The sequence below is a fragment of the Chlorocebus sabaeus genome, chromosome 6 (assembly GCF_047675955.1).
Source record: "Chlorocebus sabaeus isolate Y175 chromosome 6, mChlSab1.0.hap1, whole genome shotgun sequence".
Lineage (NCBI taxonomy): Eukaryota > Metazoa > Chordata > Mammalia > Primates > Cercopithecidae > Chlorocebus > Chlorocebus sabaeus.
The window spans coordinates 60,714,298-60,781,967 of record NC_132909.1 but is presented as its reverse complement, the minus strand read 5'-3'; the positions used below and the strand labels follow the sequence as shown (position 1 = coordinate 60,781,967).

General features: G+C 58.4%; 4 protein-coding genes, 1 long non-coding RNA gene and 1 pseudogene across 7 annotated transcripts in view; 4 read left to right on the top strand and 2 right to left on the bottom strand.

The window, feature by feature from the left end:
- Positions 1-5,551, top strand: part of LOC103233622 (uncharacterized) — a 10,513-nt gene extending 4,962 nt beyond the window's left edge. Inside the window, exon 4 of one of the 2 annotated variants that reach the window (XR_012093277.1) lies at positions 5,299-5,551. This is a non-coding gene — a long non-coding RNA (uncharacterized lncRNA). Of the gene's footprint in view, positions 1-2,815; positions 2,994-5,298 lie in introns of those variants that run through there. The other variant, XR_005239063.2, reaches the window with a different exon arrangement.
- KLF16 (KLF transcription factor 16) overlaps positions 1-7,131 on the bottom strand; it is a 21,170-nt gene extending 14,039 nt beyond the window's left edge. Inside the window, exon 1 of the mRNA XM_007994662.3 lies at positions 6,568-7,131. Within this exon, the coding sequence (XP_007992853.1) occupies positions 6,568-7,024 (457 nt within the window). The 5' untranslated portion in view covers positions 7,025-7,131. The remainder of the gene's footprint in view (positions 1-6,567) is intronic.
- Positions 7,132-21,730: 14,599 nt separating this feature from the next.
- ABHD17A (abhydrolase domain containing 17A, depalmitoylase) lies at positions 21,731-30,248 on the bottom strand. 2 transcript variants are annotated; one of them, XM_037994435.2, is made up of 6 exons: positions 30,104-30,244; positions 25,964-26,533; positions 25,631-25,777; positions 24,649-24,843; positions 22,266-22,445; positions 21,731-22,182 (listed from the first exon to the last, which is right to left on the bottom strand). In XM_037994435.2, exons 2-6 carry the CDS (start codon positions 26,293-26,295, stop codon positions 21,957-21,959), a joined length of 1,080 nt encoding a protein of 359 aa, XP_037850363.1. In that variant the 5' UTR covers positions 26,296-26,533; positions 30,104-30,244; the 3' UTR covers positions 21,731-21,956. The 2 variants fall into 2 exon arrangements, with proteins under 2 accessions (XP_037850363.1, XP_007992859.1); XM_007994668.3 differs by lacking the exon at positions 25,631-25,777 and having other exon boundaries at positions 30,104-30,248.
- A 15,694-nt stretch (positions 30,249-45,942) lies between these two features.
- On the top strand, positions 45,943-67,228 carry SCAMP4 (secretory carrier membrane protein 4). The gene is made up of 7 exons (XM_007994671.3): positions 45,943-46,033; positions 54,890-54,937; positions 57,890-58,018; positions 58,328-58,484; positions 59,384-59,485; positions 63,819-63,936; positions 65,347-67,228. Exons 2-7 carry the CDS (start codon positions 54,931-54,933, stop codon positions 65,521-65,523), a joined length of 690 nt encoding a protein of 229 aa, XP_007992862.2. The 5' UTR covers positions 45,943-46,033; positions 54,890-54,930; the 3' UTR covers positions 65,524-67,228.
- Positions 45,963-53,400, top strand: ADAT3 (adenosine deaminase tRNA specific 3). Its single transcript, XM_007994670.3, has 2 exons — positions 45,963-46,033; positions 52,036-53,400. The coding sequence occupies exon 2, from the start codon at positions 52,051-52,053 to the stop codon at positions 53,104-53,106; it is 1,056 nt and encodes a 351-aa protein (XP_007992861.1). The 5' UTR covers positions 45,963-46,033; positions 52,036-52,050; the 3' UTR covers positions 53,107-53,400.
- LOC140711935 (uncharacterized) lies at positions 66,508-67,228 on the top strand (annotated as a pseudogene).
- Positions 67,229-67,670: the final 442 nt, after the last annotated feature.

Here is a 67,670-nt window from a genome sequence, read left to right as displayed (position 1 = left end):
AGTCCAGGCGGCTGGAGAGGGGGAGAGAGCGACTGTCACCACGACCAACATTAGCCTCAAATCCGTGGGGCTGCCTGCTCCACACCCAAAGTCTCCCCCAAGCAACCCAGGATGCAGACAGCAGCAGCTGGGGTCGGGGGTCCCTCAGCTGGGGGCCGTCTACAACCAAAGCAAGAGGCGCAAAGCAGCCCTGGAAGGGACCCCACTCCCATCTCAACCACTGGGCCCTGACAGCTCCCAAGGGCCTCAGTCTGGGGAGGGGGTCTGGCTGTGGGAGCGCGCCTGGAGCAGACCACAGGATGGGGGCGCGCGCCCCTCCAGGGAACATGCCGCCGTGTCGCCATCTTGCAAGGCACAGGCGGGGAGGCGGCAGGAGGGAAGGGGGGACATCCCACGGCTGGGTGCCAGGCAGTCAGATGGTTCACTTCCCCTTTCAGGGCGGGGGGGCTGGTCCCCACTCCCTCTCCCCCAGTTCCAGTTTGCAAAGAGGAGCAGGTTGCCAAGGGGGGCGAGCGGGGCAGGGGCGCGCGGCCGCCGGGAACACAGCTGCCGCACGTAGCTCGGCGGCGGCGGGGACATCCGCAGCCCCAGCCGGCCCCGCTCACGTGGTCCCACTCCCGCCGGGGCCAGGGTCGCCTCGCCGGCCTGGGTGCCTGCCAGCCCCGCCCCGCTCTCAGAGACTCGGGCGCGCACGTGCCTCACGTGGGTGGCAGGGCAGGGGGTGCACGGGCTACCCACCCCCGCCGCGCTGGGCGAAGCGCGTCTGCGAAATGCCAGGCCCTGCCTCTCACACAATCCGCTCGCAAGGAGGGTGGGGTGAACTTGTGGGGGCCCAGAGTGCGCTGGCCCCCAGCCGGCCGGGCCCCCAGGTGCACAGCCACCCGACTGCTCGGCGCTACCGGGCCGGGACGCAGCCCCCGGAGGATGCGGTGGGTGGGGACAACGCGGGAGGGCGGAGTGGGCGGGGCCGCGGTGGACTTGACCCTCTGACTCAGGCTGGGCCCGGGTGAGCTCAGGACAGCCTCGGAAACAGGCAGGCTCTAGAAAAATGGAGGCCAGGAAGTCCTGGAAACCTGGCCCGGCCCCGTCTGAGCCGGCACAGGAGGGGCCTGGAGACGGGACTGCAGGACTGTGCCATAGGCCCTGGTTCCAACAGGGAAGCCTCACCTCCTGAGCTTGTCTGGGGGGGGCTTGGGTGGGGAGGGGAGCTGTGGCCGGCCGCCTGCCGGGGCACTCGTCCACCTCAGAGATGGGGTCGGGTCTGTAGGGGAGGGCACAGGTAGGGAAGACCAGCCCCAGCCGCAAAGCAAGCATTCCAGGAGAGCCAGGAATGTCTGGGGCCGGGGGAGGCCTCTTACCCACCCAGGGAGGGGCAGGGGCTCCTTAAGGTGATCCTTGAGCAGGTTCTATAGAACCTATAGGCAGCTGCTTCTGGGAGCCGCTGCAAAAAAGGGGGAACACTGGTGGTGAGGCCGCACCAGCCTGGGGGTGGGGTCTCGAATACCATCTGGGCCATAGCAACCCCCACACTCACTGTGCCCCCCAGCTCCCCTGACTTCCCAAAGCCAAAGCTTCCTGCCTCCCCCATCCCCACTCCTCCAGTAGACTTCCCCTTTCCAAACCCTCTGCTGTTCCCGCCAAACACACAGGCAGGCATACCAGCCCGTGTGTCCATCTCGAACCTCCCCATGTGCCACCCGCCAGCCAAATCCCATCGCCTTCGGGATCTGTCCAGACCCCACCCTGCCCCTCCCAGCTCACGCCTGGACTAGTGCAGTAGTCCAGCATCTCCCACCTGGGCCACCCAGACTGCGCTTAGCTTTCCTGAGCTCCGCCCTGGCCTAGGGTCAGAGCTGACAGCTGATCCTGCTGTTCGGAGCTTCTCTGAGCAGCACTGCCCCTCACAGTGGCCTGGTGCCCCCCAAGCGCCCTTGGTCAGCTTCTCTGTCCTTGTGCCAGGCTTCCAAAAACGCGCGCATCTTGTGGGTATAGTATCTGCACCCCTGCACTCCAATAGGAGCTGAAAGCAGGTACTTCATTCACAGCTGGGTCCCCAGCAATGCCCAGCCTGGCATACAGCAGGTGCTTAATGCATATCTGTGGAAAGGGAGAAGGCCTAGGGGATCAAGCTCTGGCTCCAACAAGAGCAACAGCAGATAATGTTGGCTCAGCATCTTGAATACCCCTGTCCTCCTCGCCCCCCGGCCAAACTATCACTACTCCCTTCTCCATAAAAGGAGGTCCACCTGAGGCCCAGCCCAGGCCAGGACCTCCTGACCTCCTGCTCCAGACTCTGGGTACCTGGGGGTAGGCAGGGGACAACGCCTCAACGGCCCTGGTGCCTGTGTAACCTCTATTCCAGAAATCGCCTGAGCCAGGGCGGCGCCCCCCGCCCCCACAGCCTGCCCCGCTGGTATCATCTGCCTCCTCCCCGCCGATCTGGGCTGTTTTTATCAGACAGCCTGGGTGGGGGTGGTGGTTATCGCCCCCCACAACCCTGGGGGAGCCCTCCCCCATCCCACTAGCTGGGGCACGTGCAGGCAGTTCCAGCTGCTCTCTACACTCTGCAGGCTCAAGAGGCGGTGGATGGGGGAGGGCAGTCCCTGGCCCCCTACCCCCCACCGCCTGTGGCCTGGCACTGCCCTGCCCCAGCTTTCCCCGGATAAGCTGCCAGTTCTCCCGAGCTCTGCCCACCAGCACTGCCATCCTGACCCTACAGGAGCTCATAGTTCTGCCTGGGGGTGGAGGGGAGAATGAGGTGGGGCATGGCTGTGTCCCCCTCTGGGCCTGTTTCCCCACCCACCTGTTCTCCTAGGGCCCTCTTCAGCAAAGGAGCAGAAACCCGGCAGGCGCTCAGACACTCCTCTGCACACCTGAGGAGTCTCCCTCCAACCCAGTGCATAGACCAGCACGCCTCGCTCCTCCCACATCTCGTCCTGCCCTCAACCCCTCTCTGATCCTAATCCCTTCTCCATAAACGGATTTGCCTCTGCAAAGCCCAGCCTGCCTCGAAGCCGCCCCCAGCGTCCCCACCCTTGGGATTAAGTGCAGGGCTTCACCTTGCCAAGGTGCCCCCTACCCACCTCAAGTCCCTACCTCCACAGCAGGCCCCAAAACCAGCACGTCCTCCCTCTCCCATTCCCTGTCCCACTCAGCCCAGTGGGCCTCAGGCTGCCTCCTCCAGGAAGCGTTTTTCGTCATCACTAGCATCCCCGTTGCCACCACCCCGCTGCCCCCGCCCCCACGAACACAGTTCCCTAAGTCCTGGGGTGCAGGGACTGGAATGCTCGGCGCTGGCCTGCAGCAGAGGCTCACCAAGACCTCTCAGGTGCAAATAAACAGGACTTCATGAGGGGATACAACCGGGGGTGACCCTGCAGCCCCCTGGGGGGCAACTGACAAGGTCTGGGGACATTTGTGATTGTCACGACTGGGGAGGGGGTGCTCCTGGCATGGGGTGGGTGGAGGCTGGGGACACTGCACAGCACCCTGCAGTGCCCAGAACAGCCCCTCCTCAGAAAACGATCAGGCCCTAAATGTCCTAAGTGCGGAGGAGAGAAGCCCTGCGTGAGAAGACCCATTCCAGGTCTGAGCCCCTCTCCTGGGGAGGGTGTCGGCAAACCCTCAGGAGGTGCAGGCTGACAGTGTGCCGGGCACTGGCATGCCGGGGGCGGGGGCCCCCTCCGGGGATGCAGGGGGTTTGGAGAGCAGGGAGCCGACAGCCAGCCTCTCCTCCCGCCCCCGCCCCAACTCGCTGGCTCGCTCACTCTCCGTAACCATAGCAACGGCGTCAACATCACCCACAGCTTCCAAAGTCCTTCCCCGCCCCACGCAGGGGAGAGAGAGCCCAGAGCCGGCCGGGCTAGGAATAGGGGCTGTGGGCCAGACCCAGCGGATGGGAGGTGCAGCCCTGCCCCCTGCTGCCCCCATGAAAAACATCCACTGCTCCCCAGGCCTCTTCACTCCCAGGGCCAAATGTGGCCAAGATAATGGGAGCGCCACGCTTCGCACCAGCGGGGCTCCTCCAGTGTGCCTCAGTTGGTTCATCTGTAAAAATGGGGCCAGGCCACGATGGGTGTTCCCTTTACAGAGGAGAAGCACCCCAGGCAGGGGTGGGTGGGGGCGGAACTTGTTCCCATTGGCCCCTGGGACAGCCCTGCAGCCCCCGGTTCCTCTGCGATCTTTCCTGGCCTCCACTCCATTCAGGGACAGCCCTGCAATGGGGCTCCCTCCCAAAAAAACACATGAACTTCCTGTCCCCCAAAACCAGCTTAACGGCAGCCATTCCCTCCCTCCTCCGGGAGCTGAAAAAACCAGAGCCCCTTCCACGAAAAGAAGCTGTTTGCACAGACCCTTTGGTGGCCCTGGGGGCTGGGGAGGCCTGGAAGAGGAGTCTGGAAAGCCACAAGTATCCAAAACCCTTTGGAAACCTAATCCAAGGTGCCTGGGCCTGGGACTGCCTTCTCAGTCCCCAAATCGTTACTGTGAAGGGGGCTTTGGAATGGGATGTCAGCAGGCTCCCAAGGGGTGGGGGAGGGTGCCAGGAGAGCCACCCTGCCCTCCCCCACCGCACAGAGTAGACGGTGGCGAATCATCAGCACATCTGCACCCCCAGGCCTCAGTTTATCACCGCAATCCCAGGATAACAATCCTGTCTTCCCAGGACTCCAAACCCATCCTTCCCCTCCCTGCTGGCTTAGGGACCGCCGCCCCCACTACCCAGGGGCCTATGGAAGCGCCTCTAGGGTGCCACTGTGGGAGGTGGCCATCCCATCCACTTAACCCAGAAACTCAGAAAACCCAAATGAAGCTCTCAGGCCACGCCATCTGGCATAGGAAGAATGACCTGGGTAGACAGGTGGGAGTCGCTTTCTCAACAGGCTCCCACTTCAGCCCCTTGTCTGTTCAGATCGGCAAACTCACCCCCAACAAGCCAGGGCATTCCTGGACCTCTGCCCGCCGCCCAGAGAGGCACCTCCCTTTCTGTTCCCAACGCTGCCTCGCCATCTTCACAGTCCCCCAGTGTCCCTCCCCGCGGAGATACACGGACCCTATTGCCCTCAAAAAGAGGTAACACCCGGAGACCCCTCCGCCGAGGGGTCCTCGCAGAAAACGCAGACCCCACCCAAGTCCTATCTTGACGCCCTTGGTTCCCGTCTGTGTCTCAAGGTGGGCAGAGCCTCCAGGCCCCTGGGACCAGGACAGGGACTGAGCAAGGGGTGGAAAGCGTGGAGAACAGAGAGGGGGGCAGCCTGCGGGCTACAAACCACCGCCCCCACCCGCCCTCCTGCTCTCCAGCCTCAGGCGTCCCAGCACGGCTCCCCACGCCCCAAGGATGAACCCTCAATTCTTCCACAAGGCATTCGTGGCCCCTGCTCACCTCAGCCTCACCACTCTGGACAACCTGCTTCCCTTCGGCCGCTCCACGTGTCCCTACAATCCGAGCCCACGGACCAAGCCCCCTTGGAGTATCCCGCTGCCCAAAACGGCCCCCGCTACGGCTATGAAATAAAAGACAGCATCACACTCTTGACAGAGATGAGAAAATTGAGACCCAGATCGGGTAGAGGTCCTCTGTTTGGTGGCAAGGCCAGAATGCCAAGCCCAAGTGCGGCCCGACAGGCTTCCCCCAGCCCCCCACCCTCCCCAGTAAGAGACAAGCACCTCTAATGCCCAAAACCAGGCCGGCCATCAAGGCCCACCGTCCCCTGTTCCCCAGTCCAAACTCCCAGTACAGAAGGTGGAATCCAAGGAGGAGATGGAGTGAAAAAATACGGCCAGACCCACTCGGCTCTCGGTTCCCCTCGCCGCCCCGGGGACTGCACTAGGAGGGGCGTTGGTGTAGCCGGAGCGCTCCCCGCTCCAACCCTGCGCACTTTCCCGAATCGCCTGCCAGATAGGGGTGAACAAACACGCCGGAGAAATACACATAGTGTGGACCTTCCTATAAAGTCCCCCCGCCCGAGACTCAGGCCCCAACCGGCGCTCCCAGCTGCGCCCTCCCCCTCGTTAAAATACAGAGAACGCAGAGAAAACGTGCCGGGCTCCCCCCATCCTGGCCCCACGCCAGGTGCTCCGCCGACCTCTGGGGAGAATCCGCGCGGCCACCCCGGAGGCGGCGACGCGGTTCCTCCTCCATTTTCATAGATAAGGAAACTGAGGCTGGGGGAGGGGGAGGACCCAGAACCCCAGAGCCGGATGCCCCAACCACAGTGCCCACCGCCCAGACCATAACGCAAAAGAAAAAAAACAAAAAACGGAACAAGGCCCAGAGAGAGAGAGAGGTGGCCTGCCCAGGAGTCTCACTCCCGCCCGCGGACCTCGCTGGGTCCCCGGAGCCCCAGCCACTGCAGCCGGGGCGGCCATCCCCTCGCCGCCCGACCGCGTGGCCGCCACGCCCCCCGCGCGCGCCCCACCCACCGAGGCCCCGCCCTGCCGGCCGGCGCGGCGGCGGCCCGGGCGCGCCCCCCTCCCCGCCCCCCACGCGCCACGCAGTTTCGGGGTCCTGGCGGGGGAGGGGGCTCAGCCGTCCGCCCCCGCGCGGCCCGGGATCGCGGCTGCGCTCACCTGTGTGCGTCCGCAGGTGCGACTTTAGGTGCGAGGACTTGTAGTAGGCTTTGGCGCAGTCCGGGAAAGGACAGCGGTGGCTCTTGGCGGCGGCGGAGGGCGCGGCGCCGGGGGCGCGGCCCGAGGACGGGGACGAGGCGGCTGAGGAGGAGGAGGCGGGCGAGGCGCCCCCCGGGGCGGCTCCGGGCCCGCCGCGCAGGTCGGCCAGGATGCTGGCGGCCAGCAGGTGGGGCGCCGCGGCGGCGACAGGGCCCGGGCCAGGGGCGGCGGGAGGCGGCGGGGGCGGCCCCGGGGTCCCGGGTGAGGCGGCCTCGCGGCGCGCCGCGCGCACATCCAGGCCAGCGGCGGGGCCCGCGCCCTCGGGGCCGGGCCGCCCGCGGTGCACCACCGCGCCCGAGGAGATGGCCATGAGCACGTCGGCGGCGAAGTAATCCACACACGCCACGGCCGCCGACATGCCGGGCAAGGGCGCGCGGCGCGGCGGGCGGAGCGGAGGCGGCGGGAGCGGCGCCCGTCCGGCCGGCGGCGGCTGCTCGAGTGCGGGAGGCGGAGGAGGAGGAGGAGGCCCGGCGCGCGCCGCCGCCGCCGCCCGCGCTCGGCCTGCCCCGCCCCGCCTGACGCGCCCTGACGCACCGGAGCCCGCGGGGGCGGCCACAGCCCGCCCCGCCCGGAGGACGCCCCCTCGGGGCGCCGCAGCCACGCCCCCCGCCCGCCGCGCCCTCCACCACTCTCCGAGCGCGGTCGCCGGGGGCGGGGCTCGGGCCGAAGGAACCCGCCCCCCGGCGCGCCCACTCAGGCCTCCGGGAGCGCCCAGCGTCTTAGGCCCGGAGCGCGCACTCCCAGCACTGGGGTGCAAGGCTGGGGAGCCCCGCCCCCTCCCGGCGCGCCCCACTCCAGCGCGCGCCCCCGGTGCCCTTTCCCGGAGCACCACCCCCCCAAGCCGGGGCGGGAGGCCGAGGACCCCGCCCCCTCTCCAGCATGCCCCTCCCTCCCAGAGCGCGCCCCGCCCCATCCCGGCACGCCCCTCCCTCCCAGAGCACGCCCCGCCTCCTCGCTGGCGCGCCCACCCCACGCCGGGGCGCGCGGCCGGCGGGAGCCCGCCCCCTCCCCGGATGGTTCCCCCCTGGCCTCGGGCGCGCCCCCGTTCGCGATGGAGGAGGGCTCCGATTCCCACGTGGCCGGGGTTGGGGGGTTGCGGAAGCGGCCGGCCCCGCCCCCAGGCCACGTGCGCGACCCTTCCCCCCTCTTATCCCGGCCTGGGGCCCTGCTTTGACCCCGCACCCAGGCATCTGCTCGTCCTCTTCTCTGGGGTTCCCCGTCGCCGCTCACAGAGCCCCTAGGAGCCTCCCGGCCGAGGCACCCGGTATCCCTCGCCCGCGGCGGGGCCCAGGAGGGTGGGGCAAGCCTGCGTTCGTTCCTCTTTTTGCACCCAGTTCCGGAGCTACTGGAGCGCGCCCCACTGGGGGTGGGGAGAGCCGGTTGGGTCCCAGAGGGTCGGGATAGGGGGACAGGAAGAGGTGGCCGAATGCAAAGGAAGGGCTAAGCTGCGGGCGCCTGAGCGGATCAGAGGTTCCCCGCCCTGCTGGGACACCGGGATCCGAGGCTTCTCTTTCCAGTCCCAGGCATCGATCCTTGGGGTTTGGACGGGAAAAGTGAGGCCAGGTATTGGGGCCTCCCGGACGCAAGGACGTCCAGACCAAGTTGTTAAATATTGGCGGGGACGATGGGGACGCCAGGGACGCGGATGGCCCAGTTCGCTGGCCCAAGGCGGCGGGGGCACAGAAACTGGGCGGCCCTTCTCGGTCGCAACCGCGCTCCCGCCCCTTCCCAGCTTCGGCGGGGCGGCGGGGCGGAGGGGGCCGCGCAGTGGCCGCAGCTGCCTCCAGGGGGCGGAGCGGCTTTGGCCTGCGGCGACCTCCTGCTCTGGGCCGGGCATGGACAGAGGCCCTGACCCGATTCAGGGCTTCTCTAGCCCCATCCCCCCGCCACCTGCAACCCCAGCTGACGCCCTGAGGCTGACCACTGTCCCCTGGGTCGTCCCCACCGCGTCTGGGCTCAACCATGCATGGTTAAGCCAGCTGAGCCCTCCCTGGGCCCCAGTAAGCCCACTCCACGTGGCTGGACAGAGCGGAGCCGAGAGGAGGTTCGGCGAGTGTGGGAGGGCACAGGGTGCTCTGCACACACTTGCCCCTCTCCTAGGCCTGGGTTCCAGAGCCCTCTCTGCACCCCTACCATTCGGTGGGCTCTGGAGATCGGCGTTCCTGCTCCTTCTGGGCCTCTGTTGTCTTTGAACCTCCAGGACGGTGGGCCACCTGGGCAGGTCCCCCAGGCCCCCACCATCCCAGCAGCCCTCAGGGTCCTGGGACTGAGCATTGGCTTGTGGACAGGTGTGTCTTGAGGCCTCAGGGTCTACACCCAAGCATGCCTCTTCCACTGATGTTTCCTGGGCTTGGAACAGAACCAACCAGCCCTGCCCTCGAGGGGCTTACAGTTGCAACTGGGAGGCTAACGATGGGATGGGCAGGGGTGAGCAGTCCCCAGGGGTGGGCCATGGGTCCAGGCTGCCCTCCCTGGGCCACATGGTCCCAGGCAGGACCTTAACTGCGAGACTCCATTGTCTGCCCACTCCAGCCATTAGCAGGCTTTCGAGTAAGTGCCCTCATCTGGGGGTCATGCTGGCCACTCCATAGGAAGGAGCCCCCAGGTGGGGTCACGCAGCTCACACCCCACCCATGAGGCTTCTGTTCACACCCCTAAGCCCCAGGAACACTCGGGCAACGCATGGCCCCTGCAGTGAACATGGACAACCCCTGCCTCCAGCCTGACAGCAGCGCCTGGCACCGGGCTCTGCGCTCTCTGCCTTCCTCTCCTCTCTATGACCCTGTAAGTTCTCCACTGGGCGCGGTGGCTCACACCTGGAATGCCAGCACTTTGAGAGGCCAGGGTAGGAGGATCACTTGAAGCTATGAGTTCAAGATCAGCCGGGGCAACATCATGAGACCTCCTCCCCCACCAACTCTCCACATTAAAAAATTAGGCCGGGCGCGGTGGCTCAAGCCTGTAATCCCAGCACTTTGGGAGGCCGAGACGGGCGGATCACGAGGTCAGGAGATCGAGACCATCCTGGCTAACGCGGTGAAACCCCGTCTCTACTAAAAGATACAAAAAATTAGCCGGGCGAGGTGGCGGGCACCTGTAGTACCAGCTACTCGGGAGGCTGAGGCAGGAGAATGGCGTGAACCTGGGAGACGGAGCTTGCAGTGAGCTGAGATCTGGCCACTGCACTCCAGCCTGGGCAACAGAGCGAGACTCCGTCTCAAAAAAAAAAAAAAAAAATTACATGGAGGCCGGGCTTGGTGCTCACACCTGTAATCCCAGCACTTTGGGAGGCCAAGGCAGGCGGATCACCTGAGGTCAGGGGTTCGATACCAGCCTGGCCAACATGAAATCCCGTCTCTACTAAACACACACACACACACACACACACACACACACACACACACAAAATTAGCCAGGCCAGGTGGCGGGCGCCTGTAATCCCAGCTACTCAGAAGGCTGAGGCAGGAGAATCGCTTGAATATGGGAGGTGGAGGTTGCAGTGAGTTGAGATTGAGCAATTGCACTCCAACCTGGGCGACAAGAGCAAAAACTCCATCTCAAAAAAAAAATTAGCTGGAGACCAGGCGTGGTGGCTCACACCTGTAACCCCAGCATTTTGGGACACCGAGGCAGGCAGATGACCTGAGGTCGGGAGTTTGAGACCAACATGGAGAAACCCCGTCTCTACTAAAAATACAAAAAAAATTAGCTAGGCCTGGTGACGCATGCCTATAATCCCAGCTACCGAGGAGGCTGGGGCAGGACAATTGCTTGGACCCAGGAGGCAGAGGTTGCAGTGAGCCAAGATCATGCCACTGCACTACAGCCTGGGTGACAAGAGTGAAACTGTCTCAAAAAAAAAAAAAAAAAAAAATGAGCTGGGTGCAGTGGCCCAACGCCTGTGGTCCCAGCTACTAGGGAAGCTAAGGCGGGAGGGTCGCTCGAGCCCAGGAGGTCGAAGCTGCAGTGCGCTGTGATTGTACCACTGCACTCCAGCCTGGGTGACAGAGCAGGACGCTGTCTCAAAAAAAAAAAAAAAAAAAAAAAAAAGGTTATTCCCATTTTACAGATGGAAAAAATCAAGACTGGGAGAGGACTGAGAACAGCTGGCCCCTGCTCACAGCTAAGAGGTAGCAGAGAGTTTGGGGCATCCAGGCTCACATATAACTCAGCCCCTTCTTTCTTCAAACCTGTCTCTCACCTGTAAATGGGGGATCACGTCTCTCCTTCCCTGACAGCACCCAAAAGGTTCAGAGGGACAGCTCCTCCCTGCCCCACAGATGGAGCTCCCAAGACTGAGGGCTATGGAGCAAAGCTCAGCCGGGGGCAGACAGCACCCAGGTGTTGCTGGGGGTGGATCTCCCGCAGGGCAGGAAGAACATGACAACAGGTGACTCTCAGAGGGGCCACGGAGCCAGGAACTGGGACCCTGTCTCATAGAGGGCAAAGAACACAGTCTCCCAGAGGACAGATGACGGCAGAGGTTACATAACCTGGGGTGTGCCCACAACAGGGATACCCCAAGGTAGGTGAGGGCCAAAAACAAGGTTGCGGGGCTGGATGCAGTGGCTCATGCCTGTAACCCCAACACTTTAGGGGGCCGAGATGGGAGGATTGCTTGAGCCCAAGAGTTCAAGAGCAGCCTGCGTGATATAGTGAGACCCCTGTCTGCACAAAAAAAATTCAAAACTTACCCAGGCATGGTATTGCACGCCTGTGGCCCCAGCTCTTTGGGAGGCCGAGGCAGGAGGATTGCTTGTGGCCCAGAGGTCAAGGCTGCAGTGAGCTGTGATACACCCCAGCCTGGGCAACAGAGCGAGATCCTGTGTCTAAAAGTAATGATAGATTGTCTGGGTGTGGTGGCTCACGCCTGTAATCTCAGCACTTTGGGAGGCCAAGGCGGGTGTATCACCTGAGGTCAGGAGTTCAAGAACAGCCTGATCAACATGGTGAAACCCTGTCTCTACTAACAGCACAAAAATCAGCCGGGCATGGTGGGAGGCCGCCTGTACTCCCAGCTACTTGGGAGGCTGAGGCAAGAGAATTGCTTGAACTGGGGAGGCGGAGGTTGCAGTGAGGCAAGATTGTACTACTACACTCCAGCCTGGGTGACAGAGCGAGACTCGCTCTCAAATAAATAATAATAAATAACGAGGGTGCAGCAGAAGAGGGGGTAATGTGTAGGGACACGTGTGTGTGTGCACTGGAACTGCCACATCTTCTTGATTTAAGACAGTCGGGTCTTTGCTTCGTAATAGTTTTAATAGTACTTTCTGTAGTACTCAAACATTTTTTTTTACCATGTGTATTTACTACATGCCTCTAAACGTCAACAGGTATCTAAGCAATGCAATTATGGGCCATTTGTCCTTTCATTTTTAGGTTTTTCTGTATGAAAACTCATCTTCTAAATAAAACCTCCCCACACCCCCTGCCCAGTGTGGGCTGGACTGAGTGACTCGCTGCCACAGAACAGAGCAGGGACAGGAGATGATGGCGATGGGTCCCCAGAAGACCCAGGGACCCCAAACTGCACCAGGAGGCCAAGGTCAACATCGTGGGTGAAGTCGTGGGGGTCTTAGCGACCCCTGCTAGGATGTGAGGAGAAAGGGGCCTCCAGTGGGGTGTCCTTCCCCAAACCCTGTCACCTCAGTGTGACCTCAGGAAGACAGGCAAACCCAGATTAGGGGACTTTTTTTTGGTTGATTTTTTCTTTTTTTTTTTTTTTTTGAGACAGAGTCTCACTGTCGCCCAGGCCATAGTGCAGTGGTGTGATCCTGGCTCACTACAGCCTCTGCCTGTTTTGGCGATTCTCCTGCCTCAGCCTCCTGGGTAGCTGGGATTACACGCACCTGCCACCATGCTGGGCGTTTTTTTTTTTAAAGATAGAGTTTTGCTCTTGTGGTCCAGGCTGGAGTGCAGTGGCACGATCTCGGCTCACTGCAACCTCTCCCTCCTGGGTTCAAGCAATTCTCCGGCCTCAGCTTCCCGAGTAGCTGCGATTACAGGCATATACCACCACGCCCGGCTAATTTTTGTATTTTTACTAGAGATGGGGTTTCACCATGTTGACCAGGCTGGTCTTGAACTCCTGACCTCAGGTGGTCCGTCCACCTCGGTCTCCCAAAGTGCTGGGATTACAGGTGTGAGCCACTGTGCCCAGCCGATTAGGGGACGTTTTACAGAACACCTGAGCAGGCCTCCTCAAGACTGTTAAAATAATTAAAGACAAGGAAAGCCTGAAGAACTATGCCATGTGGGACCGTGGATGGGGGCCGGGCCAGGAAAGGAAAAGACTGGGGGGGTAAACAGGAAGCTGGAACAGAGAGCCCGGGTTTCACTGTCAGAGCTGTGCCCATGTTAATTTCCTGGCTTTGGCCAGGCACGGTGACTCATGCCCATAATCCTAGCACTTTGAGAGGCCCAGACAGGTGGATCACTTGAGGTCAGGAGTTCGAAACCAGCCTGGCCAACATGGTGAAACCCCATCTCTACTAAAATTACAAAAAAAAATTATGCAGGTGTGGTGGTGTGCGCCTGTAATCCCAGCTACTCAGGAAGCTGAGGCAGGAAAATCACTTGATCCCAGGAGATGGAGGTTGCAGTGAGCCGAGATCACACCACTGCACTCCAGCCTGTGTGACAGAGTGAAACTCCATCTCAAAAAAAAAATGTTCCGGCTTTGACGGGGTGTTACCACAGGGAAGCCAGTGAAGGGTTAATGGGATTCTCGGGGCTGGGCGCGGTGGCTCAAGCCTGTAATCCCAGCACTTTGGGAGGCCGAGGCGGGTGGATCACGAGGTCAGGAGATCGAGACCATCCTGGCTAACACGGTGAAACCCCGTCTCTACTAAAAATACAAAAAACTAGCCGGGCGTGGTGGCGGGCGCCTGTAGTCCCAGCTACTCGGAGGCTGAGGCGGGAGAATGGCGTGAACCCGGGAGGCGGAGCTTGCAGTGAGCCGAGATTGCGCCACTGCACTCCAGCCTGGGCGACACAGCGAGACTCCGTCTCAAAAAAAAAAAAAAAATGGGATTCTCGGTACCACTCATGCAGCTCTTCTGTAGACCTCAAACTATTCCGAAATAAAAAATGTTGTATTATTGTCTTTAAGATGAGATTTCACTGTTGCCCAGGCTGGAGTGCAGTGGAGCAGTCATAGCTCACTGTAGTCTCTACCTCCTGGCCTCCCAAGTAACTGGGGCCACAGGTGTATACCACCACGCCCGGCTAATTTTTTAAAATTTTATTTTCTAGAGACAGGGTCTTACTTTTGCTGCGCAAGCTGGTCTCCAACTCCTGGGCTCAAACAATCCTCCTGCCTTGGCCTCCCAAAGTGCTAGGACTACAGGCATGAGCCACCACACCCAGCCCAAGATAAAAACTTACTTTTTCTTTTTTTTTTTTTTTTTTTTGAGACGGAGTCTCCCTCTGTCGCCAGGCTGGAGCGCAGTGGTGTGATCTCGGCTCACTGCAACCTCCATCTCCTGGGATCAAGTGATTTCCCTGCCTCAGCCGCCTGAGTAGCTGGGATTACAGACACGTGCCACTGTGCCCAGCTATTTTTTTTTTTTTTTTTTGAGACAGAGTCTCGCTCTGGGCAATGGCACAGTCTCAGCTCACTGCAACCTCCGCCTCCAGAGTAGCTGGGATTACAGGCACCTGCCACCACACCTGGCTAATTTTTGTATTTTTAGTAGAGACGGGGTTTCACCATGTTGGCCAGGCTGATCTCTAACTGCTGACCTCATGATCTGCCCGCCTGGGCCTCCCAAAGTGCTGGGATTACAGGCATAAGCCACCACGCCCAGCCGAAACTTAATTTTTAAACAAACATGAAAAGTGGATGTCGGGGTAACTGGACTGAATAATAATAATGACAATGGCAACGCGGCAGCAGCTCCCATTCGCGGCACTGCTTGGAGTTGCTTAAAAGTCCACTCCTAAAAGGCACCCAAGAAATACTCCTAAGGGCCAGGGACGGTGGCTCATGACTGTAACCCCAGCACTTTGGAAGGCCAAGGCGGCAGAATTGCTTAAGGCCAGGAGTTCGAGACCAGCCTGGGCAACAAAGCAAGACTGCATTTCTACACAAAATACAGTTAGCCAAGTGTGGTGATGTGTGCCTATAGCCCCAGGTAATTGAGAGTCTGAGGTGGGAGGATCACTTGAGCCTGGAAGGTTGGGGCTGCAGTGAGCCACGATCATGTGATTACACCACTACACTCCAGCCTGGGTAACAAGGTGACAGTCTGACGCAAAAAAAAAAAAAAAAAAGATTCCTGGCCAGGTGTGGTGGCTCACACCTAATCCCAGCACTTTGGGAGGCTGAGGTCAGGAGTTGGAGACCAGCCTGGCCAACATGGTGAAACCCCGTCTCTACTAAAAACACAAAAATTAGCTGGGCGTGGTGGTGAGTGCCTGTAATCCCGGCTACTCGGGAGGCTGAGGCAGGAGAATTGCTTGAACCCGGGAGGTAGAGTTTGCAGAGAGCCGAGATTGCACCACTGTACTCCAGCCTGGGCAACAGAATGAGATTCTCTCTCAAAATAAAAAAGAAAAGAAAAAAAGAAAGATCTGTAAGGAAGAGTGCATAGGGCTGGCACTGTACTGCTGGTAACAGAAAAAACACAGAATGGACCCCAGTGTCAGCGCTGGGGTTGCAGAGACCCTGTGGCTGCCGGAGAATCGGGCAGAACCGTCAGTCCTGCCGCGGAGCCTCACGGATGTGGTGGGAAAAGCAAGCTTCACAGGAAAGCCTGTGCCCCAGCCACGGCCTCAGTTCTCCGTGTGTTGTCACCTGTACCCACAGGCTGGTTATTCACGGATGACTTTTGCCAACCTGTGGAAGCCACCTCCGGGCGGGCCTGCAGGGACCCAGGGCCATAGCAGGAGGGAGTGGACGGGTTGGGGAGATGGCCATGAGGCCTGCAGAGGACGCACTCGGCGGTCTCTGCCACCCATTTGAGTATGTGACGGTGTGACCCTGACCTCTCCCGACGATCCTGATTGTCAACAAAATCCTAAAGTCCCCGCCCCCCCAGGGACTGGCGTTCCTGCAGGACACTGTGGTCTGGTGATAACACCTTTATTTACATTCCTGCATGTGTTGCATTATGTGACCGAACACCCACCCCTAAAGCCACTGGGCGTTTATTTCTGTGTTAAGGCGTTAAATCACTTACCATGGTCCAGGCGGGCCCCCACGCACTGGGGCGGGGGCAGCTGCAAGCTTCTGGGGGACACAGGACAAGGTTCCACCAGCCAGGTGGGAAGGTGGGGCAGCGGCTGCCACCCTCCAACCAGAGGACACAGCGAGGTCCCCCTGCTGGCCGACTGCAAGGAAGCCCCTGTGTGGGGTCCTGCAGGGAGCATCTCTGGGGTCCACGGCCTCCATGCTCGGAGCTGCTGCAGGGACACCAAGGCCTCCTCCATCCTGCACAGGGCGGGATCCAGCTGGCATTTCCTTTCCCGTGTGAGTCCCACTCCCCCTGCACCCCCAGTCCCTCCTCAGCAGGACTGCAGGGCACAGAACTGAGAGGGGACCCCCCAGCCCCCCACTTCCTTGGCCTCCCAAAGATGAAAAACTTCCATAAGAGCTTTCCTCCTTGAACAGGGTCAGACAAGTGGTTTTTTGTTGTTGTTGTTGTTTTTTTAAGATGGAGTCTTGCTCTGTCACCCAGGCTGGAGTGCAGTGGTGCCATCTCGGCTCACTGCAACCTCCGCCCCGCCGAGTTCAAGCGATTCTCCTGCATAAGCCTCCCGAGTAGCTGGGATTACAGGCGCCCGCCACCATGCCGGCTAATTTTTGTACTTTTTAAGTAGAGACGGGGTTTCACCATGTTGGTCAGGCTGGTCTCAAACTCCTGACCTCGTGATCCTGCCTCAGCCTCCTGACCTCAGGTCATCCACTGCCTCAGTCTCCCGAAGTGCTGGGATTACAGACAGGCCTGAGCCACTGCATCCGGCCTAGTGGTGGGGTTTCAGGGCGCTCTGCTAACAGCCATAGGCTTCACAGAAAGCACCCCGCCTGGACCCGTTCCCTCCGTGAGGCTGTGGGGTAGGGCCGGTCCCAAAGTCGCGCTCTCATCCTCCACGGACACGCACGGTGCCTGTTCCGAGCCCTGCTTCCGGCTGGGTGCTGGGGAGAGAACAGGCTCTGGTCTGGCAGGAGAGCTCGCTGTCTGGCCGGGCACATCTGTCCCGGGACCTTATTTCTGAGCCACCGGTGCTGTCGTGGCTAGGAGATGCTGAGTGCCAAGGAAGCGCAGGCCTGGTCGGGGTCTCGGCTACTTCTCTCGGTGGGGAAGCAGGGACAGTGACCCCAGCAATCCAGAGTCGTGTGAAGATCGACGTGGCCCGTGGCTGGAGCCCGAAACCGGGAGGGAAGCGGGACCAGGGCCTCGTGGTGGCCCCTGGGCCACTCTGACACTGGCTGGGCGCCCGCTGGACGGAATTCCAGTTAACAAGCCGGCCTGCACTCCTACCTTGATGCTGACACCGAGATTCAGAGGTGGACAGGCAGGTGCCCGCCATGCGGGAGGAGAGGCGGTGCCTGCTCCCAGAGGCCCCACTTCAGGTCACAGCCACCACAGGTCAAGAGGACGGAATCACAGCCAAGCAGGGATGGTCTCCATCCTCTTCCAGAACCCCAGTGGGCCCTCGGGTCATGCAGAACACAGTCAGCCAGGTGGGTCCTACCAGCTTGGCATTAATGGGACGACGGACAAACAACAGCCACAGCATCATAAGAGCCTGGGTCAGCCGCCCACACACCCATGCTGGGACCCCGTGAATGCCAGTCGGGGCTGACAGGCCACTGGTCCACTGGGCAGCAGCCTGAGGGTGCACAGCCCTGGGCACCACCCCAGACCTGACCCACTGGAAGGGCCTAGCCCACATCTCAGGCAAGCCTCTGCCACACCCACAGCAACCATGCTCCAGGCACTGGCCCTGGGCAGGGTCAGCCTCCCAGCCCCTCCCAGGGCTCCGGGTAACCAGACTGGGCCTAGGCCACAGCGTCACCTGGCTGCTGTCTGTTCCGGCACCCAGGGGCCCGCCCTGGGGTGTACCAGGTGCTGGTGACACAAGGTGGACCAGAGATTCAGCCCCCAGGCGCCTACCCGGGAGAAGGCTGCTGCCGAGCTCCAACAAGTGTGTCCTGGAAAATACACAAAATGGAGAACGGGAAGTTGGCTCTGCTCCCAGGTGGCCTGGCCCTGGGCCATACCAAGTGGGAGGTGGGGAGAGCGTGCATCCTGGAACAGAGCGCTGGCCTTCCCTGTCACCGCCCTTGCAGGGTCCTCCCGGGTCCCAAGAGCAGGGGGTGGTGGGGAGAGGTCGAGGGTAGAAGTTGGCCTGAGAGCCTGCAGCCTGAAGGCCCGGACTCAGTTTACCCCATGTGAGGGGGGCAGGCTGAGGGAACACAGACGTGTACGCTGCGGGCGTCTGGGAGCCCTCCCGAAGCCTCAGCTCCGAGTTCGCAGTAGCTTGAGAATGCGGCTGCCTGAAACCAAGGTCAGCATCACCCACGGGGAATATCTACAGCCCGCAGGGCGGGAGGGGTGGCCCCAAATATGGAGGTTTCCAAAATCCTCTTCACCACAGTGTCGTGTGGAACTCGTACCACATGGATCAGCTGAAGTTGTCAACTATTTTAAGATGAGAATTTTATCTCAGTTTGATCCATAAATCTAAGAATCTAAGCAATCTCATGGCCGGGCGCGGTGGCTCACACCTGTAATCTCAGCACTTTGGGAGGCCGAGGCGGGCGGATCACAAGGTCAGGAGATCGAGACCACGGTGAAACCCCGTCTCTACTAAAAATACAAAAAAAAATTAGCCGGGCGCAGTGGTGGGCGCCTGTAGTCCCAGCTACTCAGGAGGCTGAGGCAGGAGAATGGCGCGAACCCGGGCGGCGGAGCTTGCAGTGAGCGGAGATCACGCCACTGAACTCCAGCCAGGGGGACAGAGCAAGACTCCATCTCAAAAAAAAAAAAAAAGAATCTAAGCAATCTCAATGTTTTCAAAGAAGATCACCACGGTGGGAGAACCAGATAAACTTGCCTGCTGTCCAGGAGAAAAAAAGAAATGTGCAAAATAATGCAGGGAGGTGGGGCCTCCAGACAGTGGGTCATAAAGACAATGGGGTTCTGGAAAACTGGGATAAGAGTCTGGAGACAGACCCGAATCCGCTTGCCATAAAGACAGCACTTCAGTGGCGAAAAGAATGCTTTTTTGGGAAATAAAGTTGGGACTATTTGGGGAAAAAAGTTTTGCTTCCTACCTTACTTATTACCAGGAATACTTTCTCTTTTTTTTTTTTTTTTTTTTTTTTTTGAGACAGAGTCTCGCTCTGTCACACAGGCTGGAGTGCGGTGGCGCAATGTCCGCTCACTGCAAGCTCTGCCTCCCGGGTTCTCCTGCCTCAGCCTCCCGAGTAACTGGGACTACAGGTGCCCGCCACCACGTCCGGCTAATTTTTTGTATTTTTAGTAAAGACAGAGTTCTACCGTGTTAGCCAGGATGGTCTCGATCTCCTGACCTCGTGATCTGCCCACCTCGGCCTCCCAAAGTGCTGGGATTACAGGCGTGAGCCACCGCGCCCGGCCTTACCAGGAATATTTTCTAAAATTAGATGTAAACATTTAAATATATGAGGGGGAAAAAAAAACAACACTACATTTCCAGAAGAAAACCTCAAATGTTTTATAATCTTACAGAGGAGAAGATATTCCTGAGATGACACCAAAATGCAGGAGCCGTAAAGGGAAAAAAACTAATGACCAGTAACAATTTTAGATAACTGGCTTATAGAAAAAAATACACACAAAGTCAAAGACCTAATGACAGATAGAAAAAACAAACACTTCTGCTAGACAAAAGGTGAATTTCCTTAATCTGTAAAGTGCACCTAGAAACCACCACCATCCACCCAACACAAAAATGAGCCAAAAAGATAAACTACAAATGGCTTTTAAATAGTCAAACGTTTATAATAAATATATTTTCCAATCTCGAAATGATTATCAGTGGTAACAATCATCAAAGTAAAATAGATGTGACAGGAGCATTACGATGTTTCATTATACTTACAGGAAATACAACTAAAGCTACAGTGAAACACTATCTCATGCCTACCAGGTCTACAAAATCCAGCTTGGGCAAGATGTCACTGGCCCCCTCTTACATGCTGGTGGGGGAGGGCAATTTGGTACCACCCCTTTAGGGGCCTAAATAAAGCCCCTAGCACTTCTGCACCAAGGAATTTAGCCTAATAGTCCGACTTGGGCAAAAAAGGGTTTGTACAAGGAATAGTCAAGTTAGCATTGTTCGTTATAAAAGACCCTAAATTTCCACAGGAAAGGGGATAAATTCTGGAGCTATAAAACTCCGTTTCCGTGTTAATCCCACCTGTATCTGAATATATGGGCGCCCCCTAAGCTACATTAAGTATAAGGACCCCAAGTAAAGAAACTGACCTTTTGCAGAAACGCATGTACATGTTCCTGCATAGACTTTCTCTGTTGACACGTAAGAAACGGGTTTCTCTCTGCCCCAGGGGAGAAGAACTGGGCCTCGGAGGTTAGGACTGGGAAAAACACATCAAGTCTTCACCAAACACCCTTTCAGGCTCCTTGAATTTTCTACCCTGTGCGCCTGAACACACTTTTGTTCTCTTGCAAGCAGTTGCTTTGCACTGGCGGCAGTGAGGACACGGCGGAGTACCAGCTCGCAGAGAGCTTAGGTTCTGAAGGCGTCAGAAGACAACACGCTCTGGACGAGCGCAACGCCCAAGGGTCAGCGGCAGCAGCGAGCAGGGGGCACGGGATGCGGGGAGGCTCTTCGGCGGGCATGAAAGTCAGACGTGTTCCGAAACGTCAGCCGCGCTGGGGGGCACGGCGCACGACCGGGGACAGAAGGAGGCCACTGCGGTCGCAAAGTCCAGGCCGTGCAAAGGCCCCGTGGGCAGCCAGGAGCCCAGGCATTCCCTGCTCTAGCGAGATTTCCTTCCGAACGTCCTGTCGCACCGCTTCCCATGGAACGGCGGGCGATGCCTCGCAGCACCGACCCCGCGGCGGCCTCCACGCGCCCACGAGGAACTCTAGGCGGAGGGAAGGCGTGGGAGGGGCCAGAAACGGGCAGGGCCGAAGCGGACGGGTCCCTGGCTGGGTCCCAGCAGCCGCCACTTACCACCGAGACCGCCTCTTCGTCCACAGCCTGACTCCAGCCTCCGCCGCCATCTCCACTTCCGCACGCGCGCCACCACTTCCGCTTCCGTCAGTGCCGCGGCCCCGCAGGTGACGCGGCGCCCTGCTCTCGCCCAGGCTGAAGCACCGCCCTCCCTTAAAGGAGCCGCGGACTAGAGCTACTTGGAGGCAGCTTGGGGTCCCGGCCTCGCCACCGCCTGGTCGCGCGACACAGGCTGAACCCTGCCCAATCGTAAAGTGGACGACAGGCCACCGGTTCCCGAGTCCTCCCAGTCCTAGGGCTTCTGCCCTAGAGATCGTAGGAACTCTTCTCGTGACCCCAGCTCCAGTGTCGGCTCCCTCTTCCAGAGGAGGCCCTTGGGGCCCAAGCACCTGCCACCGCCCTCTGCTGGACCCCAGCTTCGCCATCTACAAAGGAAGCGGCCTGCTTGCCTGAGCTCTGGGGTCCGTCAAGCGCGGCACCTCAGGACCCAGAGTGCCCTGGCCTGGCCTCTCTGCAGTACGACTGATGGGAAGCTGTCGAGGGGGCGGTCCCGCGATGACAGCAGGACCCCCACGCCTGGCGTCCTCATCGCGCCCACCCAGCAGAGCTCACCAGCCTCCGCAGGAGGTAGGCAGGGGTCCTGGGCTCAAATGCTGCCCCGACCCATCACCACCCAGGCAACCAGCTCCCTAAGGGCCCCCCGGACTAGACCGAGACCCACCCCGCTTCCACAGAGGGTAAAACTCATAAGGGGGTCCGCGCCGATCTTTCCTGGGGACTCAGGGGCGAAACCTGGGAACCCCGGCCCCCTTTCGAGCTCGCTGAGCCCTCGAGAGAGTGAGCAGAGCCATGAAAGGAAAGAGAGCAGTCCTAAAATTTTAAATCTTTAATTTCCGTTTTCACGTATTGTCTTCTTGCTTCCAAAAGGAAAGGAGTGCGTAGCTCTGTTGCCTGTACATCGTCCAAGGCCCCTGGGTCGGGGCGGGGTCCCCTGGGCCGCCCGGGGGTCCACATGCAGCCCCTGGGGGGCCGGCGCGGGGTGAGGTCCGGGGGCCGCCTTATTGCTGAGGTCCGGCCGGTTGGGGCCCCGGCCGCCGCTAGGTGCGCTGGCTGGGCAGCTCCTGGGAGATGAAGCGGCGCAGGCGCTCCAGGTACTGGCTGTAGAGCTCAATGTCGTTGTGCCCGGCGCCCTCCACCCACAGCGGCTCCACGGCCTTGGGGCAGCGCTCGTAGAGGGCCAGCCCGTGCGAGAAGTCGATCACCTCGTCCTCCGTGCCGTGGATGATGAGCACGGGCGACGTGATCTTGGACACCTTCTCGATGCTGCGGGAGGGGCGTCGGACGGGTGAGACCTCGCGCCCAGTCCGGGCCCCTCCCCGCCCCCGTCCCCGCCCCGGCCCGCTCACTTGGGGAAGGCGTCGAAGCAGTAGGTCTTCTTGGTGTCGGGGAAGGCGACGCGCATGCCCGAGGTGAGCGGTGAGTGCAGCACCACCGCGGCGCACTCGTAGCGCGAGGCCAGGTCCACGGTGGGCACAGTGCCGATGCTCTGCCCGTACAGGATGATGCTGTCCGGGCTGATGCCGTACCTGGCGGCGCCGGAGCAGGGTCAGCCGCGGTCTCCGACGCGCGCGCACCCTTCCCGCCCGCGGGCGTCCCCGGGCCCAGCTCCGGATGCGACCCTCCAGTCTCCCCGCTCAGCCAAGTCAGTGGGTCAGGCCCACGCTCCACACCAGTCCCGAGGGCCTCCCCCATCCCCCAATCACCGCAGCGGTGGGCGGAGCCAGCGGCCCCGCCCCATTCCCCGGCGCTGCCATTCACTGGCGTTTCCTCGCCAGGATCTGCTGGGATCCCGCCTACGGAGTGACCCTGGGGCTGGGGTAGGGGAGGCCCTGGCGCCTCTCCTCCTCCCGGTCACCCCTAGGCGCACACTGGCAAGTGTGTGCCCCCCATATCCTGAATGTTTCACGCTTTCCTGCCCGGGTTAGAAAGCCGTTCCTAGTGCACTGGCCGGGACAGGGGATACTCTTCCTCCCTGCAGCCCTTGCCCACCCCCTTGGCCATGAGGAATTCAGGCAGCTGTGTCCCCAGATGTCTCCACCCAATTTTGGACTCTCAGAGTCCCCACACCCAGTGAGGTGCCAGTGCAACCCAGGTCAGCATCAAGGGTGGTGGCTGCGGGGGTGGCACCTCCTCCCACCAGCACCTTCCCTTGGGAGTGGACAAGTCCTCGGCCACCTCAGCACCACCAGCTCCCACCCAGGGCCACCCCCACCCCCAGGTCACTGGTGTGCGGCCCCTGGCCCAGCTGATCCAGCACCAGTTCCAAGGCCTCCTCGTGCCCAGTCCCAACCATGCGGGACCCGCCTGCCACCCTGCCCATGCCGGGACCCCACAACTCTCCCCCCAACACGCTCCAGGCTCTGATTCCAGGCAGCTGCCCTCCTGTGAGGCAGGAGCATGGGCAGGTGTGTGTCCCGTCTGGCTGGCATTCGGACTCCACCAGCAAGCCTGTCCCTGTCCCTGGCCTGGAACCCCAGTCTCCTGGCAGTACTCCAGCTCAGCACTCACCCATGCCCCAAAGGGTGCGGCCTGACTTGTGCCTGCGGCCCCAGCTCTGCCCCAGCCTCCCTGGCCTGCTCCCTAGCAGCCATGGCCAGTAGTGTGCTGAGTCAGCCCAGCCGTCACCTGCTCCAGGCAGGAGACCCCAGCTGCCACCTGGACGTCACCACTCAGACAAACAACAGAACACATCCCCAGTGGAGACCCTGGGCACACTCTGGCCTCCCCCTCACAGCTCTGGGCCTAAGTTCCTGCAGGACAAAGCGGCAGCAGGACAGATGGCCGAGCAGACAGAGCTCAGAGCTGGCCATGGCAGGTGTGACTCTGCCAGTGCCCCGGGCAGTAGACAGGAGGGGCCGAGGAAGCCGCATGAAGCGGTGGTCGGTGTCAGTGCCCCACACTGCCGGGAGGCCCCCAGAGCCAGGGTGGTGCCAGGGTACCCAGCTCCCAGGCCCACAGCAGGGACTGCCTGGGATATCGCCAAGGCAATGAGGACCCCACCTCCCCAGGGCCTCTGACTTCTCAGAGCTGCGCCTGGTCCCTGCGGGAGCAGGTCAGACCAGTGGGCTGGGCAGGGCCAGGACGAGACAGCCCCAGTGGGTGGTGAGAAGGAAAGGCCTCCAGAGGCCCACCCGGGTCTCCTCGTCCAAAGTAGCACCGGCCCGGGCAGTGTTCAAACACCGGTGAAGAGCCCAGGCAAGCGCAGGGCTGGGGACCTGGATAGCCAGGAGGGCTGGATCTGGAATCAAGGCTGGCCCAGACCTTGACCCTGCCCCGGGACAGCCGAGCTCCACAGCCACAGGGCCTCATGGGCCAGGCCTCGGGACCTGGATGCAGCAGCCTCGCTGCACCTGGCCCCAAGTGCTGCCTCAGCCGATGGGCTCCCAACCACATGTGCAGACCCCCAAACACCACGAACCCCTCCCGCCAGGTGGCATCCACGCCCCTGTGACAAGCTCAGCCCCTTCCCATCTTCAGGCCAGGGGCTCCCAGGAAGCCTGGCGTCACACGCCAGGGTGTAGGAGGACCGCCTGGCCACACCTCGGCCACGTGGAGGCGGCACCCACACACCCGAGCTCGCCTGTCTGGCTCTCTGGCCCTGTGCGTCCACTGTGGCTCCTCTGCTGCAGGGCCGCCCACCTTCCTCCCAGGGAAGCCCGCCCCCCCGGCCCCCAACCTAGTCCCCTCTCTCGTGTGCCCAGGCTGAGCTGCCTCCAGGGCTGCCCTCACCTGGTGCGCAGGGCCTGCCAGGCGGCGTCAATGTCGGCATAGAGGTTCCTCTCGGATGGCCTGCCCGAGCTGGCACCGTAGCCGGAGTAGTCATAGGAGAAGATGTTGCAATGGAGGCGGGAGCCCAGGCCAATGTAGAAGCTGCTCATCTGGCCCAGGTCCACAGCGTTGCCGTGCGAGAAGAGGACCGTGTACCTGGGGCAGGCCAGGAAGGGCCACTCACATCCTCATTCCCAGCGCCCAGCTGCAGGGCAGGAGGACGCGTACTGACAGCCCACCCCGGAGGCCAGCCATGCCCAGCGCCTTGTTTACTCCCCTCCCAAGGGGGCCCAAAGCCAGTGAATGGACAGGGGAGGGTACGACAGCACAGCTCTATCTCCGGGGGGGTCCCCATGGGGAGAGAACAGGAGAGCCGGCAGGGGTACAGGCAGCCTGGGCTGCAGAGAGGCCAGCCAGGGAGCCTCAGGACTCCCATCTGTGAAGCGGGACACTGGGACCACTGGTCACATCCTCTCTCTGGGCAGACGTGCAGTGTGTGCCCGGATGCTGCAGGTCTCGCTGCCCTGGAGCCCTTCCTCCTGGAAGAGCCGGGACTCCCGGGGATGGAGCATACAGGCCCACCTTTCAGGACCTTCCCAGGGAGACCGTGCTGCTGCTGGCAGGGCTATCTGCCCACCCCTCACAGAATGGTGCCCTCACTGTTGGGGACAACTGGACCCCACCCCTGCCCCCAACAAGCAAATGCCCAATCCCTGCTCACATTCACGCAGCCCCTCCTGCCCCGCCACCCTGCCCAAGCCCCGAGGCCGTGCTGCAAGGCCTGTCTGCTTCCCAGCACGGGAGCTGCCCCAGGTGGTGCCAGGAGCAGGCGGCCAGGCTGGCCCTACCATGGACTGCTTCCTCCAGTTCCCCCAGGACCCTGCCCAGCCCAGCCAGAAGGTAAAGGCTCGCTCTCTGGACTCAGATCTGGTCAGAACCCCACCTGGCAAGAAGGCGGATGTACCCACAGGTCAGGGCGGCCCCTGTGCCCCACCCCAGCAGGCAACCACCAGGAGCTGGGTCGCTGGAGTCGCCCGGCCTGCCCAACCATGCCAGCTGGGGATGGCCTCCCTGAGCCTGGTGTCCTTGTCTGCGAGAGGAAATCGCTGGAGGGATGAGGCCAGCCTGGCCGGGGACACCACCCATGCCAGCTGGATGGCCCTTCACAGCAGGCTCAGGCCCTCTGGGGCACCACCAACCACACCAAGCACCCGGGGCAGAAATGGGAGCCCCAAGAAGAGGGTGACCCAGCCCGGGCGTGGCCACAGCTGCTCACCTGGCGCCAGGCACGCAGCGAACATACATGCAGGAGACACGGCTGCCGCGGGCGCTCTTGGTGGGGAAGACCTCGATGGTGTCCAGCTCGCGCTGGCTGTACTGGAAGTCGGCACGCTCCGTCAGGTGCAGCTTCCAGCGCCCGGGTGCACCCGAGGAGGCCCGCAGGGTCCCCAAGGGGGCGGCCCCGGCCCCACCAGGCCCCGATTCAGGTTCAGGCACCAGGGAGTAGGTGGCCTCCGGTGGCAGGAAGGCGAGCTTGGCAGCGATGCGGCCGGGGCAGGGCGGGCAGCAGAAGAGGCAGCAGAGCTCACTCAGCGACAGCCCGTTCATGGCGGGCGCCGCCCGGGCCGGGCCTCCACCAGGGCCCCCGCCAACAACGCCACCCGGCCTGGCCCAGCAGGGGAGGGGTGGGGGTGCTCCGAGTTGCGGGCAGGGGGGAGGGCGCCCCCCCAGCTACCGCCCCAGACAGGAGCCCCGTTAGGAGGCCAGGGCCCAGCCCCATCGCGGTCCAAGCCGAGCCCCAGGGAGCCTTGCGACCACAGGTCTCCATGTCGTGCCGTGGGAAGCCCTGCGGGGGAACAGTGGCATGTGGGGTCCTTTGGGGGTACCACGGTCCAGCTGGGCACCCCCAGGAGGCGGGGCATCCACCCGTGCCAGGGGGCGGCATGGGCCCGGGGCCTGTCCATCCCATCCCCTCAGCCCTCCCCGCGGCCTGTCAGGCACTGCACCCTACAGCTCAGGGAACCCCAATTCAGCCCCCTCTCCACGGGATGAAGGACCCCCCACCCTCCCTCAGCTGGCGATCACCACCTCTTGCCATGTGAGCACAGCCTGGACATGCAGGGCACACAGGGGATATGACCCCAGCCCCGCCCACCCCCCAAACGCGGGCTCCAGCACCAGGTGAAACCCCCATGCGCCAGGACTCGGTCCGCACTGCTGCCCACTCCCTCCCCAGCCCATCTCTGCCGCTGAGGCAAGGACAGAGCTCGGACTCAAGGGACCGATGAGGGACCCGAACAGGCCCCGCTACGTGAGCGTGCACAGGGGCCAGGCCCCACCGGCCTGCGATGTCTGGAGACAGAGGAAATATAACAAACAAAGGCTCTAGAAACAAAGGCAGGATACATCCCAGGCTCCCAGGGCCCTGAGAGCGGGGACAATGGCTCTTCTCTGTGCTGGGGCCAGGCCTGCTGAGGGGCAGGGGAGGCGGGCTGGGGTCAGGGGTTCCTTCTCCAGAGCTGATTTAGGGTTCCGTGACCTTGGGCAAGTCACTTGCCCTCCTGAAGCCTCAGTGTCCTCATCTATAGGCGCAGACACCACATACCCCACAGGAAGTCAAGTGAGGGGGGAGGGGAGCGAAGGCGCCTGATTCAGAGTGGAAACTCGGACTTTCTTCCTTGCTACAGAACGTCATGAAACGCATTAAGTCGACAACAGCTCAGTTGCTAAAGCAAGCACAATAGTGTAAGGAGCTGCCAACAGACAGACGTGAAGAAAACACAAAGGTCTGAGGCGTCTATCTACCGACCAGGCTTCTCCTTCAGACGGGAGCGAGGAGGGAGACACGCCCACAACTCAATTTCAGCAGCAGAACACCCTGGAACGCTGGGCTTTGGGGTCGCAGCATGAGAAAACCGTGGGGCCAGAAGATGAGGCTCAAAGGCAGATGTGGACACAGATGGACACGCAGGCGGCTGCAGGCGCCACAGACACGGCTCGTGGGGACACCCTCACCACCAAGGAGCAGCCTCAGGCCCAGAAACACACCTGCTCCCTCAAGACCTGTGTGAGACCCACACGTGCCTGTGAGCCGGCCTCACGGGCACACGAGGAGGAGAGGAGAGAGCTCTGAAAGCCAGGGTGGGGCAAGGATGGCATCACAGCGCCCCCAGACTCCCAGGCGGGAGGCAACTCTCACAGGCAAGCACTTCTCAGGGGGGAGGCGGACTGTCATGCTGGTTCTGCTTCTCAGATGGAGGCAAATCTTCCCCCCGGGGACACCTGTCAATGTCTGGAGACAGTTTTGGGTGTCACCACTGGGGACTCGGTGGAGGCTGCTTAGCACACTGCAGTGCCCAGGACAGACCCACCCCAAAGAATGATCAGGCCCAACATCCACAGCATTGAGGTTGATGTCAGCTTTTCAACATATTCTCAAAGAAGTCCGGGCCCTATCAGTGCTGCCCTGCTGGTGCCAGGGGCTTAGAGGGCCCTGCAGTTTAGGTGGCATCATGCAGCTGGGTCCTGAGAGCCCAGCGGGCAATAGCAGGCCCCTGGAGACCCCAGAGACCAAGGGGCACACCGAGGTGGCCAGGGCCCCATTAACCACGACAGAAACAAAGATGCTATCCTTGACACCTCCTTCCACCCACCAGATCTGAGCCGGTCCATCACCAGCCCAGTGGCTCTGCCTGTCTCCCATCAGCCACCGCCTAGTCACCACCTCCATCACCTTTCACCAGAGCTACAGCAACAGCCTCACTCCTTGCTGATCACCTGCTCCAGGACATTCTCCCCCAGCAGCCAAACAATTGTTCAAGACACAAATGCAATGGTGCCGCTTCCCGCTTGGGGTGTCCTGGGGGCCTCCCATTATTCTCTGGATAGAGATCAAAGTCCTCCCCACAGACTGCCAGGTCTGCATTCTGGCTCAGGCCAACCTCTCCAGACTCACTCATCTCACACCCTGCCACCCCTGGCTCTCCTAAGACAAGCCACATTGCTCCTTCCTGCCTCTGCTCCCCTGCCGGGAACTCCCTTCCCCAACCTCACTAAATAGCCTTGCCCATCCCAACCACCCTTTGCACCTCGCTGCCAACAACGCTCTCAGAGTCCTCAAAGCTGGGACAGGACCCCTTATACGCTCTTTCCACAGCTTGTATTTTTCACACATTCGGCCAGATCTCCCCCCACCCCCAAACCAGAAACTCCATGAGAGCAGGACCATGACCTGCCACTCGCTAAAGGAATGGGCAGGTGGTAGGCAGCAAAGAATTAGGGAGGAAGCACAGGAGGAAAAGAATCCCCAAGGTCTGACAGCTTTGACAGGGAAGGGAAAGTCTAGTCTCCTCTCCTCTCCAGCCACAGGTACCTGGAACCTCCCTAGTGTCATTAATGGGCATGGACTGGGGAGTGCAAACCCGGACGCTTCACTGACTGAGCACACACCCTTGACACCCTGAATCCCACCAATTCCGTTCCCAAGCACGTAACTGGGCACCCCTCTGCGAGCTAGAGGTGTTCTGAGGACCAGTAAGCAACCAAGCAGCCAAAATACTGGAAGATGACCTACATATGGGAGACGATGACGGCACCTCACTCAACCAGTCAGGGTGGGAATCCCGCCTGGGGGGAGGTGCGGCCATATCACAGGGCAGATAAACGGGCCAGGTGACAGGGGATGGGACAGAGGGACAAGCAGGGGCAAAACCTCAGAGGTGACAGAGTAGACTCCTGGCTAGAGCAGACCCTGGGAGGAAGAAGTGAGCAGATGGGTCCCAAGAGAGAGTCTGGGACGGGTGAGGTCGCGCCCCCGAGAGCCCTGCTGCGGAGTTTGCACTTCATCTTGGGAGAAATGGCGGGGCCACGGAGAAGTCCCGAGCAGTGGATGGACAACACAGGAGAAGGGCTGCATCCCGGGGAACGGACAGGAGCGGAGGCCGGGAAGCCTGCCCAGGAGTCAAGGCGGCAGGAAGACGCCTGACAAGAGAAACAGCAACTGGGAGCTGCTTGGGAAGCGGGGCTCGGCAGGGCCCCTGGGAGCTGCCAGGGGGGCCCAGAGGACGAAGCGGTTGTAGGGCTGGGGGCAGTTTCGGGGTAAAAGAACGGAGTCCACGGCTCGGAAGGGCGATCCCCGAAGGCAGGGGCCGCGTCCGCAGGAGGGTGGGAGCGCAACCCACGTCGGAGAGCTGAATGGATGGGGACAGTGCTTTCCCAATCACAAACGCTCACCCGCGGTCCCCGCCCCTGCTCCGGGCTCCTCGGGCAGGACCCGCGGCAGCCCTGGGACTGCAGGGGAATCGGGGGCGTCCAACTGGGCTGCCAGGCCCTCGCGGCCCGGCCAGGGTCCCCAAACGGCCGCGGCCGGGACCGAGGCCACCCCGCGCGGCCGCGCCCGCCCCTGCCCGGTACTCACCACCCCGGCCCGCGCCCCGGGGCCCCAGGGCCGCGCTCCATGGCTCCCGGCCGCCCGCCCTTGCGTCCGTCGGTCCCTCCGCGCCCCGGCCCGGCCTCCTGCGCCGCCACCACCGCAGCTCCCCCGCGGGCGGAAGTGAGCCTCGTTCTCGCCACCGCCCCGGAAGTGACGCGCAGGAGAGCGCTGGGGGCTGCAGGAACAGAGCGACCGCGGGACTAGCGTTCCGGGGGCGGGGCCTAGTCTCAGGGGGCGGAGCTGATAGATCGACGGGCGTGGTCTGCTGGTCTGTGGGCGGAGCCAAACTCAGGTTTCATTCACTTGGGGACTCGGAATAGGTTGAGGCCAATGAAGTTCTCGCCTCGAAAACAAAATTTATAGGGACGCCAAAAAAACTCAGACATCAACATTTAGAAATGTTTTAAAATATTTTTATTTCTGAGATGGAGTATCGCTCTGTCGCCCAGGCTGGAGTACAATGGCGCAATCTGAGCTCACTGCAACCTCTGCCTCCTGGGTTCAACCGATTCTCCTGCCTCAGCCTCCCGAGTAGCTGGGATTACAGGTTCCCGCCACCACGCCCGGCTAATTTTTGTATTTTTAGTAGAGAGGAGGTTTCCTCATATTGGCCAGTCTGGCCTCCAACTCCTGACCCCAGGTGATCCTCCCGCCTCAGCCTCCCAAAGTGCTGGGATCACAGGCGTGAGCCATGTGCCCGGCATCTTTTTTTTCAACATGGAGTCCACTGTGTCACCCAGACTGGAGTGCAGGGGTGCCATCCTAGCTCACTGCAGCCTTGTCCTCCCAGGATCAAGTGAACCTCCCACATCAGCCTCCTGAGTAGCTAGGACTACAGGCACAAGCCACCATGCCCAGCTTATTTAAAGCCTTTATATATTGCTCATCAGCAATTCTTTTGCATGAGTTTTTAAAATATTACATTAGGCAGGGCACGGTGGCTCATGCCTGTAATCCCAGCACTTTGGGAGGCTGAGGCAGGTGGGTTACCTGAAGTCAGGAGTTTGAGACCAGCCTGACCCACGTGGTGAAACCCTGTCTCTACTAAAAATACAAATATTAGCGGGGCATGGTGGTGTGCACCTGTAGTCCCAGCTAGTCTGGAGGCTGACGCAGGAGAATCACTTGAACCCAGGAGGCGAAGGTTTCAGCGAGCTGAGATCATGCCACTGCACTCTAGCCGAGGTGACAGAGCAAGAAGACTCTGTCTCAAATAAATAAATAAATAAATAAATAAATAAATAAATAAATAAATAAAATTATGATCACTCCACTGCATTCCAGCCTGGGCAAGAGAGCAAGATCCTATCTCTTTTAAAAAATTGCATTATGGACTGGGCACAGTTGCTCACGCCTATAATCCCAGCACTTTGGGAGGCCGAGGCAGGTGGATCACAAAGTCAGCAGATCGAGACCATCCTGGCTAACACAGTGAAACCGTGTCTCTACTAAAAATACAAAAATCAGCCGTGCATGGTGGTGGGTGCCTGTAGTCCCAGCTACTCGGGAGGCTGAGGCAGGAGAATGGTGTGAACCTGGGAGGCAGAGCTTGAAGTGAGCTGAGATAGCGCCACTGCACTCCAGCCTGGGCGACAGAGCGAGACTCTGTCTCAAAAAATGAAAAAAAATTGCATTATGGCAGGGCCTGGTGGCTCACGCCTATAATCCCAGCACTTTGGGAGACCGAGGCAGGCAGATCACCTGAAGTTAGGAGTTTGAGAGACCAGCCTGGCCAATATGGTGAAATACTGTCTCTACTAAAAATACAAAAATTAGGCCACCCTGGCCAACATGGTGAAACTCCGTCTCTACTAAAAATACAAAAATTAGCCGGCTGTTGTGGTGTGCACCTGTAATGCCAGCTACTCCACACCACTGCACTCCAGCCTGAGCGACAGAGCAAGACTCCATCTCAAAAAAAGAAAAGAAAATGGAAGAAGGTTACTGGAGAATCTCAGAGCATGGTCGGGGCAGGCATTTCTAAGGAGGTGACAGGGACAGGGGCAAAAAGGGCTGCAGACACCAAAGGGGCCCAGCCTGGAAGTGTGAGTATGAATTGGTGGGAAGCCTCGCTTTTCAGGCCTTCGCCCTCTTGCACGTGCCTTTCCCCCAGCTTTCGTGCCTTTTCCAGCTCAAAATGCTTCTCCAGCCTGCAGGTAGCTGCAGCCCCAGCTCCATCCCAAGGACTGTGATCTTAGCTCCACTGTGCTGAGATAAGCCTGAGGTTCCCGGGCCAATCCTGCCCCCAGGGCCTCATTCCTCAAATTCAGGACAGAGCTGTCAGGGAAGGATTCAGGCTCCAAAGACTGGAGACTTAGAGACAGCCCAGGGTTTCTTTGCCTCATTTTCTTTCTTTCTTTCTTTTCTTTTCTTTCTTTCTTTCTTTCTTTCTTTCTTTCTTTCTTTCTTTCTTTCTTTCTTTCTTTCTTTCTTTCTTTCTTTCTTTCTTTCTTTCTTTCTTTCTTTCTTTCTTTCTTTCTTTCTTTCTTTCTTTCTTTCTTTCTTTCTTTCCTTTCTTTCTTTCTTTCTTTCTTTCTTTCCTTTCTTTCTTTCTTTCTTTCTTTCTTTCTTTCTTTCTTTCTTTCTTTCTTCTTTTTGTTGTTGTTGTTGTTGTTGTTGTTAGACAGAATCTTATTCTGTCACCCAGGCTGGAGTACAATGGCATGATCTCAGCTCACTGCAACCTCCACCTCCCAGATTCAAGCAATTATTCTGCCTCAGCCTCCCAAGTAGCTGGGATAACAGGCACCCGCCACCGCACCCGGCTAATTTTTGTGTTTTTAGTAGAGATGGCGTTTCACCATGTTGGCCAGGTTGGTCTCGAACTCCTGACCTCAAGTGATCTGCCAGCCTCGGCCTCCCGAAGTGCTGGGATTACAGGTGTGCACCACCACACCTGGCTGCTTTGCCTCATTTTCTGATTTTCCGTTGTTGTTGGACCTCTGGCTCCCCTGTCCAGGACTCAGTTGCCTGGGTCTCCCTGGGACTGTCAAGAGCTACCCCAGCCTCTGCTGTCTCCCTCGAGGCTCCCAGCCTCCGCTGAGGTTCTCCTAAGGTCCAAAGGTCAAAACAAGTCCAGCCTTCTTCCCAGGTCCTTGTGAATTCTTTTTTTTTTTTCTTTTTTTTGAGACAGAGTCTCACTCTGTCGCCCAGGTTGGAATGCAGTGGCCAGATCTCGGCTCACTGCAAGTTCCACCTCCCGGGTTTACGCCATTCTCCTGCCTCAGCCTCCCGAGTAGCTGGGACTACAGGCGCCCGCCACCTCGCCCGGCTAGTTTTTTTGTATTTTTTTTAGTAGAGACGGGATTTCACCGTGTTCGCCAGGATGGTCTCGATCCCCTGACCTCGTGATCCGCGCGTCTCAGCCTCCCAAAGTGCTGGGATCACAGGCATGAGCCACGGCGCCCGGCCCCTTGTGAATTCTTTTAGCACCAGGGCCAGAAGAGGCCTGTCCCCAGCCTCTTCCCCCCTCCCAATCCCTGCAGCCCCTTCCCACTGTGAGCGAGGCAGGACCAGGGCTGGACCGCAACAGAGAGCCCAGCTCCCCCTGTAATGACAGCCCCCAACAGGGACACAGGGAGACACCATCCAAGGGAAGGAGGATAAGCCTGCAGAGTGGCCCACCAATCCAAGGCCACCTGGTAAAAGGTAAACGCATGCTGTACACACCCAAATGTCTCAGAAGGACACCCATCCCTTCCTTCCTCCTCCCTGGAGACTCTTTGTGATCAAGCCTCTGTCCCAATCGTCCCAGAAATAGTGGTTGCCATGGCTCATGTCTGTAACCCCAGCATTTTGGGAGGCCGAGGTGGGAGGATTCCCTGAGGCCAGGAGGCCACTGCGCCTGGCCGTTGAAGCCCCATCTCTACTAAAAATACAAAAATTATCTGGGCATGGTGGCACACACCTGTAATCCCAGCTACTCTGGAGCCTGAGGCAGGAGAATCACTTCAACCCAGGAGGCAGAGGTTGCAGTGAGTGGAGATTGTGCCACTGCACTCCAGCAAGGGCAACAAAGTGAGATTTGGTCTAAAAATAAATACAATTTAAAAATAAAAATAAAAATTAGGCCAGGTACACAGGTTCACGCCTGTAATCCCAGCACTTTGAGAGGCCGAGCTGGGTAGATCACTTGAGGTCAGGAGTTCATGACCAGGCTGGTCCACATGGGGAAACCCCATTTCTACTAAATATACAAAAATTAGCGGCCGGGCGCGGTGGCTCAAGCCTGTAATCCCAGCACTTTGGGAGGCCGAGACGGGCGGATCACGAGGTCAGGAGATCGAGACCATCCTGGCTAACACGGTGAAACCCTGTCTCTACTAAAAAATACAAAAAAAACTAGCCGGGTGAGATGGCGGGCGCCTGTAGTCCCAGCTACTCGGGAGGCTGAGGCAGGAGAATGGCGTAAACCCGGGAGGCGGAGCTTGCAGTGAGCTGAGATCCGGCCACTGCACTCCAGCCTGGGCGACAGAGCAAGACTCCGTCTCAAAAAAAAAAAAAAAAAAAAAAAAAATTAGCTGGGCTTTGTGGTTCAAGCTGGTAATCTCAGCTACTTGGGAGGGTGAAGCAGGAGAATCGCTTGAGCCTGGGAGGCAGAGGTCGCAGTGAGCCGAAATCCCGCCATTGCACCCCAGCCTGGGCGACAGAACAAGACTCAGTCTTCAGAAAAAATAAAAAATAAATAAAAATGGGCCGGGCACGGTGGGTCAAGCCTGTAATCCCAGCACTTTGGGAGGCCGAGGCGGGTGGATCACGAGGTCAGGAGATCGAGACCATCCTGGCTAACACAGTGAAACCCCGTCTCTACTAAAAAATACAAAAAACTAGCCGGGCGAGGTGGCGGGCGCCTGTGGTCCCAGCTACTCGGGAGGCTGAGGCCGGAGAATGGCCTGAACCCAGGAGGCGGAGCTTGAAGTGAGCTGAGATCCGGCCACTGCGCTCCAGCCTGGGCGACAGAGCCAGACTCCGTCTCAAAAAAATAAAAATAAAAATAAAAATAAATAAATAAATAAATAAAAATGAAAAAAATCATACATTGAAAATGGAGGGAGCCACTAGTCCCTCTTCCCCTTCATGGTCTGCCCCAGCCATGCTGGCCTGAACAGGAGGGCTCCTGCCTCAGGGCCTTTGCAGGCACTATCCCTCCTGCCTGGAGTGCCCTTCCCCAGATCGCCCCATGGCTTCCTCTTCCAGCATCCTTTGACTCTATGAGAAGGCCACAATCTTCAAGAGCTCCTGCTAACCACCCCAGCTAAATCTCAACCACATACACACACCTCTACCCCATTACCTCTGTCCCGTGCCTCTGTTTATTTCTACCACAATACTCACCACTCACAGATTCTCTGTCTTTTTTTTTTTTCTTTTTGAGACAGAGTCTCACTCTGTTACACAGGCTGGAGTGCAGTGGCTCGAGCTTGGCCCACAGCAGCCTCCACCTCCCAGGTTCAAGTGATTCTTCTGCCTCAGCCTCCTGAGTAGCTGGGATCAAAGGTGTGCCCCACCACACCCAGGTAATTTTTGTAATTTTTGTAGAGATGGGATTTCATCATGTTGGCCCGGTTGGTCTCAAACTCTCAGGCTCAAGCAATCCTCCTGCCTTGGCTTTTCAAAGTGCTAAGATTACAGGCGTGAGCCACCATGCCTGGCAATTGTTGGGTTTTGTTTTATTTTTTGAGACGAAGTTTCGCTCTTGTTGCCCAGGCTAGAGTGCAACGGTGCGATCCCGGCTCACTGCAACCTCCGCCTCCCGGGTTCAAGCGATTCTCCTGCCTCAGCCTCCCGAGTAGCTGGGACTACCGGCAACTGCTACCACGCTCAGCTAATTTTGTATTTTTAGTAGAGACAGGGTTTCACCATGTTGGTCAGGCTGGTTTTGAACTCCTGATCTCAGGTGATCCATCTGCCTCAGCCTCCCAAAGTGGTGGGATTACAGGGGTGAGCCACCACATCTGCCCAGTTGTTGGGTTTTTTAAAAAATAGCTTTATTTATGTTTATAGGGAATACATCTGCAAGATGTGATGGTTACTTTTTTTTTTTTTGAGATGGAGTTTCGCTCTTATTGTCCAGGATAGAGTGCAGTGGTGCAATCTCGACTCACTGCAACTTCCACCTTCTGGTTTCAAGCGATTCTCCTGCCTCAGCCTCCCAAGTCACTGAGATTACAGGCGCCTGCCACCACGCCCAGGTAATTTTTTTGTATTTTTAGTAGAGATAGGGTTTCACCATGTTGATCAGGCTGGTCTCGACCTGCTGACCTTGTGATCCACCCGCCTCAGCGTCCCAAAGTGCTGGGATTACAGGAATGAGCCACCGTGCCCGGCCTTTTTTTTTTTTTTTTAAAAACTGGTAGTCTCACTTGGTCACCCAGGCTGGAGTGGAGTGCAGTGGCCCTATCTCGGCTCACTGAAACCTCTGCCTCCCGGGTTCAAAAGATTCTCTACAGGCACCCGCCACCACGCCCATCAAAAAAATTTTTTTTTTTTTTTTTTTTGAGATGGAGTCTCACTCTGTCACCCAGGCTGGAGTGCAGTGGCACGATCCCGGCTTACTGCAACCTCCACCTCCTGGGTTCACACCATTCTCCTGCCTCAGCCTCCTGAGTAGGTGGAACTACAGGCGCTGCCACCTCACCTGGCTAGTATTTTTTTGGTATTTTTAGTAGAGTCGGCGTTTTACCGTGTTAGCCAGGCTGGTCTCAATCTCCTGACTTCATGATCCTCCCGCCTCGGTCTCCCAAAGTACTGGGATTACAGGCGTGAGCCACCGCGCCCGGCCATAATTTTTGCATTTTTAGTAGAGACAGGGTTTCACCATGTTGGCCAGGCTGATCTAGAACTCCTGACCTCCAGTGATGTAGGCCTCTTGGCCTCCCAAAGTGCTGAGATGACAGGCGTGACTCACTGCACCTGGCCTAAAACGAGATTTCTTTTTTTTTTTTTTTCTTTTTTGAGACAACGTCTCGCTCTGTCACCCGGGCTGGAGCGCAGTGGCGCGAGCTCGGCTCACTGTAAGCTCTGCCTCCGGGGCTAAAACTAGATTTCTAAATAAGCTTTGTGATTAAATATGAATATTTATACTTTTCAGCATATACTTCCAAGAATGGGCCTGGGCGCAGTGGCTCATACCTGTACTTCCAGCACTTTGAGAGGCCGAGGCGGGCAGATCACGAGGTCAGGAGTTTGAGACCAGCCTGGTCAAGATCGTGAAACCCCATCTCTACTAAAAATACAAAAACTAGCTGGGCCTGGTGGTGTGCACCTGTAGACCCAGCTACTCAGGAGGCTGAGGCAGGAGAATCGCTTGAACCCAGGAGGCGGAGGCTGCAGTGAGCCAAGACTGCGCCACTGCACTCCAGCCTGGGCGACAGAAAGAGACTCCGTCTGAAAAAAATAATGGAAAACAGGGATTTCCATAGATATCTGCACACCCATGTCGGCAGCACCTTGATTCCCAACAGCCACAAGGTAGAAGCAGTCCCAGTGGCTATCGACAGATAACTGGGTGAACACAGCATGGCCTGTACACACGCTGGAATACCAGGCAGCCATGAAAAGGAGCGAAGCTCTGACTCAGGCCACAACGCGGATGCACTTCGAGGACGTTACACTCGGCGGGAAGTGCTGGACACAAAAGGACACATCTTGTGTGATCCACTCCTAGGAGGTCCCTCGAGTCTGCAGATTCACAGAGACACAAAGTAGGATGGAGGCTGCCAGGGGCTGGGGAGGGGAGTGGGGAGTGAGAGTTTCATGGGGGCCGAGGTTCAGTTTGCAAAGATGAGAGAGTTCTGGAGGTGATGGTGGTGAGGGTCGCACAACCGTGTGAATGAGTTTAATACCGCTGAACTGCGCACTTAAAGTGGTTAAGATGATCAACTTTATATTATGCATATTTTACCACAACCAAATAAATCAATGTTCATAAAACCATGGAGTTAGATGAGGGCTTTGGTCCGCGCCAGCTTCGCAGGCAGAGGCCTGAGGGGTCCTCTGGGGGCCCATACTCAGACAAACCTAGGCATGATATGATGCTCTGTGGTCGCTATCTTAAAATTCCTAAAAATTGGCCGGGTGCGGTGGCTCACACCTATAATCCCAGCACTTTGGGAGGCCGAGGCGGGCGGATCACGAGATCAGGAGATTGAGAGTTTGAGACCAGCCTGGCCAGCATGGTGAAACCCCGTCTCTACTAAAAGTACAAAAATTAGCTGGGCCTGGTGGCGGGCGCCTGTAGTCCCAGCTTCTAGGGAGGCTGAGGCAGGAGAATGGCATTAACCCGGGAGGCGGCAGAGCTTTCAGTGAGCGGAGATTGCGCCACTGCACTCCAGCCTGGGCGACACAGCGAGACTCCGTCTCAAAAAAAAAAAATTCCTAAAAATTGGCTGGGTGCGGTGGCTCACGTCTGTAATCCCAGTACTTTGGGAGGTCCAAGCAGGCGGATTAGCTGAGGTCAGGAGTTGGAGACCAGCCTGACCAACATGGTGAAATCCCATCTCTCCTGAAAAAAAACAAAAATGAGCTGGGCATGGTGGTGCACGCCTGTAGACCCAGCTACTTGGGAAGCTGAGGCAGGAGAATTGCTTGAACTCAGGATGCAGAGGTTGCAGTGAGCTGAGACCGTGCCACTGCGTTCCAGCCTGGGTGACAGAGCAAGACTCTGTCTCTCAATAAAAAAAAAAAAAAAGTTCGCGTGCGGTGGCTCACACCTGTGATCCCAGCACTCTGGGAGGCCAAGGCAGGTGGATCACCTGAGGTCGGGAGTTTGAGACCAGCCTGACTAACATGGAGAAACCCCATCTCTACCAAAAATACAAAATTAGCCAGGCGTGGTGGCACATGCCTGTAATCCCAGCTACTCGGGAGGCTGAGGCAGGAGAATTGCTTGAACCCGGGAGGCAGAGGTTGTGGTGAGCCGAGACAGCGCCATTGCACTCCAGCCTGGGCAACAAGAGTGAAAAAAAACCGTCTCTCAGAAAAAAAAAAAAAAAAAATTCCTAAAAATTTTTAAACAAGGGGCCCTATATTGTCATTCTGAGCTCGGCCTCAAAGATTCCCCAGCCAGGCTTGTTTTGGGGCCTCCTTCCAGGGTCAGGGGCTTTGGGCCTGCGGAGGGATACCCCTCTCACAGGGGACAGAGTGCGACCCGCTCAGGAAGTGGGTTCCTGACATGACAAGGAAGGAAGTTGGGGGGGTCATATTAAAATAGCATCACCCAACCCCCAGGCTAGAGGTGCCGGGAGAGGGCAGGGCCAGGACAGCGGACCCTCCCAGTGACCTTCCCTGCAGGCACCCAGCCCTGTCCCCTCGAGGCAACGAGACTCAGCACCCTCTGCTCCCACTTGCCCAACAGGAATTGGGTTTATTTAACTAATTTATTTATTTTCTTTTTCTTTTGAGACGGAGTCTCACACTGTCACCCGGGCTGGAGTGCAGGGGCGCAATCTCGGTTCACTGCAACCTCCACCGCCCGGGTTCAAGCGACTCTTCTGCCTCAGCCTTCCAAGTAGCTGGGATTACAGTTGCACACCACCACACCTGGCTAATTTTTGTATTTTTAGTAGAGATGGGGTTTCACCATATTGGCCAGTCTGGTCTCAACTCCTGACCTGAAGTGATGCACCCACCTAGGCCTCCCAAAGTGCTGGGATTACAGGCGTGAGCCACCATGCTCAGTCTATTTTTTTTTTTTTTTTTTAGACATAGTCTTGCTCCCTCGCCCAGGCTGGGGTGCAGTGGTGCAATCTCGGCTCACTGCCACCTCCGCCTCCCAGGTTCAAGCGATTCTCCTGCCTCAGTCTCCCAAGTAGCTGGGATTACAGGTGCCTGCCACCATGCCTGGCTAATTTCTGTATTTTCAGTAGAGACGAGATTTTTCGCCATGGTGGCCAGGTTGATCTCAAACTCCTGACCTCAGGGGATCCGCCCGCCTCGGCCTCCCAAAGTGCTGGGATTACAGGTGTGAGCCACCACGCCCGACCATAATTGCTTTTTTTTTTTTTTTTTGAGGCAGAGTCTCGCTCTGTCGCCCAGGCTGGAGTGCAGTGGCCGGATCTCAGCTCACTGCAAGCTCCGCCTCCCGGGTTTACGCCATTCTCATGCCTCAGCCTCCTGAGTAGCTGGGACTACAGGCGCCCGCCACCTCGCCCGGCTAGTTTTTTGTATTTTTTAGTAGAGACGGGGTTTCACTGTGTTAGCCAGGATGGTCTCGATCTCCTGACCTTGTGATCCGCCCATCTCGGCCTCCCAAAGTGCTGGGATTACAGGCTTGAGCCACCGCGCCCGGCCTATAATTGCTTCTTAAAGAGAAATAAGTCAGATTGGATTTGGGCCCACCCTCAGGACGTCATTTGAACCTAATAATCTCTTTAAAAAGTCCTGTCTCTGAGGGGAGGGCCAAGCACAGTGGTTCAAGCCTGTAATCCAAATACTTTGAGAGGCCAAGGCAGGAAGATCACTGGTACCCAGGAGTTTCAGACTAGTGTGGGCAACATAGCGAGACCCCCATCTCTACAGAAAAAAATTATTTTGTTTAGCCAGGTGTCGGGACACATGCCTGTGGTCTGAGCTACTCTGGAACCCAATGTAGAAGGATCACTTGAGTCCAGGAGTTTGAGGCTGTGATGAACCGTGATCAGCTCCCACTGCATTCCAGCCTGGGCCACAGAGAGAGACTTCCTATTGCAGTTTGGCAGGCAGGGCGGGAGGATCACTTGAGCCTAGGAGTTCAAGACCAGCCTGGGCAACTAAGAGAGACCTCTGTCTCTGCCAAAAGAGACAGAGGTCTCTCTTTTTTTTTTTTTTTTTTTTCCTGAGGTGGAGTCTGGCACTGTCACACAGGCTGGAATGCATTGGCGTAATCTCAGCTCACCGCAACCTCTGCCTCTCGGGTTCACACAATTCTCCTGCCTCAGCCTCCCAAGTAGCTTGGGACTACAGGCGCCCGCCACCACGCCTGGCTAATTTTTTTTTTTGTATGTTTAGTAGAGACGGGGTTTCATCGTGTTTGCCAGGATGGTCTCGATCTCCGGACCTCATGATCCACCTGCCTCAGCCTCCCAAAGTGCTGGGATTACAGGTGTGAGCCACCGCGCCCGGTCCACAGACTCCATTTTTGACCCCAGTGTTAGCACAGCGCTTTTTACGCTGATCAGGGAGGGTGATTGTTCTCTGTTGCCAGCCCTGTCTCCTGCCCACCCCAGCCCAGTGTGGTGGGTGTGGACCTTCTGGGAAAGGGTGTAAACACGTGCTTCCAGCATCCGGCCAGAAGCCCCATGACTGGGGCGCAGCTGCCTTTGGTCGGTAGGTGGCAACCGTGTCCGCTTGCTCTTGTGAGGGTCCGGGAGGCTGGTGCAGGGCTCCCAGGAGAGGCAGGGGCGATCTTACTTACCTTGCCAGGATAACAGCAATAAGGGCTGCCCACATGCATGCTGGACAATAGGGATACCACAGAGAACGAAAGTGCAGCCCAGGCAGCACAGCAAGACCTCGACTCTACAAAAATTTCAACCACAACAAAAATTAGCCAGGTGTGACGGGGCACATCTGTGGTCCCAGCTACGTGGGAGGCTGAGGTGGGAGGATCACTCGAGCCTGGGAGGCAGAGGCCGCAGTGAGCTGTGACTGCACAACTGCAGTCCAGCCTGGGTGACAGAGCCAGATATTATGTAAAAAACAAAAACAAAAACAAAAACAAAAACCCAAGGCCAGGCATGGTGGCTCACGCCTGTAATCCCAGCACTTTGGGAGGCCGAGACGGGCGGATCACGAGGTCAGGAGATCGAGACCATCCTGGCTAACCCGGTGAAACCCCGTGTCTACTAAAAAATACAAAAAACTAGCCGGGCGAGGTGGCGGGCGCCTGTAGTCCCAGCTGCTCGGGAGGCTGAGGCAGGAGAATGGCGTGAACCCGGGAGGCGGAGCTTACGGTGAGCTAAGATCTGGCCACTGCACTCCAGCCTGGGCGACAGAGCGAGACTGTGTCTCAAAAAAAAAAAAAAAAATTTGTGTAGAGACAAGTTCTCACTATGTTGCCCAGGCTGGTCTCAAACACCTGGGCTCAAGCAATCCTTCCACCTTGGCATCCCAAAGTGCTGGGGTTACACGTGTGATCCTCTGAGCTTGGCCCTGGTCATTTCTTGAATGTCTGTAGCTTATGGCTACTCAGCCCGCCAGCGGCTCACCTACGTTTCTGGCTGATTCTCTGCGTCCACTAAGCTCCCAATTGGGGAATCAACTCCATGATTTTGCAATATTTCGATGCCAGACCCTGACCCATTACTATGAGTTGGGAGGGTCACGTTCCGTTTGTTTTTTGAGACGGTCTGGCTGTCACCCAGGCTGCAGTGAAGCGGCATTGGTGTGATCTCAGCTCACTGCAACCTCTGCCTCCTGGGCTCAAGCCATTCTTCTGCCACAGTCTCCTGGAGCGTAGTGGAGACTACAGGCGCCACCACTCCCAGCTATGTTCTTTTTTAAAAAAAAAAAAAGAAAAGAAAGAAAGAAAGACACAAGGTCTTGCTATGTTGCCCACGGCAATCTCAAATTCCTAGACTCAAGCAATCTTTCCGCCTCAGCCTCCCAAAGTCCTGGGATTACAGGTGTGAGCCAGCACACAGGCTGTGGGTCACATTACTTTTGAAAGGTTCTGGCCAGGCGCGGTGGCTCAAGCCTGTAATCCCAGCACTTTGGGAGGCCGAGACGGGCGGATCACGAGGTCAGGAGATCGAGACCATCCTGGCTAACACGGTGAAACCCTGTCTCTACTAAAAAATACCAAAAAACTAGCCGGGCGTGGTGGCGGGCCCCTGTAGTCCCAGCTACTCGGGAGGCTGAGGCAGGAGAATGGTGTAAACCCGGGAGGCGGAGCTTGCAGTGAGCTGAGATCCGGCCACTGCACTCCAGCCTGGGGCACAGAGCAAGACTCCGTCTCAAAAAAAAAAAAAAAAAGAAAAGAAAGGTTCTGGATAAAGAACAATGTCAATTAAAAAAGAGGTCCCATCAGTAGAGGCCAAAATCATGACTGAAACTAGCTTAAGCCCCAAAGCAAAACAAAAACCCCAAAGAAGGCAGAGCATAGTGACTGGCGCTGTAATCCCAGCATTTTGGGAGGCTGAGGTGGGTAGATCACCAGAGGTCAGGAGTTTGAGACCAGCCTGGCCAACATGGTGAAACCCCGCCTCTACCAAAGGTACAAAAATTAGCCAGCTGCAGTGCAGTGGTTATCGTAGTGAAAGTGAGTGAAAATCGTAGCTCACTTCAGCCTTGACCTTCTGGACTCAAGTGATCCTCCCACCTCAGCCTCCTGAGCAGCTGTCCCAGCGGTCCCAACTACTCAGTGCCCCAGCAATTCTGTTTTTTTCTTTTTCTTTTCTTTTTTTTTTTTTTTTTTGAGACGGAGTCTTGCTCTGTCGCCCAGGCTGGAGTGCAGTGGCCAGATCTCGGCTCACTGCAAGCTCCGCCTCCCGGGTTCACGCCATTCTCCTGCCTCAGCCTCCCGAGTAGCTGGGACTACAGGCGCCCGCCACCTCGCCCGGCTAGTTTTTTTGTAATTTTTAGTAGAGACGGGGTTTCACCGTGTTAGCCAGGATGGTCTCGATCTCCTGACCTCGTGATCCGCCCGTCTCCGCCTCCCAAAGTGCTGGGATGACAGGCTTGAGCCACTGCGCCCGGCCTCTTTTTCTTTTTTTTGCAGAGATGGTGGTGTGTGTCTTAAACTCCTGGCCTCAGGCAAATCTCATGTGTCAGCCTCCCAAAGTGCTGGAATTACAGGCATGAGCCACCATGCCTGGCCTAGATTCATTTTTTTAGATGCAGAAAATCTGGGCTTTGGATTTAATGACTTACCAAATAAAGGCTGTCTTTTTTTTTTTTTTTTTAAACAAATCAGCAAAACAGGGGCTCTTGGCTAGTTTGCATAAGGCATCCAGTGATGGAGAGATGTGTATTTAAGCTAAAAAAAGAAAAAGTGAAACTCACAGCAGTCTGAGTTTTTATTTAGAAAAGGAAAAAAGAAAGCAACTAACTGAGAACAAAATAGTTTCCTGGAATGCTGTTTTTTTTTTTTTTTTTTTTGAGATGGAACGTCACTCTATTGCCCAGGCTGGAGTGCGGTGGCGCGATCTCAACTCACGGCAACTTTCATCTCCCGGGTTCAACTGATTCTCCTGCCTTAGCCTCCCTAGTAGCTGGGATTACAGGCCCCCGCTATGCCCGGCTAATTTTTGTATTTTTAGTAGAGCCAGGGATTCACTATGTTGGCCAGGCTGGTCTCGAACTCCTGACCTCAGGTGATCCACCCACCTCGGCCTCCCAAAGTGCTGGGAGTACAGGTGTGAGCCACCGCGCCCAGCCTTGAAATGCACTTTCTTTGAAACACCATGTCCTCCCCTTTTTCACCATAAACTCCCTCACTCTCTGTGAGTTTACCTAACTGTATGCGTCTAATTACGTGATTACCTAAAAGTTCCAGGAGCAGGTTGGGTATGGTGGCTCGGGCCTGGAATCCCAGCACTTTGGGAGGCCAAGGTGGGCGGATCACCTGAGGTTAGGAATTCGAGACCAACCTGACCAACATGGAGAAACCCTGTCTGTACTAAAAATACAAAATTAGCCGGGCGTGGTGGCGTGTGCCTGTAATTCCAGCTACTCGGGAGGCTGAGGCAGGAGAATCACTTGAACCTGGGAGGCACAGGTTGCAGTGAGCCGAGATCACACCACTGCACTCCAGCCTGGGCAACAAGAGCAAGACTATGTCTCAAAAAAAAAAAAGAAAAAGAAAGTTGCAGGAGTCAATCTGGACACAGACCAAGCACGGAGACCCACCTGCAAAATCCCAGAGATTTCCTCAAGGTGGTCTGCAACCTGGTCGTTATTAGGATGAGGCCAGCATGTGCTTTTAAGCCACACAGAGCTTATGTTCAGCACCTCCCCTGCACAGCCACCATCCCAAGTTCCTCTTTTTTAGGCCCTCACCCCAGCCTCAAGTTTGAAGGGGTTTCTGGAGGCCTAAGCCAGCTGCTTCCCCACTGCGAACTCTGAAAATGAAGTCACCTTCCTTTCACTGCACTTTTTCCTCCTTATTGGTTTGGCAAGACTTGGGTATCCGAGCGTGAGCTGGTTACACCCAGGCACTGTCGAGTTGTTTGGGGAGGGGATGACAAATTTCCTCCCGTTGAGAACCACTTGGTTAAACCTGTCCAACTGGAAGGAGTAACAAATTGGTCATAAAATGTGCATGTTTTGGTGAAACCCCTTCTCTACTAAAAATACAAAAACTAGCCACAAATCACTTGAACCCAGGAGGTAGAGGTTGCAGTGAGCCTAGAACTGCATTCCAGCCTGGGTGACAGAGCGAGACTCCGTCTCAAAAAAAAAAAAAAAAAAAAAAGTGTGCTTGTTTGACCCAGGAGATGCACGAGGTTTTCTTTACCTACAGTACCGATGAGAAAACTCAAACCTGAGCATTGCCCAGGTCAGAGTGCAGTAACAGGCAGAACTGGAACCTGGCCCCATCCCGGTCTCAGGGGACGGGTGTCATGTCCCCCCCTCTGCCTCGTCCTCCTCACTCTGCTGACTTTCCAAAGACCCCGCAGGTTCTGAGTTTTCCCTGGCCGATTCATGGGATTCGAACCCGTAAACTCAGCGCTCGCCCAGCGCAGCGGCCCCGCCTCGCCCCCCGCGACGGTCATGTGAACGCAGTGGCGGCGGGGGGCGGGGCGAGGCGGCGGCACGCAGTCCCTGCTGGGAATTGTAGTCCTTGCCCCGCCTTTGCCTCGCGCCGACCCCGCCCCTGGAACTACGCTCCCGTCGTGCTCCGCGGCGCCAGGCGGAGACGAGGCAAGGCGGGGCGGGGCGCGCCGGGCCGGTTGCTAAGACTTGGCGAAGCGCTGCGCTCGCGCCCGGATCCCTCAGGTAAGCGCGCGGCGCCGAGGTCTCGGGTTCTCCAGGCTCAGGCTTCCCCAGAAGGGAAGTGGGGGCGAACATGGGGGGTCTCGGCGGTGAAGGGCGCCGGCCGTTCGTGGGGAGAAAACGGAGGGCCCGCGGCAACCTCCGGCGCGTCTGGGGCGGGCCGGTGGGCGCCGTGGGGAGGTGGCGCGAATGCGCGTGCGCTCGGCGCTGGCCTGGGGGGAGTCTCAGGAGCGCGCGCCCCCGGGCCCAGCGCTTTTCTGCGCGTGCGCGCCCCTATGGCCCGGGCGGGGGACCCTGTACGCTCCAGCTGCTTCCGGTGGCCCTTCCCCAGGTCAAGTCCGCCAGCCCCCTGCCCTCGAACCGCGCATCCACAGGTTTCCGGCGCTTTCGCGTCCTTCCTCCCCAGCTCTGGTTTGCCTTTACGTGAAGATTCCCTAGTCCTTTGTACATCCCCAGAATTGACCATCGTTCCTCGTCGTTACCTAGAGTGCGAGTTTTTCGGGTTTTTCCATCACAGGCCCCCAGCTATCTCCCACACCCTACCCCGAGGGCCGAGGTTCCCCGCTGTCTTGCAGAGAAGGCCTCCTTGTAGGATGGCCAGAAACAGGATCGACTCCTTGGAAACTAGGACAGCTGGGCGCAGTGCCTCACCCTGTGACCCCAGCACTTTGGGAGGCTAAGGCGGGTGGATCACCTGAGGTCTGGAGTTCGAGACCAGCCTGATCAACAGGGTGAAACTCCATCTCTGCCAAAAATACAAAAATTAGCCGGGCATGGTGGCGTACGCCTGTAAAACCAGCTACTCAGGAGGCCGAGGCAGGAGAATCGCTTGAACCTGGGAGGTGGAGGTTGCAGTGAGCCAAGATGGCACTACTGTACTCCAGCCTGAGCAACCTAGCAAGACTCTCCAAAAAAAAAAAAAAATTTTTTTTTTTAATTAGCCAGGCATGATGACACGTGTCTGTGGTCTCAGCTACACGGGAGGCTGAGGCAGGAGGATTGCCTGAGCCCAGGAGGTTGAGGCTGCAGTGAACTATGATGGCACTACTGCATTCCAGCCTGGGCAACAGAGTGAGACCCTGTCTCAAAATAATTAAGTATATATGTATAGCGCCGGGCCTGGTGGCTAATGCCTGTAATCCCAGCACTTTGGGAGGCCGAGGCGGGTGGATCACGAGGTCAGGAGATCAAGACCATCCTGGCCAACACGTTGAAACCCTGTCTCTACTAAAAATAAAAAGCTGGGCGTGATGGTGGGATCTTGTGGTCCTGGCTACTCCCAAAGGAGGCTGAAGCAGCAGAATGGTGTGAACTCAGGAGGCGGAGCTTGCAGTGAGCTGGAATCGCACCACTGCATTCCAGCCTGGGCGACAGAGCGAGACTCCTCCTCCTCAAAAAAAAGAAAAAACAACAAAATATATATGTGTAAAGAAACAAGCCCCAGGCTGGGCATGGTGGTTCATGCCTGTAATCCCAGCACTTTGGGAGGCCTAGGCAGGTAGATCACAAGGTCAGGAGTTCGAGACCAGCCTGGCCAATATGGTAAAATCCCACCTCTACTAAAAATGTAAAGAATTAGTTGGGCGTAGTGTTGCACACCTGTTGTCCCAGCTGCTTGGGAGGCTGAGGCAGGAGAATTGCTTGAACCAGGGAGGCGGAGGTTGCGGTGAGCCAAGATCACGCCACTGCCCTCCAGCCTGGGGGACAGAGTGAGACTCTGTCTCAAAAAAAAAAGAAGCCCCCACGCAGACTGTTGGTGTGCCCTGGCACTGAGCATTAGCTGTTCGTCTGTTCTGTGTTCTCTCCCCTACTTCCCCAGCCTTCCAGTCTGGGCTATGGGTCACTGCCTCCGAGGGACCCTCCTGGATGCTACTGGAGATGGTCAGGCCCCTCCATCCCCCCACTTTCTCTTATGCGCCTGACAGCCCTGCCTTAAAAAAAAAAAAAAGCAGAGCAGGAATTCCCATTTCACAGGGGTGGAAGCCGAGGCTTGGAGGAATCAGGACTGGTGCCTGAGCCCTCGCAGCCAGGAGGTGGTGACCTGCCCTCCTGAGGGGTCCCAGTGGTCGACTGCCTTCTGGGTGTGTGTGGTGGGGGAGGATCAGGTGACCCCCCCCCCCAGCTGTTGGGGGACAGTCGCTGCGCTGCCTGCCGGAGTGAGTCATCCTCCCCTGGACCACAGCGGGTGGGTAGGAGCTGCTCTGGCAGTTAAAGCTGCTCTGGCCTGAGACAGTCAATCAGCCTGAACAGTGCCTTTTCTGGAATTTTGACCTGCCCTCCACGGGTGCAGGGGGCCCAGCCTGCAGTGTCCCAGGATTTTGACCTGCCCTCCAAGGGCGCGGCAGGCCCAGCCCGCAGTGTCCCGGCAGCTGCCTCCTCCCTGGGTCGTTTGTTTTTCATCAGACAGAGGTTGTACTCTGGGAGGGACAAGCGAGGCTGTGTTTGTCTTTGACCCTGGAGACAGTGGAGTGTTTGTGGCCCAGCCGGGCCTCGCGGTCCTGGTCGCGCGTGGTATGCGTTTTGGGAGGGCCCAGCGAGTCGACTGCTACGGGCCCCACCTGCTATGGGCCCCACCTGGCACGGGGCCTTGGGCAGCGGCAGCACCTACCTCTGCCTCTGCGCTTCCTGCTCCCGGCTCCCACCGCGCTTCCGGTTCTGTGCTTCGTTGAACGCGTGAGCTTCAGGCAGCGCTGGGGCCACTACAGTGTGCCCTCCAAGTCCACTGGCCCGGAGTTCCACTGGCTGCTGGTCCCCCCACGGTGGGGCGCCCCGGCGGCTGAGGTGTGAACCGGGCAATGCATCTCGAGGAGTAGCGCCCACAGCTGCACGGCTGCGAAATTATCCAGAGACACATCCCTGCCTGCGGGACGAGCCGTCCACACCACAGGGATGTGTAGTCCGGCGGGCGGTGGTGGTCAGGATCATCCAGAGTCGTTTTAAGATCATCTGCGGCTTAGTCCCAGCACCATCTGTGGCAGTACTGTCTGCTAGAAATACCTGTGAGCACACAGGTGTAAGGTTTTTAGGATTTTGTTATTATTTATTGATCGGAGAAAAGGAACGGGGTGTCTGCATGTTACCCAGGTTGGTCTCAAACTCCTGTGCTTAAGTGATGCTCTCGCCTTGGCCTCCTGAGTAGCTGGGACTACGTGTGCACACCACCATGCCCAACTCATTTATACTTTTAAAAAATGTGGGCCGGGCATGGTGGCTCACGTCTGTAATCCCAGCACTTTGGGAGGCCGAGGCAGGTGGATCACCTGAGGTCAGGCGTTGGAGACCAGCCTGACCAACATGGTAGAACCCCGCCTCTACTGAAAATACAAAAAATTAGCTGGTGCAGTGGTGCGTGTCTGTATTCCCAGCTACTGGGGGGCTGAGGCAGGAGGATCGCTTGAACCTGGGAAGTGGAGGCTGCAGTGAGCTGAGATCATGCCACTGCACTCCACACAGCCTGGGCAACACAGTGAGACTCCGTCTTGAAAAAAAATGTGGGCTGGACGTGGTGGCTCATGCCTGTAATCCAGCCTCAGGCCTGCGGTGCGAGTCTGTGGGGGGAGATGCAGGTCGGGGGGGCTGGCCAGCTGAGATGGTGGTTTGGGAGTGTTCAGGTGGGGTGGATGCCAGAGATGTGGGAGCCAGAAGCGCTGTCCCCCAGGGCCCTGTGAGCAGTCTCTGCAGGCTGGCTGTCCCCACGCCTGCCTCTCTGCTGTGCTGTCTGCCCGCCTAGGGCAGGCTCCCCTCTCATGGGGTGATCCCGAGAACCGGGAGCTCCGCCAGCCCTTCCTCTCCAGTGGAGTGGCCCTACCGCCTCCTGTCCTCACCTGTGCCAGCAGCAGGGATGGTAACGGTGCTGGTGATGTCAGGCCGGGAGGTTCTTTCTCACCTGAGAGCCACCTTGGCATGCTGCCCGGCAGTCAGGGATGTTAGCAGGAGCCCCAGGGGTGATCCAAGCTCTTCCCGCAGGCCCACCCCGGCCAGGGCCTCATCTGTGACTCAGTAGGCAGGGATACCCCGGCGGCTGCCTGCTCCACCCGACGGCCAGGGCCCACCATGGCTGCAGGAATGTGGTCAAGGGATGGGAAGCCGGGCCCACCAGGTGAGGGGCTGTGTTCCAGGTCTTATGTTTCGTGGCCTGTCCTCTGAGGTCTTTCTTTTCCTAGCCCTTGCCCAACTAGGGGGCTAGTGTTTACAGAAACACTGTTCTGTGTCAGTGCCAGGCTGTGTGCCATTCTGGGAGGTGGCCCCATGTCCCCCACACTTGGCATGCTTGCTTTCTGTCACTGCATAGCAGACTCCGTGCATCTGTGGGCTTAATACAACACCTGCCAGCTCCTGGTTCTGTGGGTCGGGGCCTGAATGTGACGTGGCTGGGTCCTCTGTGCGGGGTCTCACCGGGCTGGAACCTAGATGTTGGCCAGGGCTGTGTTGTCATCTGGAGGCTCAACGGGGGTGGCATCTGCTTGCGGCCGGGGGACCAAGGGTCCTGCTCCGTTCCTGGCCACATGGCCCTTCTGTCTGGAAACCAGGCACTGCCTGTCCACGGCTTGTGCTTCCAGGCTCTGACTTCTGGAGATGCAGAGATCACATCAGTGATTGCCTGGATTGCTGTGTGTGTTGTGGGGTGGTGAGACAAGTTTTCTTTTGGGGGTGATGGAACGTTCTGGAATTTTATAGTGGTCATGGTTGCACAACTCCAAGCATACTAAGAGCCACTAAATAGGACACTTGATTGTTTTTGGTTTTTGAGTTTTTTTTTTTTTTTTTTTTTTTTTTTTTTTTTTTTTGAGAGAGAGAGTCTTGCTCTGTCACCAGGCTGGAGTGCAGTGGCATGATCTCGGCTCACTGCAACCTCTGCTTCCCAGGTTCAAGCAATTCTCCTGCCTCAGCCTCCCGAGTAGCTGGGATTACAGGCGCCCGCCACACACCTGGCCAGTTCTTTGTATTTTCAGTAGAGACGGGGTTTCACTGTGTTAGCCAGGATGGTCTCCATCTCCTGACCTCGTGATCTGCCTGCCTCGGCCTCCCAAAGTGCTGGGATTACAGGCATGAGCCACCATGCCTGGGTTTTCTTTTCTTTTTTTTTTTTTTTTTTTTTTTTGAGACAGCATCTTGCTCTGTCACCTAGGCGGGAGTACAGTGGCACGATTGTAGCTCACTTGAATTTCCGGGCTCAGGCGATCCTCCTGTTTCAGCTTCTCAAGTAGCTGAAGCCACGGGTATGCGCCACCACACCCAGCTAATTTTTTGATATTTAGTAGAAATGGGGTGTTGTTATGTTGCCTAGGCTGGTCTTAAACTCCTGAGCTCAAGTGATCCTCCCATCTCGGCCTCCCATAATGCTGGGATTACAGGCGTGAGCCGCTAGCACCTAGCCCTGAATTGCACTTTTGAAAATGACCTGTCTTGGCCGGGCGCAGTGACTCATACCTGTAATCCCACCACTTTGAGAGGCCAAAGCGGGTGGATCACGTGAGGTTAGGAGTTCGAAACCAGCCTAAACAACGTGGTGAAATCCCATCTCTACTAAAAATACAAAAAAATTAGTCGGGCGTGGTGGCGTGTAATCCCAGCTGCTGGGGAGGCTGAAGCATGAGAATCGCTTGAACCCGGGAGGTGGAGGTTGCAGCGAGTTGAGATCGTGCCACTGCACTCCTGCCTGGGCCACAGCAAGACACCACTGCACTCCTGCCTGGGCGACAGCGAGACACTGTCTCAAAAAAAAAAAAAAAAAAAAAAAAAAAGACCTGTCTTCTGATAGGTTAATTGCATCTTCGTTTTTAAAAACCAATGACTGTTTAAACTCTGCAAACCAGGGGTTAGCAGGACATAAGGGAGTGTAGCCCTGATGCGGTGACCTGGGCTGGAGCCCTCAGACTAGCCTCAGCTTTGGCGGCAGCACGCCCTGCCTCGTGGAGCCACGGCCTCCTGGGACGGACTCCCCGGCTCCCCCAGCCGCCCCCAGCCGCCGGATGATCCTCTGCTCCCGTCTCTGTCTCCCACAGTCGGCATCGCTGAGGATGGAGCCCGCCCCGGGCCTCCTGGAGCAGCCCAAGTGCTTGGAGGCCGGGAGCCCAGAGCCTGAGGCGGCGCCGTGGCAGGCCCTGCCTGTCCTGTCCGAGAAGCAGTCGGGGGACGTGGAGCTGGTGCTGGCCTACGCCGCGCCCATCCTGGACAAGCGCCAGACCTCACGCCTCCTGAAGGAGGTGTCGGCCCTGCACCCGCTCCCCGCCCAGCCTCACCTCAAGCGGGTGCGGCCCAGCCGCGATGCCGGCAGCCCCCACGCCCTGGAGATGCTGCTGTGCCTGGCCGGGCCAGCCTCGGGCCCGCGCTCGCTGGCTGAGCTCCTGCCACGGCCGGCTGTGGACCCCCGCGGCCTGGGGCAGCCCTTCCTGGTGCCTGTGCCCGCCCGGCCGCCTCTGACCAGGGGCCAGTTCGAGGAGGCCCGGGCCCACTGGCCCACGTCGTTCCACGAGGACAAGCAGGTGACCAGCGCCCTGGCTGGGAGGCTCTTCTCCACGCAGGAGCGCGCCGCCATGCAGAGCCACATGGAGCGGGCGGTGCGGGCGGCCCGGCGGGCGGCAGCGCTGGGCCTGCGGGCCGTGGGGGCCGTGGTGGTGGACCCGGCCTCGGACCGCGTGCTGGCCACCGGCCACGACTGCAGCAGCGCAGACAACCCCCTCCTGCATGCCGTCATGGTGTGCGTGGACCTCGTGGCGCGCGGCCAGGGCCGCGGCACCTACGACTTCAGGCCGTTCCCGGCCTGCTCCTTCGCCCCAGCCGCCGCCCCCCAGGCCGTCCGTGCAGGCGCAGTGCGTAAACTGGACGCAGACGAGGATGGTCTCCCCTACGTGTGCACCGGCTACGACCTGTACGTGACTCGCGAGCCCTGCGCCATGTGCGCCATGGCCCTGGTGCACTCACGCATCCTGCGCGTCTTCTACGGCGCGCCCTCGCCCGACGGCGCCCTGGGCACCCGCTTCCGCATCCACGCCCGGCCCGACCTCAACCACCGCTTCCAGGTGTTCCGCGGGGTGCTGGAGGAGGAGTGCCGCTGGCTGGACCCCGACACATAGGCGCAACCCTCCTGCCTCCGGACCCATCCCGCTCCTGGCCGAGGGCGCCGCTCCTGGACTTCCAGTCCTCGATTTCTCTCGCAGAAGCCTGTCTGGATTTCAAGGACACACACCGCCTCCAGCGGGGATCACGGGTGCTGCCTTCCGCGCGGAGCGAGCTTTCCTGGACTTGTCATTGGGGCCACCCCTGTGCCTGCGGGGCTCTTCTGCGGATGCCCTCGCAGCTTTTGTGTTCCCCTCTGTCTCTCGGGCCAGGAAAAAGCTCTGATGGGGAAATAAACAGCTTAAAACCAAGTGCATGTCTGTTGGCAGGTGGGTGCGTTGGTGGCCAGGGTCCCGGGTGGGGTGGGGTCTGTACAGTGCCTGGTGGCTCAACAGGAGGGGACCTGCTGAGCTGCGTGTGGTCAGAGGCCTGGGCTGGTAGAGCAAGATCCCCAGCTGCTGCCTCCTTACCCGCTTCTGGAGTGCCAGTGGTTCCAGGCGTGCCTGGCCCAGGTGCGTGGACACCAGGCATAGCCTATAGGCCACTGACCTGAAGGAGGGGCCCTGGCATTTACTGTCCTTCACAAATGGCAACAGGAGACCCCAAAGGGCTGATGTCCGTTGGTCGTAACATAGTAAAGACTGGAGTCGTTTTTGCAGAACTTGGAGCAGGACTTGTGGGTCCACCAGGCAAGTGTCCATTGCCTGACCACGTGGGTGCAGCTCAGCCCTCAGACAAGCCTGCCCTGAGCCCCCAGTCCGTGGGGGAGGGGACGTGGCAGGTGGGGGCTCTGCCTGCAGAGCTCATGCAGCGGACAGATGCTGGCCAGGAGCCCGCCAGCCCTGCAGTGGGGGAGTCCGTGCCTGGGGGTGGAACCGAGGTGGGCTGGAGAGCCACAGTGGGCATGAGGAGGTGGGAGCCGCAGAGGTGTGCCCAGTTGAGTGGTGGAAGCAGCGGTTGGGCCTCCTTCGTGCTCAGGTGCTCAGCTCCTTCCCCTGAGGGGCAGGAAGTCGGGGAGGAGGGAGTGAGAGGTGGGAGGTGGGCAGAGAGGAGGCTGTCCTGTCCCAAGAATCCGGGGTACCTCACCCCACGATGGCATCTCCCTGAATGGGTTGTGCGTGGAGGGCTCAGTTCCTGGGAACCGCTCCACCTGGACTGTGGGCGGGAGGCAGCTCCTGGCCCCACGCCCGCCCCCTCAGGCCTGCTCCCCTGCCAGGAGCTGGGATGGTTCAGACCCCGCTGGGCTGTGATGCCCGATGGGCACCAGGCATGCCCCTGCTGGGCTGGCCCACCTCCTGATGGCAGGTCCGCCCCCAGGATCATGGAAGCAGCTAGATCCACTCACTCGTGGGGGGCTGGCAGGCTGGGTGGGGCTGCTCTGGTGCGTGAGCTCATGGGGTCCCCTTTCAGAAGGGCCAGGGTACCACGTGGATGTGATGGGGTCCTAGGCCATGCAACGCTCACCTTGCAGCACCCACTCCTTGTGGACTGAAGCCGGGAATTGGGGGATGCCGGGGCCTAGGACAGCAGGGGAGGGGCATCCTGGCTGGGGCAGTGGGTGGAAGGGGCTGCAGCCAGCTCTGTCCCTTTTGCCAGCATAGGTGGTGTGCCCTGGAGCCGAGGGGTGGGGACCTGTGGGGTAACATACTGGGATGGGTCAGGCCTGTGGCTCCCGCTCAGCCCACTGCTATGCCCAGAGCAGAGGGCACGATGAAGGGCTTTTCAGCCACAGTGGGTGGGTGGTGAGCGCTCTGCCCAGGGCATCTCGGGGTTCCCTGACTGTCGCTGTCTTCCTTCCAGGCGGCTGCAGGCTTCAGCCTGCGCCAGTCGGTGAAACCAAGATGTCAGGTGAGTCCTGCCTGCCTGGGAGCCCCCAGCAGTGTGGGCGGGAGGGAGATGCTGGCAGTTCCCACAGGAACCCTCAGTCCTGGCCATTGGCACACAGTGTCCTCTTGGCCCGCGTGGCCTCTGACTCCTCGGGTCCCACAGCCCAGCACAGCCAGAGTCACGCCTCTGCTAGGGGCAAAGGGCAGCAGAGCCGCCTGTGTATCCGCTCCTACGCCTTACTGACCCGAAGCACAGCCGAGCCGGGTGCCCCTGCTGTTGCAGCTGTTCTTTCCTTATAGCAGCTGGTGTGTTCTCAAGTGCCCCGGGGTCCCTCACCCACTCATTTACTGACAGCCTTCCCCAGTGGGGCGCAAGCCCCTGAGGACGGAGCCTCTTGTCATCTGGCTCATCATCTGGCCCTCACAGGCGCCCAGATGCGATGGAGTTAAGATGAGGTACTGGAGCAGGGTGAGCTCTCAGCCCAATGCCTGCCATATTTATAAGAAGAGATGGGCCGGGTGCGGTGGCTTACCCCTATAATCCCAGCACTTTGGGACGCCAGGGTGGGTGGATCATGAGGTCAGAAGTTTGAAACCAGCCTGGACAACAGTGAAACCCTGCCTCTACTAAAAATACAAAAATTAGCCGGGCGTGGTGGCATAGCACCTGTAGTCCCAGCTACGTGGGAGGCTGAGGCAGGAGAATCGCCTGAACCCGGGAGGCAGAGCTTGTGGTGAGCCGAGATCATGCCACTGCACTCCAGCCTGGGCGACAGAGAGAGACTCCATCTCAAAAAAAAAAAAAAGATGGAGAGACAGGAGGTGTTGTGGAGATGGAGGCAGAGGCCGGAGCTATGTGGCCATGAGCCAGGGGTGCCAGGAACCCCCAGAAGCTGCTTGGGAGAGGAAGGAAGGCCCCTTCCCTGGACCTGGCAGAGGGAGTGTGGTGCTGAGACACCTTGATCTCAGATTTCTGGCCTCCAGGACTATTAGCAGATAAATATCTGCTGTGTTCTTTGTTTTGTTTTGAGTCAGGGTCTGGGTCTGTCTCCCAGACTGGAGTGCAGTGCTGTGACATAGCTCACTGCAGCTTTAACCTCCCGGGTTCAAGCGAGCCTTCCGCCTCAGCCTCCTGAGAAGCTGGGACCACAGGCACGCACCACCATGCATGGCTAATTTTTGTATATTTTGTAGAGTTGGGGTCTCGCTAGGTTGCCCAGGCTGATCTGCAACTCCTAGGTTCCAGTGACCCTCCTATCTCAGCCTCCAAACGTGCTGAGGTCACAGGTGGGAGCCCCCACGCCTGAGCAGTTTGTTTTTGTTTGTTTGTTTGTTTTTGAGATGGAGTCTTGCTCTGTCGCCCAGGCTGGAGTGCAGTGGCCGGATCTCGGCTCACTGCAAGCTCCGCCTCCCGGGTTCACACCATTCTCCTGCCTCAGCCTCCCGAGTGGCTGAGACTATAGGCGCCGCCACCTCGCCTGGCTAGTTTTTTGTATTTTTTAGTAGACCGGCTAGTTTTTTGTATTTTTTAGTAGAGATGGGGTTTCACTGGGTTAGCCAGGATGGTCTCGATCTCCTGACCTCGTGATCCACCCGTCTCGGCCTCCCAAAGTGCTGGGATTACAGGCTTGAGCCACCGTGCCCGGCAGTTTCTGTTGTTTTAAGCCTCCCAGTTGGTGGTGCCCTCTCACACCAGCCACAGGGAATGGAAGTGTCCCCAGGCCTCAGCCTCCCTGCAGTGTGTGGACTCTGAGCCTGCATGTTGGCGTCCCCTGCCTGCTGGAGGGAATGACGCTAAACGCAGCCTGCTGCGGCCGCACCCACACTCAACATGGAGGAGGGCTACAAAGATTAGCATGGCCCTGCATAAAGGGTGACACAGAAATTAAAAAAAGGCCGGGCGCGGTGGCTCAAGCCTGTAATCCCAGCACTTTGGGAGGCCGAGACGGGCGGATCACGAGGTCAGGAGATCGAGACCATCCTGGCTAACACAGTGAAACCCCGTCTCTACTAAAAATACAAGAAAAAATTAGCCGGGCGTGGTGGCAGGCGCCTGTAGTCCCAGCTACTCGGGAGGCTGAGGCAGGAGAATGGCGTAAACCCGGGAGGCGGAGCTTGCAGTGAGCCGAGATCGCGCCACTGCACTCCAGCCTGGGGCACAGAGCAAGACTCCATCTCAAAAAAAAAAAAAAAAAAAAAAAAAAAAAAAAAGAAATTAAAAAAAAAAATTTTGGCGGGACGCAGTGGCTCACGCCTGTTATCCCAGCACTTTGGGAGGCAGAGGTGGGCGGATGATTTGAGGTCAGGAGTTCAAAACCAGCCTGGCCAACATGGCGAAACCCCGTCTCTACTAAAAAGAAAAATCCAAAAATTAGCCAGGCATGGTGGTGGGCGCCTGTAATCCCAGCTACTTGGGAGACTGAGGCAAGAGAATCACTTGAGCCTGGGAGGCAGAGCCTGAAGTGAGCTGAGAACGCACCACTGCCCTCTAGCCTGGGAGACAGAGCGAGACTGCATCTCAAAAAAAAAAAAAAAATTCATAAACCTAGTTCCTTAAAACAATGAAATCTGTTGTGTGACAGTTCTGGAGACCAGAAATGCTAAAATCAAGCTATAGGCAGGGCTGGGCCCTCCTAGGGATTCCAGGCAAGAAGTTGGTTCCTGCCTTTCCCAGCATCCAGAGGCGCCCGCATCCCTCCGCTTAGGGCCCCTTTCTCCCCCTTCACAGCCTCAGTGCAGCCTCTTCCCATCCCTTTCTGACTCCCACCCTCCTGCCTCCTCTTGTGAGGCTGCCATGAGGACACAGGGCCCTGGATCAGCCAGACGCTCTCCTGTCTCATGGTCCTGCTGTCAATCCCAACTGCAGAGTCCCTTCTGCCATCAGAGGCAACACAGCTGTGGGTCGAAGGGATGAGGTGGGGCCTCCTTCAGGAGACAAAGTCTGGTTCTATCCGTGGGTTCTCTGTCCCTACAGAAAAGGAGAACAACTTCCCGCCACTGCCCAAGTTCATCCCCCTGAAGCCCTGCTTCTACCAGAACTTCTCTGACGAGATCCCGGTGGAGCACCAGGTCCTGGTGAAGAGAATCTACCGGCTGTGGATGTGTGAGTGCGCCTGGTGCGCCCCAGGGTGGGAGGCGAGAGGCGGGGCTCCTGGAGGGAGGGAGGATTCGGGCAGGGGCAGCCCGTCGGGGGCCGACTGTCCACCCCAGCCGTCCTAGGCCCAGTGGTCCCTGCCATGAACGAGGCCGGTGTCCAGGCCCCAGGCCCCAGTGTCCTGGCTTGCACAGTTCATCCTCAACGTGGGGTCACCAGGCTGGGGAGGTGGACAGTGGGTGCCCCATTGCTGGGCAGCATATTTTCTCACGGCCACACCCCCCCGTGCCCGCTCATCTGTCCTTCCTCTCTTCGCAGTTTACTGTGCCACCCTTGGCGTCAACCTCATCGCCTGCCTGGCCTGGTGGATCGGCGGAGGCTCGGGGGCCAACTTCGGCCTGGCCTTCGTGTGGCTGCTCCTGTTTACACCCTGCGGCTATGTGTGCTGGTTCCGGCCAGTCTACAAGGCCTTCCGGTGAGCAGAGCTGCCAGGCCGCCTGCACCCGGGGGGAACCAGGGCCCACTCCGCACCCCGGTTCCAGCCCAGCTGTGAGGAGCTGTCCCTTTCTCTGCCCAGTGTGACAGACAGGTCATATCCAGGGGTGGCAAACTGTGGCCCACAAGCCAAAGCCAACTACTGTCTGTTTTGTTTTGCTTTCGAGTAATTTTGGCCGGGTGCAGTGGCTCATGCCTGTACTCCCAGCACTTTTGGAGGCTGAGGCAGGCGGATCACCTGAGGTCAGGAGTTCAAGACCAGCCTGGTCAACATGGTGAAACCCCGTCTCTACTACAAATACAAAAATAGCGGGGCGAGGTGGCGGGCGTCTGTAATCCCAGCTACTCAGGAGGCTGAGGCAGGAGAATCGCTTGAACCCGGGAGGCGGAGGTTTCAGTGAGCCAAGATCGCACCACGGCCCTCCAGCCTGGGTGACACAGTGAGACTCTATCTCAAAAAAAAAAAGGAGGCCGGGCGCGGTGGCTCAAGCTTGTAATCCCAGCACTTTGGGAGGCCGAGACGGGCGGATCACGAGGTCAGGAGATCGAGACCATCCTGGCTAACCCACTGAAACCCCGTCTCTACTAAAAATACAAAAAACCAGCTGGGCGAGGTGGCGGGCGCCTGTAGTCCCAGCTACTTGGGAGGCTGAGGCAGGAGAATGGCGTAAACCCGGGAGGCGGAGCGTGCAGTGAGCTGAGATCCGGCCACTGCACTCCAGCCCGGGCGACAGAGCGAGACTCCATCTCAAAAAAAAAAAAAAGAAGGAATAAAATAGAGCCTCCATTCTCGCCATCTCTGACTGACCCGTTCCTCTCTAGGCGCGTCTGGGAGAAGCCAGGACTGTGGTAACCGTCATGTTTTCTGTCCCTCCCCAGAGCCGACAGCTCCTTTAATTTCATGGCGTTTTTCTTCATCTTTGGAGCCCAGTTTGTCCTGACTGTCATCCAGGCCATTGGCTTCTCCGGCTGGGGCGCGTGGTAAGCCTCTCTCTGACGGGCGTGGCGGATGTGACAATGTGACGTGGCTCAGCTGTCAGCTGCCGGGGTGCGGGGTGTGGGCCTGCTGGGAGCGTACTGGTTCGAGATTGTACGCGCTCTCCTGGGGAGGGGTCCGAGCTCGCCCGGGCAGCGCCCGCGTCCTCGCCAGCACCCAGCCATGGTTCGGGATTGTACGCGCTCGGCAGTGCCCGTGTCCTCGCCAGCACCCATCCATGGTTCGGGATTGTACGCGCTCTCCTGGGGAGGGGTCCGAGCTCGCCCCAGCAGCGCCCGTGTCCCCAGCAGCGCCCGCGTGTCGTCCCCAGCACCCAGCCATGGTTCGGGATTGTACGGGCTCTCTCAGGGAGGGGTCTGAGCTCGCCCGGGCAGCGCCCGCGTCCTCGCCAGTGCCCAGCCAGGCTTGTGTCCCGAGTGTTGATCACGCTCTGGATCTGAGGTCTGGGAGCCAGTTCCTGGCTGCTATGTTTCGTACGGATGGCTGCAGGAGGAAGACCTGGACATGTGTAAAAGTACACACACCCGGTGCTGTTCCCACACCGGAGAAGCTCACAGTCACTAAGGCTGCCGGGCTCTCAGAAGCACTGATGTTTGTGTCTTAAATTTCTGGCTTTTTTTTTTTTTTTTTTGAAACGAAGTCTTGCTCTGTCACCCAGGCTGGAGTGCAGTGGTGCCATCTCTGCTCACTGCAACCTCCACCTCCTAGATTCTCCTGCCTCAGCCTCCTGAGTAGCTGGGATCACAGGCGCCTGCCACCACGCCTGGCTAATTTCTTTTGTATTTTAGTAGTGGAAAGACAGAGTTTCACTGTGTTGTCCAGGCTGGTATCGGACTCCTGAGGTCAGGCAATCCGCCCTCCTTAACCTCCCAAAATGCTAGGATTATAGGCGTGAGCCACCGCACCTGGCCTTTTATTATTATTGTTGTTATTATTATTATCATTATTATTATTTGAGATGGAATCTCTCTCTGTCACCTAGGCTGGAGTGCAGTGACATGATCTCTGCTCGCTGCAACCTTCGCCTCCCGGGTTCAAGCAATTCTCCTGCCTCAGCCTCCTGAGTAACTGGGATTACAGGCGCCCGCCACCATGCCCGGCTGACTTTGTATTTTTAGTAGAGACGGGGTTTCACCATGTTGGCCAGGCTGGTCTGAAACTCCTGACCTCATGATCCACCCGCCTCAGCCTCCCAAAGTGCTGGGATTACAGGCGTGAGCCACCGCACCCGGCCAGATTTGTGGCTTTTTAAATAGGCTTTTTATTTTGGAATCATTTGGAATTCACAGTTGCAGAGAGTGACTGTTCTCACCCACGTCCCCAACGTGTCTCCCTTGTCCTTGGCACGGCAGGAACTCCCCATGGGTGATGCTGCTCACAGAGCCGTGGGTGCTTTTGGTTTCCTGGACGCCCGTTAGCAAGCTCCTATTCAGGGGTGCCTGCCCCACGAGACCGTGGTGGTCTCACGCCAGCGCTCAAATCAGAACCTAGATAAGGTCCCGGGTTTCCCGGAATGGTGACTCCTCTCCCTTCAGGACGGCTCGATCTGCGGGCCTCTCCCCTCCTGCACCTGCGCCCGGCGCCAGGCCCTCCAGGGTGGCCGGGATTAGTGGTGTGTGCAGCCCTTGGATGTACCGCTGAGGCTGGTCTGTCCCCGCCACCCCGAGAGCCTGAGTGACATTGCCCCAGGGATCTGAGTTAGAGTCTTAGTGAGGGTGTCCCTGGGGCTCCCAGCTTTGCCAGCCTGTGGGGTGCGTCCCCCTCCTGCAGAGGCCGTGGCTGCAGGTCAAGGCACTGCTCGTCATCCTCCGAGTCCTCCTGAGCCCACAGCTGCTGGCTCCACTCCCACTGGCACTTCCCTGGGCTCTGGTGCCTCCCCAGCTCTCCCAGGCTAAGCTGGGTGGACAGGCCTGTGCCCATGTTGGGTGGTTCTGAGATCCTGGCATGAGGTCAGTGCCCACATGTGGCCCTCAGAGACCTCCCTGCCCCCTCCGCCCTCGTGCAGTGCGGCAGCAGCGACTTGGCTCTCCTCATCAGAACCTAGAGTCATCTCCTGCAGGTCACGGGAGAAGCTGGAGCATGTGGTCCCTGCCCGAGTTGGACAGAAGGTGAACACTCTCAAGAAAGAAACCCAGTGGTCCCTAGAGGAGAGCCCGGCCCCCCTCGTAACAAGAGAAATCAAATCACAGCACGTGGCGACTTCATGTCCACCGTTGGCTTAACGAGGCCCCATGGTCAGTGTGCTCCTGTGGGGTGAAAGGGGACAGCCTCGCTCCCCCTGCCCCAGCCAGCTTCACCAGCGCCACCTCCCCGGGGGTGACGCACGCCCGAGGCTGTGAGCCATGGCAGCATCTGTGGTTGCAGAGGACTGGAACCCCCAGAGAAATGACCCCCAGCGGGGCCTAGCTGTGTAGACAGTGAGGGTGGCCACGCGGCAGGAGCCGTGCACTGAGGACACAGCGCAGCAGGGGCCCCAGTGGAGCCCGCCAGCAATTGGACATCAGCGGGCACCGCAGCCTCTGAGCGGAGCATGCAGCCCGGCTGACCGTGTGCCGGGCACCTCCCTCCTCCTGACACTTGCAGGCAGGGATGTGAGACGCCGGCCAGTGGGAAGCTGGCGAGGGTGGCAAGAGTCCTCAAATGCCTTTGCTGCTTTTCGTAAATCTAAAATTACTTCCAAACAGAGGTTTACTTTTTAAAAAAATAAGAGAGGCCGGGCACGGCGGCTGACGCCTATAATCCCAGCACTTCGGGAGGCCAAGGCAGGAGAATCGCTGCTTGAGGCCAGGAGTTCAGACCGGCCTGGACAACATAGAACCCATGTCTCCAAAAAAAAAAAAAAGAGAAAGGAATGAATGACCCAACGGCCATGAAGCCTGTGATGCTGCGGAGGCTTCAAGCAGGTGGACACAGGACAGGCCAGCATCTCGCAGGGTGGCGGCAGGGGGTACCGCGTGTGCGTGCGTGTCATGCCATGTGCGTGTGTGTACGTAAGCTCCCTGAACGCATCCTGATGTGTGGCTCCTGTGGGCTGCCTGTGCGCCGGGAGGGGAGTCAGCAGGAGGGAGACTGTACATTGTGCCTGCCTTTAAGTTCCCTAAATTTTAAACGCTGTGGTTTTATCACCTGTTTAGACAAAAATCTGAAAATGACTGTGTTTTCTGCCTCCCGGGTCTCTGGTCCTGCACAGAGAGACCCAGAGCGTGCTGGCCTTCCCAGTGTCCCGCTGGTGGCAGATCTAAGCAGTGCTTTCCCTTGGGGGTTTTTTTTTTTTTTTTTGAGACAGAGTCTTGCTCTGTCCCCCAGGCTTTGGAGTGCAGTGGCGTGATCTTGGCTCGCTGCAGCCTCCTGCCTCAGCCTCCTGAGTAACTGGGATTACAGGCATGCGCCCTCATGCCTGGCTAATTTTTGTGTTTTTGGTAGAGATGGGGTTTCACCATGTTGGTCAGACTGGTCTCCAGTTCCTGGCCTCAAGTGATCCGCCCGCCTTGGCCTCCCAAAGTGCTGGGATGACAGGCGTGAGCCCTTGCGCCCGGCCTCCCTATTGTTTTGTTTGTTTTTTTTTTTGAGACAGTGTCTCACTCTGTCACCCAGGCTGGAGTACAGTGGTGCGATTGCGGCTCACTGCAAGCTCTGCCCCCCGGGTTCACGCCATTCTCCTGCCTCAGCCTCCCAAGTAGCTGGGACTACAGGCGCCCGCCACCCCACCCAGCTAATGTTGTATATTTTTCATAGAGACAGGGTTTCACCGTGTTAGCCAGGATGATATTGATCTCCTGACCTCCTGATCCACCCGCCTCGGCCTCCCAAAGTGCTGGGATTACAGGTGTGAGCCACCGCGCCCGGCCCTCCCTATTGTTTTTAATGGCCCCTCAATGCCCCACCGGGTGGTGGCGGCAGATTTCCCATACGCGTTGCTCCCGGACACGCGGATGTAGGTTTCAGCAGTTCCCATCGTTAGACGCAGTTGCCGTAGGCTGGGTTCTTAGTAGCAGGCTCTATGGGGCATGGGGAGTGAGCTTTTGAGTCTTTCCATGGCTGGTACCCACCAGACTCACTGAGGGAAACTAATGGGGAAGTACTGGTCTCCATTCCCTGCACGCTCGGCTCACTGTTGCGGTCGTGGAGGGATAAGGTCGTCGTATTCACGTGCCGAAGTTGGTGCCTCAGTGTCACTTTATGTTTCTTGGCCACTCAGTGGTCCTTGTATGAGCTGTGCACTCCTTGTTGATTGGCCACAGCTCTCTACATGGAGAGGACCATGGGCCCTCATGTGGCAGGTGTGCAGGCCCCCACGCACTCTCTTGTCCCTTGCAGTGGCTGGCTGTCGGCAATCGGGTTCTTCCAGGAAAGCCCGGGCGCTGCTGTGGTCATGCTGCTTCCGGCCATCATGTTCTCTGTGTCGGCTGCCTTGATGGCCATCGCGATCATGAAGGTGAGTCCTCAGCTCTGGGACATCGAACCCTTACCCTTTCTCCATGAGCTTTGTCACCCAACTGTCTCAGGTGGGTGAACGTCGGGGAGCCGGGCCCTCTCCCTGCGGTGTCACGCAGGCCGCACTTCATCCCCAGCAATGAGCTGGGATGACAGCAGGAGGCGCTGCCACCAGGGACACTCCCAGGGACCCAGCGCCCAGGTTCCTATGGGGCGAGTCCCATCCCCCCCGGGCCGGGATTCCAGTCTTCAGAGGGAAGCAGAGGTTGTGTGTAAACCGCAGTGTTTGCAGGAAGAGCTGAGGCCCCGGAGCTGTCCTGTCAGTGAGGATGGGGCCCCTTGCAGGTTCCTCGTCACACTTTCCATCAGAAGATAGCGGAAGTGTTGAGCTGGGCTCCTAATAGAAGTGTTCAGTTACAGCAAAATGTCTTTTTTTTTTTTTTTTTTTTTTGAGACGGAGTCTTGCTTTGTGCCCCAGGCTGGAGTGCAGTGGCGCTATCTCGGCTCACTGCAAGCTCCGCCCCCCGGGTTCACACTATTCTCCTGCCTCAGCCTCCCGAGTAGCCGGGACTACAGGCGCCGCCACCTCGCCCGGCTGGTTTTTCGTATTTTTTTTTTTAGTAGAGACGGGGTTTCACGGTGTTAGCCAGGATGTTCTCGATCTCCTGACCTTGTGATCCGCCCGCCTCGGCCTCCCAAAGTGCTGGGATTAGTCTTTTTTTTTTTTTTTGAGGCGGAGTCTCGCTCTGTCTCCCAGGCTGGAGTGCAGTGGTGCAATCTCTGCTCACTGCAAGCTCCGCCTCCCAGGTTCACACCATTCTCCTGCCTCAGCCTCCCAAGCAGCTGGGACTACAGGCACCGCCACCACACCCAGCTAATTTTTTGTATTTTTAGTAGAGACGGGGTTTCACCATGTTAGCCAGGATGGTCTCGATCTCCTGACCTCGTGATCCACCCACCTCGGCCTCCCAAAGTGCTGGGATTATAGGCATGAGCCACCACGTCCAGCTTTTTTTTTTTTTTTTTTTTGGTGATGGAGTCTCGCTCTATTGCCCAGGCTGGAGTGCAGTGGCACAATCTCGGTTCACTGCAACTTCTGCCTCATGGGTTCAAGCGATTTTCCTGCCTTAGCCTCCCAAGTAGCTAGGATTACAGGCACTCGACACCACACCTGAATAATTTTTTTTTTTTTTTTCTCTTGAGACGGTGTCTCACTCTGTCCCCCAGGCTGGAGTGCAGTGGCGCGCAGAGACAGGGTTTCACCGTATTACTCGGCTGGTCTCGAACTCCAGAGCTCAGGCAGTCTGTCTGCCTCAGCCTCCCAGAATGCTGGGATTACAGGCGTGAGTCCCCATGTCCAGCCGCCACACTCATTTTCTGTTCTCTGACTCCCTGTCCTCTGTCATTGCAGGTGCACAGGATCTACCGAGGGGCTGGTGGAAGCTTCCAGAAGGCACAGACGGAGTGGAGCACGGGCACTTGGCGGAACCCGCCATCGAGGGAGGCCCAGTACAACAACTTCTCAGGCAACAGCCTGCCCGAGTACCCCACTGTGCCCAGCTACCCGGGCGGTGGCCAGTGGCCTTAGAGGAAGCCAGCCCTGCTGCCACCGCCCACCACCTCCTCCCCTTCATTCCTGCTGCTACCCCTGGTCCTGAGGGCTGGGAGTACCTGGGGCCCCATCCCTCCAGCTGGGATGGTGGAAGCCAGTGGTGGCCATGGACCACACCCCACTTGCCAGGGCCACAGAAGCCGTGTTCATCTCATCCGAGAGCAGAGTTCCTTGCAAGCACTCCCCAGTGGCCCTCGGCCTCTGCCGTCCACAGGACACCCTCTTGCTCCCGGAAATGTGTGGTCACCTGCCGTCCACTGCATGGCCGGTATGGCCTCGTCTTCAGGTCTCGAGGCCTGACTCCGGGGGACAGGTGGCAGCAGGTCGGCCGCCCTCCCGTCCTCCCAGAGCTGCTGGCGCTGAGGCCAGAGCAGCTCTGATGGGGAGCTCCATCTCACACCAGCTGCCCACTGTCACCAGGGCAGATGCCCTTGGCTGGAACTAAGAAGAGGCATCGGGGCCAGCTCCCGGTCCTCTGCAGTGATAGAGGGCTTGGTGCCTAGCCAAGTTCTCACCGTCCCCGCCATCCCCTCATCCGTGCGGTTCCAGCTCATCCCCTCTGCACATTCCCCATAGCTGGTCCAGGGTGTCCTGGGGCCACCCTCCCTGCCCCCGAACCAGGGATCCCTGGCAGACCCTCTATCCATGCCCCTGTATTCAGGACCCAGGCCAGGCCGGGAGCACAGCCGCTCCCTGACCCCAGCAAACCGGCAGAGAGCTGGTTTCCAGCAGCTGGAGCCCTGCAGGAGCGGCCTTTTGTGTTGTGTGTGTATGTGTATGTTTTTTCTTTTGAGACAGAATTTCGCTCTGTTGCCCAGGCTGGAGTGCAGTCATATGATCTTGGCTCACTACAACCTCTGCCTCCCGTGTTCAAGCAGTTTTCCTGCCTCAGCCTCCTGAGTAGCTAGGCTTACAGGTGCCTGCCACCATACCCAGCTAATTTTTATATTTTTAGTAGAGATGGGGTTTCACCATGTTGGCCAGGCTGGTCTTGTATTCCTGACCTCAGGTGATCCGTCTGCCTTGGCCTCCCAAAGTGCTGGGATAATAGGTGTGAGCCACCGCACCCAGCCTGGAGTGGCCTTTTATGAGGAGAGGGGACCCGTCAAATCTGTGCCTTATGGAGGGGTCCGGCAGCGGCTACAATTGTCTTGTCCCCTCCACCCCCCGACTCCCCCCGGAACACCTGCCCCAAACGTTTTCACAGCACCGTTCACAATGGTTGGGCCAAAAAGAAATTTTTTCTTCTTCATTTCCTGCACTTGCTGACCACGACTTTGGACACCCCAGGCTGCCGCCCCTCACCACCCGTTCACCCCCAGAATGCTGTTGCTGTGGGGCGCCTGCTGCCTGGAGCCCTCCCCGGGATGTGGGCCAGTCCCCTCACTGGTGCGGAATGCCGCTGGGTGCCCGGAGGCGGCCGTGGTGTCTCGGTGGACGGCAGCCAGGATGGAGCACCCATGGGTCCCGCGCCCATGCTTCGGGGTCTTCAGGTCCTGCCCCCCGGCCGACCTGCCAAGAGGCACCCCCTTCCTCTGCCTCTCAGCTGCACTGATACAGATAGTTTCCCCTGGCAGGCCCACCCCCACCCTCCCCCACCGTCTGTGGCCCTCTTGCAGCATTGCTGGGGTTTTGTTATGTGAAAATATCCTGGAAATAAATACATGTTTCTGCGCTTAGACCCAGGGACCTGCTGCATTTGTGGCGTGAGCACGTGTGGTTCCCCCAGGCTGTCTCCTTCCTTGAAGGGCTCCTGAGCGCATGGTCTCTGGCGGCATGAAGCGCTGCAGCGCCGCCTCCACCCAGGACCCCGGCTGCTCTGAGCCAAGTGTGCCCAGGACCCTGCCATCCTGGCCAACCTGGTAAAACCCCACCTCGACTAAAAACACAAAAATTAGCCAGGCGTGGTGGCAGGCGCCTGTAGTTCTAGCTACTCAGGAGGCTGAGGCAGGAGAATCGCTTGAACCCAGGAGGCAGAGGTTGCAGTGAGCCAAGATCATGCCACTGTACTCCAGCCTGGCAACAGAGCAAGACTCTGTCCCTGCTCCCAACAAAAAAAAAAAAAAAAAAAGGAAGCTTGCACAAATGGAAAGCCAGTGTCACTGGCCCTAAGTAAAAAGCAA

Excerpts from the sequence above, each read along its gene's own strand:
- ABHD17A (XM_037994435.2), bottom strand. The coding sequence starts at position 26,295 with ATGAACGGGCTGTCGCTGAGTGAGCTCTGCTGCCTCTTCTGCTGCCCG. Across the intron at positions 24,844-25,630 it reads TACATCCGCCTTCTTGCCAG|GTACACGGTCCTCTTCTCGC; the intron begins GTGGGGTTCTGA and ends GGCCTGCCCCAG. Across the intron at positions 22,446-24,648 it reads TGGCAGGCCCTGCGCACCAG|GTACGGCATCAGCCCGGACA; the intron begins GTGAGGGCAGCC and ends CGGCGCCGCCAG.
- ADAT3 (XM_007994670.3), top strand. The coding sequence starts at position 52,051 with ATGGAGCCCGCCCCGGGCCTCCTGGAGCAGCCCAAGTGCTTGGAGGCC.
- SCAMP4 (XM_007994671.3), top strand. Across the intron at positions 58,019-58,327 it reads AATCTACCGGCTGTGGATGT|TTTACTGTGCCACCCTTGGC; the intron begins GTGAGTGCGCCT and ends CTCTCTTCGCAG. Across the intron at positions 63,937-65,346 it reads TGGCCATCGCGATCATGAAG|GTGCACAGGATCTACCGAGG; the intron begins GTGAGTCCTCAG and ends CTGTCATTGCAG.